At 36.5% G+C, this 72,089-nt stretch overlaps 1 long non-coding RNA gene across 3 annotated transcripts; it reads right to left on the reverse strand.

The window, feature by feature from the left end:
- Positions 1 to 14,074: 14,074 nt before the first annotated feature.
- On the reverse strand, positions 14,075 to 36,517 carry LOC119000997 (uncharacterized). Of its 3 annotated transcripts, none has more exons than XR_005069455.1 (5): positions 35,487 to 36,517; positions 34,810 to 34,890; positions 19,340 to 19,413; positions 16,777 to 17,890; positions 14,075 to 14,829 (listed from the first exon to the last, which is right to left on the reverse strand). It is a non-coding gene; the product is annotated as an uncharacterized LOC119000997 (long non-coding RNA). The 3 variants fall into 3 exon arrangements; XR_005069454.1 differs by lacking the exon at positions 14,075 to 14,829 and adding an exon at positions 14,932 to 15,003; XR_005069456.1 differs by lacking the exon at positions 14,075 to 14,829 and adding an exon at positions 16,186 to 16,213 and having other exon boundaries at positions 17,779 to 17,890; positions 35,487 to 36,502.
- Positions 36,518 to 72,089: the final 35,572 nt, after the last annotated feature.

The following is a 72,089-nucleotide window of genomic DNA, read 5'->3' on the forward strand; positions in this document are numbered from 1 at the left end:
AACTAATCCCAATGCCATACCTGATATCCATCAGCTTTCTCCTCTACCACTCACTTTACATTTGCTACATTCTTGGTCATCTCTTGTCTGGTCTGAGTGCTTGCTTGGCAGGGAGACTCAGAACTTTACCTCTTAGGGGTAAGCCCTGGTGTTCTTTGCTATGTGTGGGTAGCAGCCATCTTCCAATGTAGACCCCCAATGATTCACAATTCCCAGTTTTTAAGCTCTGATGTGGTGTGCTAAATTATATGCATCGAATGACAACTGTCCCTGCATGACTGATAGAACAAGGCAGAAGTAATGATGCATGACTTCAAAGATTTGGTCATAAAATTATTGAATCTTATGTCTTGTTCTCTTGGAACACTCAATATTGGAACTCTGAGTCATCATATAAGACATCCAACTACCTTAAGGGTAATATGCTGGAAAGAACACATTCAGAGGCTTTGAATCACAGTCTTCAAAAATACATAAAGAGAGATGCCTGGCAAGTCTTGTCTCTAGCTATTCCAGTACCTATGTATTTAAACCATCCCAGCAGAGACCCCAGAGAAATCATATGGCAGAGATAAGATATCCCTGATGAGCCCAAATGATATATTCATAATATAATGCACTGGTTTTGCTTGACCTAAATTTTACGCAGAAATAGGTACTAATACCTGTTTTCTTTTTTAAAAGGGTTTATTTATTTATTTTTAGAGAAAAGGAAAGAGAGGGAGAACGATGGAGAGAGAAACATCAGTTGGTTGCCTCTCACATGCCCCCATCTAGGAACCTGGCCTGCAACCCCGGGCAAGTGCCTTGACTGGGAATTGAATTAGCAGTCTGTTGGTTCACAGTTTGGCCCCCAATGCACTCAGCCACACCAGCAAGAGCCCAAAATAATTTTCCTAATCATGGTTTACAGTTATCCATTTACAGTTATGGGTATAAAAACTCATAACTCCAACGGGTTGTAGACCACATCTTCTGAAATCATTGTGTACCTGCTGTAGCCTACCCTTATACTTAGTGTTGATTACCACCAACAAAATTTTAACTCCTTTTTTGCTTACTGCTTCACCAGCAGGAGAACTGGCATTAGTCCTGTTTTATTTATTTATTTATTTACTTATTTATTTATGCTTGCCATTTCTATTTATTTTATTTTTTAAAAAAAAATTAAATTTAATTATTGTTCAAGTACAGTTTTCTATCTTTTACTCCCATCCCAGCCCCCCCGCCCACCAGTGCTCCCCACCTCCGTCCCATTTCCACCCCCTCCCTTAGTTTTTGTCCACGTGTCCTTTATGCTTGTTCTTGTGAATCCTTCCTCTTTTCCCCTGAAATTCCCTCCCCTCTCCCCTCTGGTCCCTGTCTGCCTGTTCTCTACTTCAGTGTCTTTGGTTATATTTTGCTTGCTTGTTTTTGTTGTTGTTTAGGTTCCTGTTAAAGGTGAGATCATATGGTATTTGCCTTTCACCACCTGGCTTATTTCACTCAGCATAATGCTTTCAAGCTCCATCCATGCTGTTGCAAAGGGTAGGAGCTCCTTCTTTCTTTCTGCTGTCTAGAATTCCATTGTGTAAATGTACCATAGTTTTTTGATCCATTCATTTACTGATGGGCACCTAGGTTGCTTCCAACACTTGGCTATTGTAAATTGTGCTGGTATAAATATAGAGTTTGTCAGTATGCTCAAGTGGTCTAAGGTGCCAGACTCAAGTTTATGCGCCCTGTTTGGTTTAGCATCAGCATATCACATCAACCCACCTCTGTATTAGCTGAAGCTATTTTCTTCTATGTTAGTTGATTACTGAAAATAACCCAAGGCAAAAGATGTAAATTGAGACAAGTATCAGTTTAACAGAGGTAAGTGACATGGAAGTCTGGCCATTTGTGTGTGCAATGTACTTTCTGGATATCCTGAGGCTGTAGTCCAAAGCTTTTTCTGCATTCTCCCAACATTATGAAATAATGGATCTGATATTATCAAGCTCAGGATGGAAATCCCAGTGGCATAAGTCACTTAACATCCCATGTTCAGGCTATCAGTTTCTCGTAGGATCCAATATTATGGCAGGAATGTCAGTCAAAACTGAGACTAATTCTCTAACAGAGAAGAGATGACCTTCTTCCAAATCCTAGAAACTTATGAGAGATTTTGCAAAGCAAATATTTCTTTTATTGATATGACTAACTCTGTCAAATATACTGAGTCATAATGCTCAAAGTGGCTAGGCATCTTAGGCCAGAAATTTTCAAATGTTTTTATTTCATGGTACACATAAACTAATTACTAACATTCTGTGATACACCAAAAATATATTTTTGCCTGACAAAAATGGGTATAATTTTGATTCATTCATACCAGATAGCTATTGTTGTGTTGGCTGTTGCCTTTTTTTATTTGACAATCTAAGCAAAAAAGTCAGTGCCCTGACTAAATAGTCAGGTATGGCATGTTTTAAAAATTCTTGCAGCACACCAGTGTGCTTCTTGGGGCACACCGGTTGAAAATCATTGCCTTAGGCTGTATTTTCTGCAGAATCCTCTCTTCCTCAAGGCCTCACTGAAAATGGACAGCTTCTACACAACTAAAACACAGCTCAGAGCAGTATCCTCAAGTCCAGTGTATGCTACCTCCATATTTAGAAGAGAGCTATCAAATACCGTGCCTCTACCCGGGGGGGGGGGGGGGGGGGGGGGCCCCGGGAGCCCCGCCNCCGCCCCCCCCCGGTCCCAGGAGCCCAGTACACAATTTTTAGTCTTAGAAAGAATGTTGTGGCATGGCACAGACATCCAAAACTGTCAATCCACTGAAAGATCACGGCTTCGTTTCCCAGTCACAGTACATGCTTAGGTTATAGGTTTGGTCCCTGGTCAGGGTACGTACAAGAGGCAACCAATCGATGTTTCTCTCCTGCTCTTTCCCTCCCTGCCTCTCTGAGCATGTCCTCAGGAGAGGATTAAATAAATAAATAAATAAATAAATAAATAAATAAAACAGATAATCCCATGAATTTTCATGAAGCTTAAATTATCATGAGGTTATCATTGTCTGGTGTTATGTTCTTTAATTGTCAAGATGGTCAAGATTCTTGAATGCCAAACTGTGACAGAGAGGATAGTTCGCATATATCTGAAGCAGAGAGTAAATGCGAACTTCTTTTCTTACCATGTGAATAAAAACCAAATTATCCACCTTAATGAAGAGAATTGGAGAAATATATATTTATCTGCAAGGTAACAAGTGCCCAAACTTGTGTTAATCTACTGTCACTAAACCAAGTGATAGCCCTAATAGCAGCATCTGTGGCAGATGGTAGAACACAGCAGCTGTGATTGGGACTGCCACTTGGATAAATTTACAGTGATATATATATATATATTTGCCAAGATTCATGCCATCTTTTGCAGCCTACATGTAGGTGACTTTGTTGAATGCATGGAAATATGTGAACCACCACCCCTACCTCCTACAAGTGTCTGATAGTGATATTAGTTGCAACAGTTCTTCCCATAATACAGAATCACTTCTAATTTATCAGTTTTCTCAGGGTTGGAGTGTGGTTTTCCAGCATTCCACTAGGCTCCTGATGCCCTACTGGCTCTTATTCCCTAGGCCATATATACAGGTTCTTCCATTTGCTGAGTATTTCTCTCTCAGTAATGCACATGGGGACCAAAGAAGTAACACAAATTAGGTCCAAAGATACTTGGATATACTGTGAAATGGACTTGAGCCAAACTCCATAAGCTCCCACTTAACTGTCGAATCATGGTGCCATTTCAGATTACATGGCATTAGTGTCAGCCTGGACCTTCTACCTGTCCTAGAAATATCTGGATTTTCCAATCCCTCAGTGTTGAGTTATCCTGGAAATTGTTCCAGGTTTCTTTGGAGAATAACTGAGGGAAAACTTATTATATACATTTCCTATGGCATTGCAGCCTTCTTTCTCCAAAATCACGTGCTTCAATCAATGAGTTTTGAATTTGAGAATTGACTTAGATCTAGAAATGGGGTGAGGAGTTACAATGTCCTATTTTAGCAGCTGATGGTACCTCTGCCTATATATTTTTTTGTTCTCTCCTTTCATCAAAGCATTTGCCTATCTCATTTCTAAGAATACCATGACTTGTTAGCTATTACCACAAGTCCCTGAAGGTCAAGGCAACTTGATGGCAAGCTGGTAATTATATCCACCTTGCCTCTAATGATTAAGTGCTATGCCCTAGCTTCATCTGCATCAATATTAAAGAACCTAGTTTGATGGCAGTAATTGACACACTAAGCCACAGCTTGTGGAGTGCAGCCACCACCAACCAAGATTCTGAGAGGTGTTGATGTCCACTTAGCAGTGCATTTCTTATGGAATGTTTTCTGGGCCCACCCAGGGATCTTAATTTATGGATTAAAGGAGTTGATACACTGGATGCTAGGTCCTGGAAAAAGTCTGAGGAACAAATGTGAAAGTAAAGTTTCAGTTATTGCACAACCAGTGGAACATAAGAGTGTATATATAAGAATTTATTGAATGGAAGTACACAAATCTCAGAATTTGATGATTGGATAATAATACTGAAGTCTATCATAAGTAATGGATCCTCAAATCTTACATAGTAAAACTATTCTAACATTTCCATCTCCCCGAATCTTCAGACCATTTCCAAAATATCATATAAGGAAGTTCCAGACTTTTCTTCATATTTGCTATTGTCAAGCTTTAAAGAGCGATTGTATAGAAATGTTTTAGGATAGACTTCAGTGTCATTGCCAGATGATCAAATTCTGAGATTTGTGTGAGTGCTTCCATTCAATAAATTCTCCTACACCCCGTCTTATATCCCATGCCTGTGGAATAATTCTGAATCTCTACTTTTACATTTGTTTCTCAGGTTTCTGCCAGTACTTAATATCAGTGTGTCAGTTTCTTTGATGCATAAACTATTTCTATATTTTATAGGCAAATTGTACTTCCCAGGTCTTACTGGGCTGAGGCATAACCCTAACTCTTGACTAGAGGCAATGAGGTGAGGCCAGATCATAAGGGAATGAACTACCTTGAGCTGACTTGATGATGTCATTGCCTAGTTTGCTGTGGGTAGGGGCAGAAGAATTCTTCTGCTCTTCTGAATGGTTCAGAGAATTTAGGAATTAAATATTTTCAGACTTGTTTACCCAAATGACTCTGTTTTGGGTCTCAATGTCCCATTTATTTATTGTAAAGCCACTAACCTCAGCATAGGGACCTCTTGAAGCTCTGCATGCTGGGAACATTGTCGCTTTTCCACTCTATATTCTGAGGCTTATTTACAACACATTCTGCTCTCGTAAAATAGGATATGAGATTCTCCCTAAAAACTGCTGTAAGACCTCTGGATTTCACATTGTTCCTTGTGTTGGCATTAGCTGATCTGAGCTTAGCATTTTATTTTTTCAAGATTTATAATGCCATTAAGAGAAGCTGGCCCGCACAATCATTATAATTATTGCTGACTTCATACTTTTAAAACATCACACATTCCAATGCCTCTCCTTTCACTTGTATTTTATTCCAAAGAAATAAAGGGGGAAGGCAGTAATTATGGTGCCACTGCCAGTCAGGAGGTTTTAGCCACCTTCCATCACTAGTACTAGAATTCTTATTGCTATCAGAGAAAAAAAGCTCTAAAATCCCGTTGATATGTCTATATAGATTATAACATTTTAAATTAATACATTCTTAGAGAATAGAGGTTATGAAATGAAGAAAATAACAGAAGGGGTATGAAACTCAATACAAGGAAAGGTTAGCATGCTAGACATCACTTAGAATGCAGTATGACCACCCACTTTTTCATCCATGTGGCACCATCTTTGTGTGTGTGTGTGTGTGTGCAGTATTTTGATTGTGTTTTTCCATTACCATTTACTCTCTTTTCCATTACCATTTACTCTCTTTTCCATTACCACTTACCATCCTCCAATTCCACCCCCACCAAAATCACCACACCATTGTGCATATTCAAGATTTTGTTTTCTTTTTTACTTGATCCCTCCACCCCTCACCCCTTACCCAGATTTGTCAGTCTGCTCTCTATGGGTCTGTCTCTGCTTCCTTTGTTAATTCAGTTTGTTCACTAGATTCCACATATGATTGAAATCATATGGTATTTATCTTTCTTTGGCCTATTACACATGCTACTGCCAAGGGTAGAATTCTCTTCCTTTTTATGGCTGAGTATTATTCCACTGTGTAAATGTCTCATAGTTGTTTTATAAAGTTATCTGGATAGNGGTTTTAGCCACCTTCCATCACTAGTACTAGAATTCTTATTGCTATCAGAGAAAAAAAGCTCTAAAATCCCGTTGATATGTCTATATAGATTATAACATTTTAAATTAATACATTCTTAGAGAATAGAGGTTATGAAATGAAGAAAATAACAGAAGGGGTATGAAACTCAATACAAGGAAAGGTTAGCATGCTAGACATCACTTAGAATGCAGTATGACCACCCACTTTTTCATCCATGTGGCACCATCTTTGTGTGTGTGTGTGTGTGTGCAGTATTTTGATTGTGTTTTTCCATTACCATTTACTCTCTTTTCCATTACCATTTACTCTCTTTTCCATTACCACTTACCATCCTCCAATTCCACCCCCACCAAAATCACCACACCATTGTGCATATTCAAGATTTTGTTTTCTTTTTTACTTGATCCCTCCACCCCTCACCCCTTACCCAGATTAGTCAGTCTGCTCTCTATGGGCCTGTCTCTGCTTCCTTTGTTAATTCAGTTTGTTCATTAGATTCCACATATGATTGAAATCATATGGTATTTATCTTTCTTTGGCCTATTACACATGCTATTGCAAAGGGTAGAATTTTCTTCCTTTTTATGGCTGAGTATTATTCCACTGTGTAAATGTCTCATAGTTGTTTTATAAAGTTATCTGGATGGATACTTGGGCTGCTTCCAAATCTTGGCTATTGTAAATGCTGGCTTCATAAAATAAGCTTTGGAGCCTTCTTTCCTCTTGAGTATTTTGGAATAGTTTGAGAAGGAGAGGTGTTAGTTTATCTCAGAATGTTTGGTAAAATTTATGACTGAAGCATTCCTGTCCCAGACTTTTGTTTGTTGGGGATTTTTTTTACTGTTTCAATTTCCTTAAATGTAATCAGTCTATTCAGATTCTCTGATTCTTCCTGATTTTGTTTTGGGAGATTGTATGTTTCTAGGAATTTATCCATTTCATCCAGGTTATCCAATTTGTTGGCATATAGTTGTTCACAGTAATTTTTTACAATCCCCTGTATTTCTTTTGTGTCAGTTTTTATTTCTCCTCTTTCAATTCTGAGTGTATTTGAGTGTCCTGTCTTTTTTTCTTGATGAATCTAATTAAAGTTTTGTCAATCTTGTTGATTTTTTGTAGCTCTTGGATTCATTGTTCTTTTATATTCTTTTTTAGACTCTATTTCATTTATTTCTACTCCGATCTTTATTATTTTCTTCTTTCTACTCACTTTGAGCTTTGTTTGTTGTTGTTTTTTCCCATTTCTTCAAGTGTAAAGTTTCAAGTGTTTACTTGAGCTTTTTTTACTTGAGATAGGCCTGTAATGCTATGATTTTTCTTCTTAAGATTGCTTTCCCTGTTTCTAACAGATTTTGGGATTTTTGTTTTCATTCTCATTTGTTTTAGGATGTCTTTTGATTTCTTCCTTGTTCCTGTTGTTTAATATATGTTATTTAGCTTCCATGTCTTTATGTAATTTTGTTTTCTTTTTGGGATTGATTTCTAGTTTCATAGCATAATGGTCAGAGAAAATGCTTGATATAATTTCAATCTTCTTAAATTTTTGAGACTTTTTTTTGTGTCTTAACATGTGATTTATCCTGGAAAATATTCCATGTGCAGGTAAAAAAAATGTACCAGTATACTCTGCTGTTTTGGGATAAAACATTCTGAAGATATCAGTTAAATCCATTTAACCTATTGTGTCATTTAAGCCTGCTGTCTCCTTGTTGATTTTCTGTTTGGAAAATCTATCTACTGAGGTTAATGGAGTGCTAAAATCCCCTATTATTACTGTAATCTGTCAATCTCTCCCTTTATATGTATCAAGATTTGCTTTACATATTTAGGTGCTCCTATACCAGGTGTGTAAATATTTACTAGGGTTATATCCCCTTGTTGGATGTTCCCTTTATTTATTATGTAGCATCCCTTCCTTGTCTCTTACTATTGCCTTGGTTTTAAAGTCTATTTTGTCAGATATAAGTACTGCTGTCCTAGCTTTTTTAAATTTCCATTTGAATGAAAGATTTTTTCATCCCTTTACTTTTCATCTGTACATATCTTTAATTCTGAGGTGTGTCTCTTGGAAACAGCATATCTATGGACCTTGTTTACTTATCTATTCAGCTACCTTATGTCTTTTGATTGGAGCATTAAGTTACTAACATCTAAAGTGATTATTGATAGATATGCATTTATTGCCAATTTTTAAACTATTTTTCTCTGTTCCCCCCCTCTTTCTTCTCCTCTTCCTTCTTCTCCCTCTCTCCTCCCTCCCTCTCTTCCCTCTTCTTCTTCTTCTTCCTTCTTTTTCTAGCAAGCCCTGTAACATTTGTTGCAGTCCTGGTTGGTGGTAACAAACTTTAACTTTTTCTTGTTTGGGAAGCTCTTTATTTCTCCTTCAATTTTAAATGAAAGCCTTGCTGGGTAAAGAAGCCTTGTTTGTAGGTCCTTGCTTTTCATCACCTTGAATATATCATTCCATCAGGGCTGAAATGCTTCTGTTGAGATCAGATGATAGGTAATAACTGCTTTTCCCCTATGGCTTTTAAGATTCTCTCATTGTATTTAAGCTTTGCCATTTTAATTATGATATGTCCTGGTGTGGGCCTTTCTGGGTCCAACATGTTTGGGATTCTCAGTACTTCCTAGACTTGTGTGTCTTTTTGCTTCACCAGTTTAAGGACATTTTTGGTCATTATTTCTTCAAATAAGTTCTCCATCTCTCTCTCACTCCCTCCCCATTCTGATATCCCCATGACATAGATATTTCTATGCATCTAGTAGTTCAAAAGGTCTCTTCAGCTTTCCTCATTTTTAAAAAATTCTTTTTTCCTTTTTGCTGCTCTGCTTGTGTTTTTTCTACCTTGTCTTTCAAATCATTGATTTGACCCCCGCTTTATCTAACCTACTATTCAATCCTTCCAGTGTATTATTTATTTCAGATATTGCATTCTTTATATCCAATAGATTCTTTTTAATGGCTTTTGTTTCATTTTTATACTGTTGATCATCTATATAATCATTACATTAAACTCTCTATCTGATAAGTTGCTTGTTTCCATTTCATTTAGTCTTCTTCTAGAGTTTTCTCTTATTCGTTTATTTGGGCCTGTTTGTCTTCCCATTTTGGCTGCTTCTTTGTGTTGCTTCTCTGTATTAGGTAGATGCAAAGACTCTGGTGAGGCCTCTGTCATATGCTGCCTCTGACTGGCCTTGGGCAACCTGTTTGGAGCTGTTATCACATCCTGTGTCTCCCTCTGTTGGGCCTGGATGTGTGTAGAAAGAAGCAAGCTGTATACCAAAGCCCGCTTTTACCTACACCGGGTCTAGGGTAGGGCCAGCTAAAGTCCTAAAGCTTTTGGAAATCCACCTTTGCCTGCAGGGTTTCTGTTAGGTTTAAATAATTAAAGAGCCTTTTGCTGTCTCCTTATCAGAGCTTAAGCTCCACAGGGTAGGGCAAGAGGGATTCTGTGGATGGGCTTATTGCTTCCCCCCAGAGTGATGCTGCACGGAGGGGAGTGCTTTGCCTGAGAAAGATGGCTTCTGCAGTATGGGGAGTGATTGAACTTAGAGAACCTGGCAGCTGTACCTTCAGCTCTTCCCATAGAGCCAGCTCTCCTAGGCTCTCCTCATTTGGCTCTAGTCTACTCTGTACTCCCCCTGAATGAGCCCAGGTTAAGTGGCTGCAAACAAAATTCTGTATCTTGGGCCTTTAAAAGGCTCTTTGTGTCTCTAGCTGTCTTTTCAGATAGAAATCCCACTGCTTTTTACAGCTGGATGTTATTTGGATTTCTTTTTGATTCTGGTGCTCTAGGCTGGGGAGCCTAGGTAGGGGTGTAGGCCACACACTTTCCAGTCACTGAAATACACCTCCAGACCTTTGGCTGCAGTTTTGCCAGCCCTCTCATTCCTCCACACAGCCTATCAGTCTTGATGTGGTGATGTGGTTTCTTATATAAGTCCTTTGTGATAAGGCTTCTCCCCAGCTAGTGTTCACCTGATTGTTCAGGATAATTTTTCTGTAATTTAGTTGTTATTTCAGTTTGGTCTTGGGTGGTTAGTGTAACTTCCTCACCATCTTGGATTCTCCGTGTTGCACCATCTTTCAAGAGGCCACATAAATGAATGACTATTAGGGACTTTTTATACAGCAAAGGAAGAATAAAGAATTTTTCATTCTCTCATTGACCAAAGTTACACCTCATGGAAAATCAATTCCCTTTTCATCTAGGTTGCTCATGAATGAGGGACCAAGAAGACACTATTACACCTCATACCTCAGCATCAATATAAAAGCACAGGACAGGAAAGAAGGGTACATAGCATGGACATGAGGCAAGGTATCATGTGTTACTCCCTGAAGAAGTTGATTAGGTTCATGCAAAGCAGTTGCTGGTCTAAACAAGTCAAATATCCAGAGACAGAGAAACCCAAAGATATGATATGGTACTTGCATATTTAATCCTGTTTAATTTTTATTAGAATTTGTTTGTAATTAATTCTGGTGTCTTTACCTGTTGATATCTGAACATCGAAACCATTTATGCTTATGTAAATACTAAATTCACACTGATTTGTCACATACTGTGTCTTTTGTGCTATTTTACTTTGTGTTTAGTCATTTGCAACATGCACTATACCTTATTTGCTATTTTATTAGCAGTGACTTTAAATGGGGCATTTTAAAATTTTGCTCTGGGATTTCTTTATATTCTTTGGTAAAGGGCCTTGATTATCCAACTTTTTAGCTTCAAATTTAACAAAGACGCATACGTTTTAATCTCCCTCCTATATAAGACAGGGATTTTAATAAGGTGATTTCTTTATTCTTAACGTCAGTTTATCAGGATATCCATGTTACTGTTTTGAATTAGATTGTTTGCTTCAGATTTATATATTTTTAAAATAATTCATTCTCCTTCTTAGAGTAAAATCACTTCCAGAAGTGTTTAAGAGTAATTTTCTCCTTTTTCCTATGCTGAAGAATTTCTTGCATCTGTTTTCTTTATTCAGGGTACATATAATTTGCTTATATACTGTTTTAGGTGCTCATCTGTACTAAGGATGTACAGCCATATTTAACTGGTCTTTTTGTCTCCTACAAGGGCACATGGATTACTGTAGATGTCTCTCACTGTCTACTTCATTGATGATAGAAGCCTCTTTTTATTCTTAAAGTGGAAGGCAAAGTAATATGCATACCTTCTAGAATAATTTCTAGCTTTTAGCATGAAATTACTTTAGAAGTTATCTGACTGTAGTGACTTGGAATCTTACTCTATTGCATGGGTTTCTGTCTTCTAGGATGAGAATTTATTTCTGGATTATTACAGATGTGTTTACTGAAATTTTCTCTTTTGAAGTAATGTATAAAAATCTATACCCCCGAAGCATTGCTCATGAGCACTGTCATTACCTACAGTTAACACTCCACTGGAACTTTCCATTTTCCCCCCAATCTCTCTTTTTTCCCCCTCAGCTATATGTAGGTATGATTAACAAATAAAATTATACATATTTAAGGTGTTCAATTACATTTATTTTTATATACATATGCATTGTAAAACAGCAAGCGAATTAACATTTTCCATCATCTTATATAGCCATTTTAAAAATTATTGTGTGTGTGTGGTGATGACACTTATGATTTACCCTGTTAGCAAATTTCACATAGGTTTGATTCCTGGCTAAGGAAACTCTTTGGTTTCTTCTCTGACTACCAACTTGTTAGGGAACCCCACCCTTAGTCCCTTTCTATTCATATTGCTTAACTGGCAACTTAATTTTCTGACTGTTTTTTGAGAGTTATAGGTACTTAGAAGGTATTAAGTCTGTAGAGAATATGTCCCTAGTTACCACTAAAAGTAAATTATTTTTTTCAGTAAATGAATAGCAGTTCAAATTCGTGGCTGGAAAAATCCCAGCATTTTTGTACTAGGGATGGGTAATGGGTGTGGATTATAGCCTCACTCAACCTTGCTCCTTTTAGGTACTGCTCAGTCTTCAGGGGCAAACTATGAAGACCTCCAGGCCCTGGCTGGTGTAGCCCAGTGGATTGAGCACAGGCCTGCAAACCAGAGGATCGCGGTTTGATTCCCAGTCAGGGCACATGCCTGGGTTGCAGGTCGGTTCCCTGCAGGCCAACTCCCAGCAGGGGATGCATGAAAGGCAACCATACATTGATGTTTCTCTTCCTCTCTAAAGATAAATAAATAAAATCTTTAAAAAAAAAAAGACCTCCAGTTGTTTCTCAGTCTAGCCAATGTCCATGTAGTTACTGAAAACCTGTCACAGACTCCGAGGAACTACTGTTTTCCTTCTTTACAAGTATTGTTTTGATTTAGTAACTTTTCATCTTCTACCACATTAACAGGAAGTAGGGAGACATTATGTCAGGGATGGCTTATGTGGTGTTTAAAGTAACCATTTTTATTCTCAAACATCTGCATTAACAATGACTTTGACCAAGGAAATGTAACTTTAGGGCTTAAGTTACGAAGACATGAAATGGTTATGTTAGTTTTTCTTCCTAACTTAATGATCTCTTTATGTTGATTTATGATAAATTGTGATTTATAATAAGAAATATGTACTTGGTCTTTGGTTCCTGACTCACAGCTCTCAAAACCCCTGGAATTTCCTGAGCCATAAGAGCAATGAGAGAATCTTTTGTTATAATATTTTGTCCTTGTCCTCAGTTCCTAAAATTACTTCAGAGCCATAGAGGTAAAATGGATGTATTGTTATTCATAACAAGCTCCTTTTTACCACTACTAGGTTTATGTTAACTTGGTTGTAATGAGTATGCAAAGAGGTTCAGGACTGGGTGTAGGCTGAGGAGCCCCAAAGCCTCCACAGCTACAGCTGGGGAATGGGGAAGCAGAGGGACTGGTTGGGAAGTACTTCCCATATTGAAAACAGTTGGCCAGTTGGCCAGTGTTTCAGTCATGCTAAAAAACTCTGATCACTTTTAACTTGTGATGTAGCCAGGAGGCAGTTCCCTAGTTGCCTCACCTGCTTGCATGAGAACAGGAAGGAGGTTCCTCTGTGTTTCTGGTCCATGCCTGCCTGGACTAACAAAAGCAGCCAGAGAGAAAGGCTGTGGGAACTGGTAGGTATAACCCAGTGTGGGAGGAGTCNCTCAATGGCCCTGCTCCATTCATCCCTTCCCCCAACTGACACCTTGGTGGGGGGGAGTGAGGATATCTTAATATTTCCTCCAATATTCCTGTACACTTTGCGTTCTGGACACCATTCCAAATCTTTTCTGGCCCCCCCTTGGCTGCACCCTGTATCACAGCCATAACAGAGCTCTCCTGACAATGTGGCTTGGGGAGGAGAAGTGCTCTTGGCCATGCAGGGAGTAATAATGAGGGAAGAGACACACTGTCTGTAATAAGGGATTAGACCACATACTGCTGCTGTGATGGTGTCTGCTCTAGCTGACTCAAGGGCTGCAAAAAAATTATTTGCAAGATGCTGCCTTGCAGACCTGGACTTTACCTGGACTACTGAGATTTATAACTTTCCTAAGTTTCACTATGATCTAGAGTAACAGGGAACATGCTTTTCTGGATTACTAAAACGTAGGCTGATGAACATGTATCTCAGATCTTGAAGGAGAGAGCTATTGCTTGAGGATAGCAACTTTGCTACCTTCCAGAAGGACTGGAAAACTGTTTGAACAGCTGACTTAAGATATGCACATAGGGAACATCTACTTTCAGGGTTTCTGGCTGCAAATCAATGTGATATACCACATTAAGAAAATGAAAGTTTAAAATCATATGATCAGCTAGTAGATGCAGAAAAAGCATTTGACAAAACTCAACATCCATTTATGACAAAAGCTCTGAAGTGGGTATACAGATAAAGTAAATGGGCCAGAATTCTCATACACACACACTCATACTGAAAAACTCCAATGATGGCCAGATCAAAATAAATAATTAAATCATTTTTATTGGGATATATTAGGATCTATTCCCTTATGAAGTGGAACTTGGATGGAGACATTTAAGGAAGAGTTGAGGTAACTACTATTAAGTGCTCTATGAAAGAAATAATCATTCCTTTAGGCTCCTGAAGTATATATGCACACATATATTTGTACACACACAATCATATACACACAAAGAAATTAATAGGCTTCATCTACATTAACAAAACTTGAATGTGCAAATGAATTTAATAGTTTGATAACTAAATGACTGTAAAAGATCAATTCAAAATCATAATGAATTAAAGAACTATAATTTGTCTGCTACTTGATTGTATTGGGTATCATGAATTTCTTATATAACAAATACTTTTACCACTTTTATGTATATTGTCCGAATTGTGATATATTTAGGTACATGAAGTTGAAACCTATCTTTGTTGTTTAACCTTATAACAGCATTTTACTTCTCTCACGTAACAGTAAGTCTGAAGGAAGGGAATCTAGGCCCCCTTCTATGATTTTGCTCCATCATCCTCACAGTGAGGCTTTTACCTTCATGCTTGTCAAATCACGGAGGCAAAATGGTGTCTCCCTCTTCAGTTGTGCTACAGGCTAGAAAAAGAGAAAGGGACAAAAAGGGAGTCTGTATTAGAAAAACAAAAGTATTCCCAGAAGCCCCTAGCAGATCCATATTTTTATCATATTGCCTGCACTTTTGTTACTTGGTCACTTCTGACTGAAAGAGAGTCTGTGGAGTTGAGTATTTTATGTGTGATTATGGCCAATCTGAAGAAAAAGAGGTTATATCAGTAAGGAGCTAATGGAGAATATTCTCTTGGGTAGATTAGGGTTGTCTAATGACACACTGAATTGAGGGTGCCATGGAGTCACAATCAGTATTTTTAAGCAAATTTTTCAGAGTAATGCTGAATGTCAGTCAGTAAATATTCATTTTCATATCTAGGGTTTTATTTTTTCATGAATAGCCATTGTTAATAATGAAATAAGTGAATATTTTTATACTTTATCCTGAATTATATTAGTAAGAATAAGATCATTATAGGCCATTAATGGCTTTTGTTTACTAGAATATTACATACATATACATATATACATATATGTATATATATCTGTATATAATTTAAATGGTGGTTTTTTGATATCTAAATTATAAATCATAGGACCTAAACTCTGAAAATTTTCAATGTTTCAAATAGCATTTTCTTAATGCTCACACATTGATTATAAAATACCATGTCCTAAATGAATTCTTTAAGCAAAATGTGGAACACTTATTTAAGAAACTCTTCTGTATTTTATATCTTTGATAGTCTTAATATCTAAAATTCAGTATTTGGTAGACCAGTTTTTCAAAATTGTTACCTCTCAAGGAACATTTTTTCTGTACTTATAAAAATATTTAATTCTGTTCTATCTTCCACTAAATTACAAATCTTCAGTTTTTCGCATTTTTCAAAACCAGTCTTGAATGCTGATAATCAATATGGACAGATTTTTCAATGACATTTAGGTAGCAGGGGAGGAAGAGACTAAAGATAGAATATCTGTTGTGATGTTCTGTCTAAACGGTAGTAAGAGATAAACATAATACCATTTTGTGAATGCAAATGTAATATTAATTCATAACTAAAGTAATATGATATTACAAATTTACATCTGATTTCAGATCCTTGGTGAACTTAAGTAGAATTAATTCTGCCTCATTTTATACATCTTATTGAATATTTTTCCAAATCTAATTTTGGTCCTGTTGATTTGAGTTGATTTGTGTTTTATTTTATTTTTTTAAGATCTTATTTATCTTTAGAGGGGAAGGGAAGGAGAGAGGGAGAGAAACATCAATGTATGGTTGCCTCTCGTGAGTCCCCTGCTGGAAACTGGCCTGCAACCCAGGCATGTGCCCTGACTGGGTATCGAACCGCCATCCTTTCGTTTGCAGGCCCATGTTCAATCCACTGAGCTACACCAGCCAGGGCTGATTTGTGTTTTATAACAGTCACATGCAAGAATGATAGAATATGAAATATATCACATGACACATGGGGTTTAGATAAATACTATTTTGTCAGTTACAACAACACATAAAATATTGTATATAAACATTTTACCCTTGTTTATATCTATAACATTTAGAAATAATATATATAAATAAAGCAGAGAATAACCAAATAGACATTTAATTAAAAAATTAAGAACACTGTAAAATGTGCTCCATATGATTCATGCACATATATAAATGTATATATTTTTTGATATATGATGTATGGATATATAAACACATGATATTCTGAAACACATTGGCTTAATAAAATCATTACATAACTTTTTTTCTCATAATGTCCTTTGAAGTACGCTCTGTGAGGTAATTCTTCTCCTTCCCCTAAATAAAATCTTTGTTGGTGCCCCAGAGCTATCTTAAATAATACATCTTCCTGGTACTTGTCACTTAAAACTGTTTCACTTCTGAAACTGATAGGTGTAGCTAAAGTAATAATAAAAACTTCAAGCTTCATTCAAAATTAAAGCTTCTGCACTCACCTAATCAGCTATGCAACAGAAGGCAGGCTTATAGTATAAAGCAGGCTTGTACAGCTTGGATAGATACTCCTCTGTTTTCCCAATTTGTCTTTCGTGCTCTCCTCAATTCCTAACTTGCACTCTTTCTGACCATTCCAGGATTCAAGATGGTGACGGGAGAAGAGGAAAGGGCACAGGCAATCTCCTGCATGCTGGTATTTTGGGGGCTGCCATCATTGCTCTCTGCTTTTGCAAGTGCCATAGCAGACTTGCATTTTCCTTGAAGGGAGTTTCAGTTCCTTGGAGGGTTCTTCAGACCATTCACTCCTCCCCCCATTCAATGATAGGCATCTCTCACCAGCACCTGACTAGGATTTAGGTCTCAGGAGTCTACCTCTCAGACTCTCTCTGTTGGGATCCTATCGCCTTTTAGGCAGTTCTTTTGGATGAAGTCATTTAAAATGACTCGAGGGTAGCTTCCACCCACATATGTGTGGTTCACACTTTCTCCATGTATCTTAGGTCCATTTTTAGTTATTATTTAAGTTACTTTTCAAAACAAAGATTTCTATCCTGTTGTCACAACTTGTATTTTTCAATGTATTCAGCTCTGTTTTAATTAATAAAATTGAAATTAAGTTTAAAGCATCACTATCAGAGTTAATTTGAAAGCATGAATACAGACCACTAAAAAAAAACTATGATGTATAGCGAACACATTTAATGATTTAGAAAACTGTAGATTGTTAAAATAAGCCAATATCCTTCTCTTTCAAAAGAAAACACAAAGAATCAGTTGAGCAAGCTATAGCTGAATGGGGGAGAGCAAAGTTTTATGTGATGAATTTAAAAGAATATGCGGTCTAGGGTCAAACATGTGGGTTTGAGTCAAATCTCCACAATATGTTAGACACAAGAAGTAAACTGAGTTTAACTAGGCATGTAATGTCAGTTTATTTTTCTATGAAATGGGAATAACAGCTGTAGCAATTACATTGTTTAGATGGTTAAATTACAATATACATAGTGTACATTCTTAATAATTATTAATCTTGCTTTGTAACACTGGTCAAATTGTGTCCTTTTTATATTATGCTGTGGCTTCTTCTGGTGTTTACTTTCTTTTCTATGATATCTGAAATAAAAAATAACATGAATATATGTGTATAAATATATTTTACATTATTTTCAGGTCACTAAATTATTACAATGCAATAGTGGGCAAGTGTGTGTATGATGTAGTACTATAGTAGGAATGTATGATTTATTTTAATACATAAAACTAACAAACTTATTTTTCTAGACAAAGTGAATGAATCAGTAACAATAAGCCTCCACTTCTACTGAATTAATCTTTGGGATTAGTAAACCAAATAGAGAAGCTCTGGCCCTGGCTGGTGTAGCTCAGTGGACTGAGCATGGGCTGCGAACCAAAGGGTCACCAGTTTGATTCTCAGTCAGGGCACATGCCTGGGTTGTGGGCCAGGACCCCAGTGGGGGCCATGTGAGAGGCGACCACACATTGATATTTCTCTCCCTCTCTTCCTCTAAAAATAAATAGATAAAAACAAAACAAAAAAAAACAAATAGAGAAGCCCTGGTTTTCAAAGTTAACTGGGGAGAGACAAACTATTAGAAAAAAGCCCCCCATGACATGCTGGGAGAAAACTCTATGATTTTGAATACATACTCACAGGGCTTTTAAGGATACAAGTCTCGATTATTTTGAGGTTCACACTCCTCATCTTCAAACAAGTTATCCATGTTAGTAGCCAAATGATAGTCAAGCTATTGCTAAATGAAATGGCTAGTACTGCCTCTGTAGCTACTATATTTATCCAAAGAGCATATTAGTATTGTACCCAAGTAGACAGTGTCACTACTTCCTTATCTGTTTATACTGTCATAAATATTCATCCAAGATTGAGTATAATGAATGCCTAATATGAGTTTACCATGCAGTTACAAATGCCTTTGTCTCCAATCTTATTTTTATTCTGACAGACCCAAAACAGCACTGCAAGGGTCTACTCTATTAACATCTAGATGATAGTTCTAGAAAATGTCTCCTTTCTGCATCTGAGATTCCAAGATATGTTAGATTTAACTATTAAATCTATTTGGTGTGCTTTGCTCAGGCCAGTATTATTATTTTGTAGGCCTGCTTTATGTAGATAACAAATATATTCCCTTCAAAAGTGTTAATGTGCTCATAATAAGCCAAGGTTTATCTCTGCTTATGTACTTAATACATTTAAACACATTTTAAATATTTCTCTCTGTATTTCCTATCTCTGTCCACTCAAAGGGCTTAATAGTAATGGCCCCAAAATAGCAATAAACAAGTCAACAAGTCAAATTACCACATTTTGGGTCTTGACTGATGTGGCTCTGAATTGAGTGCCAGCCTGCAAACTAAAGGGTCACTGGTTCAATTCCCAGTCAGGGCACATGTCTGTCTGGGTTGTGGGTCAGGTCTCCAGTAAAGGGCGCGTTGGAGGCAATCATCCACTGATGTTTCTCTACCTTTGTCTCTCCCTCCCTTCCCCACTCTAAAAATAAATAAAATCTTTTAAAAAATTACCATATCTTGGTTTCTATATATCATTCTTCACTAACAGGAAGAGAGCTATTTTCGGAGAAAAGACAGAACCAGAGCTGGGGAAGAGAAAGAACAAAAAAATTTTGGAACTTTTTTTTTAATATCATGAAGCAAAGAAATGTTCTAATAATCAGAGGGACATATCAAGGGGATAAATGAACCAACTTGAAGTGGCCCTGGCAAACCAAATATGGGACAATTTGAGCATTAAAAAATTGTTAGAAGTAAATTCTAACCCATTAGATTAAATAACAATCTAGGTTTTGCTACTGATTCAAACTTCTAAAACAATATATAGGATTAAATGTAAAGCTTATGTATTTATTCATTAGTTTAGTTCATTCAGTAAATTTGCATTATGCAGTTCTATCACCGATGACCTCAAAGAGGACCTACAGGGTAAAATCCTCTCCCTGACTACATATAAGGCCTAGAATAAATGTTAAGCACCTAGACACTTAGCAAATGCCAACATTTGGGAACTTTCTGGGAGGGGAAGCTTCAAGTATGCATTTCTGATTCTACAACTTTAATGCTACATTCTATAACTTCTCTGTCATCTATTAAAGCATAGTGTTGTCACTGTTCCCTGACAGAAATGACCTTTGACTTATCTTATCAAAAGGTCCTTGTCCTCTTCCCATTTATCTTGCCAGAATTTCCACTCCTAGCTCCTCATCTAGCTATGCGATTCTGCTGGGCACTTTGGAGTTGGAAAAGCCCTCAGGTTCCAAGTTAAGGACAGTAAGTTCTGATAAACAAAATATAATTAATGTCTCAAATACCACTCTATTACTCTAACTTAAAAAGATAAACCATAGAAAGCATGCTATTAAGTCAAGATTTTTATTAAGTAGTAACTGGCAGTCAATGCTAACTTATATAAAAGCAGACTGAAAGTCTACCATAATGATAATGGAAAAATTGAATTGAAAGCTTCATGTCAAAAATTACTCAATATTTTCACAATGTTTCCATGAGTATAGTTTGCATTAAATATTAATGGTATTTAATTTAACATTTTATTATTTCATAAGAAAATGATAAATATTCTACTGGCTATAGAATATACTTATAATCTACAATTAGTTTATGGCTATTATTCTTAATAAATATATCATGGAATCTGTTCTGAAGATAAATATTGCATTAGATAAGTCCTAACAAGGAAAAGATATCCAGTCTCTCATTTATTTAACAATGATTTATTGATTACCTACTATATACGTAGTACTACATACTGTATAATACTACTACTCTGGTCTATATATACCCAAGGATGAATTAATAACATTTTTGTTTTAAAGAAACTCAGAAGTATTAAAGTAGGTGTATGCAAACTAGTAATTGCAGATCAATTTCTCAAGTGTAAAAGATAACACTAGCATAAAGATTGAGTAACTCTAAAAATGGTGCGTGGAGAGAGAAGGGGAGGCTTCCTAAAAGTGGGAATGTGTACAGTGAACTTTAAGAGATGAGTCACAGATTATCAGGCATGAATGACAAGCTATCAAATCAAAGAAATAGCATATACAATGTTATAGATTAGCATGGTGCACGGTAGAAATCAGGGACAACTAAATTTTAATCAGAGTACAATCTGTGAAAAGCCTTATAGAATAATCTATGAAGTAATATAATTTGAATGCACAAATTAATGAAAGTGAAAATTATCTAGTCTCTGACATGTGAAGTTTCTTACTACCTCAGAAACTACATACTTCCCTTTCCCACTACCTGAAAAGTCCTTCCCCCAGATTTTTGCACAAGTGAATACTATTCCTCATTTAATTCCTGGTTAAAAAAATCACTTCCTAGGCCCTGGCTGGTATAAGCTCAGTGGATTAAGCGTGGACCTGCGAACCAGAGGATCGCAGTTTGATTCCCAGTCAGGGCACATGCCTGGGTTGCAGGCCGGTTCCCTGCAGGGGACACATGAGAGGCAACCAAACATTGATATTTCTCTCCCTCTCTCCTTCCCTTCCCTTCTAAAGATAAATAAATAAACTTTAAAAAATAAATAAAAGTTATTAAAAAATCACTTCCTAGGGCAAAAACATACAAATGGGATGAAGATAAACTATTCAATAAATGGTGTTGGAAAAATAGGGCAAAAATATACAAATGGGATGAAGATAATCTATTCAATAAGTGGTGTTGGAATAATTGGACAGATACAGGTAAATAAATGAAGCAGACCACCTTCTTACACTATACACGAATAAACCCCTACAAAAAATATAGGCAGTACAATCTCTGACATTTCTCTTAGCAATACTTTTTTCTGATACATGTCCTCAGGCAAGGGGAACAAAAGAAAAATAAATGAATGGGACTACATCAAACTGAAAAATTTTTGCACAGCAAAGGAAACCATCAACAAAACAAAAGACAGACAACCTAGTGAATGAGAGATTTGTCAATGATACATCTGACAAGGGTTTAATATTCAAAATTTACAAAGAACACATTCTACTTAACACCATAAAAAACAAACATTACAATTAAAAAATGGGCAGAGAACCTGAATAGATACTTCTTTAAGGAGAGGTGGCCAATAGGCATATGAAAAGATGCTCAATATTACTAAACCTCAGAGAAATGCAAATTAAAACCACAAACCTTACAACTGTCAGAATGGGTATTATCCATAAGTATATAAATGAAAGTGCTGGTGAGGATGTGGAAAAAAGTGAAACCCTGTGTACTCTTTGTGGGAATGCAGATTGGTGCAACTATGGAAAACAGTATGGGAGGTCCTCAGGAAATTAAAACTGGAACTGACTTATGACCCAGTGATTCCTCTTCTGTGAATAACTGGAAGCCAAAACATTCATTTGAATGTATATGTGCACCCCTACGTTTATTGCAGCATTATTTACAATTGCCAAGCCATGGTAGCAACCCAAGTGACCATTAATAGATGAGTGGATAAAAAAGTTGTGGTACATATACACCATGGAATATTATTCTGCCATAAGAACAAAATCTTACCATTTGCAACAATGTGGATAGAACTAGAGGGTATTATGCTAAGTGAAACAGTCAGAGAAAGACAAATACCATATTATTTCAGTTATATGTGGAATGTAAAGAAAAAATAAACAGAATTGAGGGACATTCATATACAGAGAACAGCTGATGATTGCTGGAGGTGTGGGGGTTGGCAGTCGGGGTGAAGATGATGACAGGACTAGGAAGTTCAGTTTGGTAATTACAGGATAATCACCAGGATACAAAGTACACCATACAGAATATAGTCAATAATACTGTAATGACTATGTGTGGTTGCAGGTGGGTACTGGAAATATCAGGGGGAGCACGTTGTAAAGTGCATGATTGGCCACTATGCTGCACACCTGAAACTGATACAAAATAATGTCAAAAGTAGATTGTTTTTGAAAAATAAAATTTAAAGTTTTTTAAAAAATATTTTATTTGTTTATTTTTAGAGAGAGGGGACAGGAAGGAGAAAGAGTGGGAGAGAAACATCAATGTGTGGTTGCCTCTCATGGGTCCCCCACTGGGAATCTGGCCTGCAACCCAGGCATGTGCCCTGACTGGGAATCGAACCGGCGACCCTTTGCTTCACAGACCCGTGCTCAATCCACTGAGCTATACCAGCCAGGGCAAGTTTTTTTAAATCACATCCTACAAGAGGCCTTTCCATAACTGAAGTAGTACCACCCTACCACTTGTTAACATTCCATTACTTTTGTTTTTAAATCAATAGAGAGGATAGAAAGAGAATAAATATCAATTGTACAACTTTCTGTAACATACCCACATCCCCTTGATGTTTAATTTCTTTATTCTTATAAACTAGATTGAGAAAATCATGGAAATTTCTAAGCAGTATTTGGAAGTATGTACTCTAGGGATTGTTAGCTGGCAATCTTTCCCTTAACTTGTAATCAATGGATTTTGTTCACCAATATCTGTATGAGGATGACTAAAGCAGAAAACAACCTTTCAGAGGTATTTGCATTATAGTATCTCAAAAGGATAAGTCTCTAAGAAAAAATTATCAGGCAATATGACAAAACATAGTGAAGCATTTTAGAAAGAACAGAAAAAATGTTTCTAGCCTTTCAAATCATTCCTCATATGCAAATATTCCTAGTCTCGAGGAGAGATCTATATTTGTTTCCAGAGAAAAAGGCTATGAAGTAAATCTCCATTAGTACAGGAAAAACTTAAACTTTCTTTATTTGGCTTCCTGTTAAATCAAAAGCTTCAGGGAATGCTTGTACCTAAACATAAACTGACATACTTTAAAATATTATCTGGGCCTTCTGGTCAAGGGGGAGGTATAGGTAAACACACTTCGCCTTCTGCAACCACAGAAAGAGTTAGAACTAGACCACAAAACAAAAAACACCCAGAATTGTCAGAAAATCAAGTTGTATGGAAGTCCAACAATAAATGATTTAAAGAAGCCATATTCATCCAGATGGGTAGGAAGGGCTGAGATATGGAGACAGCTGGAGAGGTGCAGAGATGTGGTGTGGTGCAGAGAGGCAGCATTGGCAGCAGAATGGGCAGTCCCACATTCACGTGTGGTCGATAAAAATCAGGAGGGATTCCTTGGGAGCAAGGAACCCCAGCCCCAGGCCAGACTGCACAGCCTAGGATTCCAGCACCAGAAAGATAAATCCGCGTAACTTCTGGCTGTAGAAACTAGTTGTTGAGATGGCAGAAGAAACTGCCAGATTTTTCAGGTGATTCCACTAAAGGACCTGCATGGACTTAAAACAAACACAGACTCGCCCTCTCTGGCATTTAGCATAAGGGCAAGAGCCGGAAAGGTGCCAGTTGTACAGGACAAATGCCAGGCAAACCTCCAGAAGCCAGGCATTGTCACTGTCCCCTCTCTGAGCCCTTCCGTGAAACAGAGCCACAAAGCAAGTGAAGCAGGTTGCTCCGACTTAGTGATTATCTAAGGCACCACCCCACATAATTTACAGGTGTCTTTTCTACAATAGGCCATGCTACTAAGACAGGGAATCAAAGCAGCTCTACCTATTAGACAAAAACAAACACAGGGAGGCTGCCAAATTGAGGAGACAAAGAAATATGGTCCGAATGAAAGAACAGAACAAAACCCCAGAAAAAAAACCTAAATGAAATGGAGATAACCAACACATCAGATGCGGAGCTCAAAACACTGGTGATCAGGATGCCCACAGAACTCACTGAGTACAGCAAAAAATAAAAAAGACCCAAGTAGAAATTAAGGTTACATTATGTGAAATAAAGAAAAATCTACACTGAACCAACAGTGGAAGTGATAAAGCCAGGATTCAAATCGACAATTTGAAACAAAGAAGTAATACGCATTCAACCAGAACAGCAAAAAGAAATAAGAATTCAAAAAATATGAATAGACGAGATCAGGCACGTTCAGGGTGGTATGGCCGGGAAGGGATTTAAAGGAACATATATAAAGGATACATGGACAACAACTGAGAGGGGTGGAAATGGGAGGGAGGGGGGAAGCACGGAGGGTGGGATAGGATGGGAGTAATAGACAGAAAACTGTACTTGAAAAATAATTAAATAAAAAAATTGGAAAAAAATAAAATTGAAGTATAGTTGACATATAAAAAATATGAATAGTATAAGGAGCCTCTGAGACATCTCCAAACATACCAATATCCAAATCACAGTGATGCCAGAAGAAGAGGAAGTGTTAGAAATTGATGACTTTTTGGAAAAAAGAAAACTTCTCTAATTTGGTGAAATAAATAGATATACAAGTCCAGAAAGCACAGAGAGACCCAAACAAGTTGGACCTCAAGAGGACCACACCAAGACACACCATAATTAAAATGTCAAAGATTAAAAATAGAGAATCTTAAAAGCAGCAAGAGAAAAGCAGATAATTACCTACAAAGGAGTTCCCATAATACTGTCAGTTGATTCTCAAAAGAAAGTTTGCAGGCAAGAAGGGACTGATAAGTATTCTAAGTGATGAAAAGCAACAATCTACGACCTAGATTACTCTATCCAGCAAAGCTATCATTTAGAATGGAAGGGCAGATATAAAGGGCTTCCCAGACAAAGTAAAGCTAAAGGAGTTCATCATCACTAAGCCATTATTACATGAAATGTTAAAGGGACTTAATTAAGAGTAGGAAGAAGATCAAAACTATAAACATTAAAATGGTAACAAATTTACAACTATCGATAACTGAATCTACAAAAACAAACAAAGCAAACAATCAGAACAGGAACAAAATCACAGATATGGAGATCACTTGGAGGGTTATCATCTGGGAGGGGCAAAAGGGAGTATGGGGGAAAAGATGCAGGGATTCAGAAGCATAACTGGTAAGTACAAAAAAGGCAAGGGGAAGTTAAGAACAATATAGGAAATGGAGAAGCCAAAGAACTTATATGCATGACCCAAGGACATGGACTAAGGGTGGGTATTGCTGGAGGGAATAGTGGTACTGGGTGGAGGGAGGCAAAGGGGGAAAATTGGGACAAGTAAAATAGCATAATCAATAAAATATATTTAAAAATAAAATATTTTTTGAGCTTAAAGAGGAAAATGTAGTACGTTTGTTTTCCTTAAGGTCTGCAAGGTGTTTTAATGAGTCCCTAAACTCTTGCAGTCGCATATTCAGACTATGTATATAGGAGCCTTTTCCTCTTCAATACCTATTGTTATTAAATAAAGAAAATATTCCCTTATATTTCTAGTTCTCCTATCCAGATACTATTGACAATATAAATAAAATTTTAAATACTGCCTAAGGTAAAAATCAAAATTGTATTTTATTAAAATATGTCCTCAAAATCTTGAAATTTTAGTAAAATGTCAGTCACTATACTATAAAATACTTTAATATGTGCAAGTATTTAATTAACTCAAAATTAAGTGAAATTTATTTAAATCTTAAGCATACATAACTCATACTGAGCAATATTATAACTAATACTAAGTATAAGTAAAATATTTATAACATTTCTTAAATAACATGGCCTAAAATTTATCACACATTTAATAAAATTTTCAATTGTAAATTTATTATTCATAAAACTTTTATTTAGACAAATTATTGTACATTAAGGATATCAAATCTGAATTATAAATTTATAATATTAAAGTTCTGGTGGTCGTCTTAATATATCTGATAGTTATAAGGCCAATTAATTATTAAAGAAAAGCTTTATAAGGTGTTTTGGAAAAGGACCAGGAGTGATCCTACAAAATTAATGAGGCAATGATGGGAGCAGTTGATTGGAAGAACATATATTAAATACTGAGTGCTCATGAGAGGGCAGTAATAAGCCTATTATGTACATCCTACTAAAGCCAGATGTGGAGAATGTGTTAAAAGAACATCTGCAAACTGAAGCATCACTTTAAGGTATTAAACAGAATGATAGGAGCCTGGTCTTTGAGTATTCATTGTGGATATGGTCCCACAACAAGTCATGCTTTATAAATAAAAATGTGCATTTTTTGATTTGACTTGTTCCTTACAAAGCTATACTAGCACTATGTTATCAATTCTTTCTCTTGATGTCCTAATTTTTGTAGTCTATAGTTTATGAAGTAAATCGCTTCTTTGGAAAATCACGGTAGCTTTGCTTTTCACCTATCTTCTACTGAATCCCTAATGTCTAATTTTCTTCAGAGATTATAGAAAATGGCTTGCCAAACTTCCTGATTCTTTTATTGCCCTTGGACCTAATTGAGAGAACTTGGAAGACTGAATTCCCCTAAAGCAATTAAAAGATTTTGAATTATCCCATGACTCATCTTAAACTTCAATTTTCTCTTAAAAAATTTACCATCCCTTTTTCATATTTAAAATACTCTCCTTGATAGATAAAATGTTATACAATTGTCTTAACGCTTTAATACCTTTCCAGTTGGCAAACTTCTTGATCTTTTAAAATACATTTTTAAATTTGGGTTTAGTTTATTAGCATCAATTAATTCTAATTCTGTGCTTAATGTAATAGCTACAGTTGACCCTTTCAGATTCACTTTAGTTATGTCTTCATTTTTTCTACTACTGTATTTTCCTTCACTCATTCCACTTCTGTGAGAAATGCAACTATGACGTTATGCTTTCATGATTCAGCCTAGCAGTATGGCTAAGATACAACTAGAATGATCAGTACAAAGCAAGAAGAAATGTGATGAAAAAGTATCAGGTAGCATTTCTTAGTTCCGCAGATAAGATTACTTTCAGCCAATTATGTATAAATAAAAAAACTTTACATAAAAGGGTTACTTAAGCTGGACTTTCAAAGAATCCCTTATCCAAGCAAATGGTTTAGCTTCAATGGATCTATGAACTACATGAAATGATATATGATATTTGGAAGAAACATGTATATATGCATTTGTGGTAAAGGGAGAAGGGTGTGATGAGATCACTAGTATTTATCATATTCTGAAAGATATCCACAGCATTTAAAATGGTTAAAAGCAAATCATACCATACAGAACAGTATTTGAAGAGGTCTGCAAAATTATTCAAATTAGTGTGTTTAGAATTACATTCTCATTGCCACCAAATGTTCCTCAGCATTTTTTACTTCTCAATAATCTGGATGAGGAAACATGATGAACTCTTCTTTGAATTTTTTGAAACATGCCTTTCTTAAAGACTAGAAAACAAATCTGACAATTCCTTACTGCTTCAAAATAGAATATGTTCACTTTCTTTCCATAACTTTCTTTCCACCTACAAGATTTTTCACTGACAGAAATTAAGCCCATGATATTATCCCTTTGCTGCTTCTTTTACTTCTTCATAATAAAAAATGATAACTCAGTTTTAATCAGTAACAAAATGATTAAAAATAACAGACAGGATTATAATATGGGCAGTACACATCTTATTAAAATACATACAGAATACTCTGTTTATTTTAAAATTTATAATGGAAATTGATGGAAAACAAGATATACAATAAGAAGAGTTTTAGAGAAAAAAGATAAATTAAGATGCACATTTGCAAAACAAGAGATAATATGAAAAATACAAGTAGTTAGAAAGGTAAGAGATAAGTAGTGTTTTTGAGATAGAATTTTTCATATAGATAGAATTTTCTGTAAGGATGAATGCACGAAAAAATGGTAAGATGGCTTTAAAAGATTTAGAGTCACAAAGTAGAGAGTAACAGTAATTGAACACAAGTAAAAAGAGGGGGACAGATACAGCTACTTTATGGCATGAACTTGAGGTACCAGAATTTTTGAAGTATTTAAAAAATCTAGTAAGAAAAGCCTAAGCTATAAAAGGTATGAGAGTATCTTTCTGAGATTAGTAGAATGTGAAGTGATGATAAAAGATTGACAGGTACTGAATAAGTAAAAGTCAAAAAATAAAAATGAAAGATAAATCCAGATACTGACATTCAAGTATGACTGCATAACAGTGCATAAGAAAAAGTACATTTCCAGATCCAAATACAATACTTTTGTTGTATTTTGTGCAATATGTTGAATAAGGTAACAAGAGCATAAAGAGGTCTTACCCATTATTATTTATATAAAATATTGCAATGGTTTTAAAGTCAAAGAACAAAAAGATATTTTCATGGTTTCTTGAGCTGGTCAAATTCTCTACATGTTGCAAACTCTGTAGTTTAGACAGAGCAATGATTTAAATGATTTTGCAGTTCTCTTTTCCCACTTTGTATATCCTTCATTCCCATGAGTTTCACACAAAGAGTTACATTAAAAACTTCCTAGGAACTAAAATGATCTAATACTCTCATATATTTAAATTTTGCCTATTTGCAGAATATTCGCAGGGGGCTAGGCCACTGACAGTGTGTTTGAGAGTAAGTTCCTGAGTTGCAGAGATGTTGGACAATATATCCCCTCTCAATACTAAGACTGATACTAAAAAATAGTAAGCTCTGTGACATGCAGGAACACAATCAATGAATATTAATTCCAGACTAAAATAGAGCAGTTTTGGCCTTCCAATGCTAATTTAATTGATATAAACCTCAAAATTACAATCACTAAAATATTTGATATTTTAAGGTAAGGAAGATTTAGCACTATAGTGTAATTTGATAAAATACCAAATAAAATATACATATTTCTGTGTATCTGTATGGAGGAGCCTAAGACCCTAAACCTTCTATTAAGTAACATCAAGAGGACTGGTTTCTCAATGTAGATCCTACCTTGGAATATAGTTATCTTCACTGATCTTTCCTCTCCTCTCTCCCTCCTAAATATGTTGTAAACTAGAGTTCAGTATTTTTCTCCTCTCACAGTTTGCATTCTGTAGGCAGGCAAAGAGTCCCGAAATCTATATCTATCTGCAGCTCAAACTTTCTCCAGGACTTGGGCTTGTATTCTCAGTTACTGGACTTAAGATCTGCACACCCACAGTCACTGAACTTGAGCAAGGAACCACTGAACAAACATGGCAAATGCTTCTGGAACATACCTTAGGCAGTTTGGGGAAGGTGCCATGTTTTATAGCTGTATAAATATGTTCTACTAGAGACTAGTGTTTAAAATCCAAATCAATTTTTAAATGATAACTAGAGACTTTAAATAAGATTATTCTTGACCTGGGAAGTGGGCCCTTAGAGGTGTCTTGATAGAACAGTCTGAGAAGCTCTGCATTATGCTAAATAAATTTACCTTACAAATATGGATTAGCATTTTTGGGTGAATATTGTGGCAGAAGTAGGGGGAAGTTTAATAACTGACAAATGAGGGGGTGGGTCAAGTTTATCTTCTATCAACACTGTCACCACTACTACCACTTTTCAGCCCGTGTCATAAACTTGAAGAATCTGGCTTCCTTTCTTAACCTTAGATTCATGGCTAAGTATATTGTCTTTTTCATCAACATGTGCTCTTATGCATTCCATTCTTTTAAGACATTAGCATGGATATAAAGAGATAATCATTTAAGACCAATGATTAAAATTCATATTAAGGTGGTGGTCATATAATAAAATTTTATACACCATTACGTTGCACATATCTGTCATTAGGCAGAATTCTGCTGAGCATATACATTGTGCCAGAGAATGTGCAACGTGGTAAGAATGCAAAGATGAATAAATTTTAAAAAACCCCAAAAGCCTGCCCATTCTTCTATGGAAGACAGAATTAAAAAACAATGAAATGAATTGGAAGCCATGTTTACACAAGGGTACACGGAGACATAAAGGTGAGTTTCACATGTGTTGAAAGGATAAGAGTCAGAAAAGGCTTTTGAGAGACGGTGACTCTAGAGGTATGCCTAAGCGGGTCAGCAGGTATAAACCATACAAACAGAGAGAAAGGGTTGCCTTTCAGGCAAACTGAGAACCATGAAATGTCTTAGTGAGCCAAGGAAACAAAATTCAGGATGAATAAAACAAAGGATTTTAAGAGGAAGGGGAGACTCAGGCCTGACTTTGAGTAGGACACTGGATCAGCTGCCCCAAGTTACAAACATGGTAAGTGACTGAATTCTCTGCTTTGACCTGAACATCAAAATTCAATTTTGAAATTTCTGCCTTTAATTATATTCCAAAGGGCCTATAATAGATATTGCAAAGGGGACTCCTTTTATTCATCTTTGTCTTAGAAGACCTACATTAGCTATGTTGCTCCAGGATCCAATTCCAGTGGGCATATGGAAAGAAATGGCTACAGTTAGGAAGGAGGCAGAGGAGGATTAAAGCAAGACAAAGAGTTTGGACTCTGCAGTGTATTTAATGGGCAGCACTGCAGGACTTTATGAAGAAAGGAGTTTTCAAAAAGTTCTCTTGGGCAATGCAATAGAGATTTCTGAGACAAAAAGCAGGGATTATATGCAGTTGTGATGTTGACAATCTGAATTAAAATGTAAACAGTGAGGATATGACTATGTGGTACCCTAAAATACTGTAAAAGACAGATGTCTCCCCCAAAGATGTCTGGTCTTACTATCTGGAAACTGCGCTTATGTTACATTACGTGACAAAGGGAAATTGAGGCTACAGATTTAACTAAGATTGTTAATCAGCTGACTTTAAAATTACCTGGGCAGAGCTGTTATAATCAGAGTTCTGGAAAGTGGAGGAAGAAGGCAGGAGAGTCAGTGTCAGAGTGATGGAATACGGACAGACTTGACCTGCTTCTGTTGACTTTGCAGATATAGGAAAGGGGCCACAAGTCAGAGTTCAGGTGGCCTCTAAGAGCAGGAAAGTGCAAGAAACAGACTTCTCCTAGAGATCCAGAAGCAACATAGTCCCTCCTACGTTTTAGTTGTAGCCCAGCAAGACTTATTTTGGACTTTTGGCCTCTACAACTGTAGGTAACAAATGTGTGTTGTTTTAAATTACCAAGTTTGTGGTGATTTTTTATAGAGGAGGGAAAAATACAAATATCCCATTCACCCGTAGGACAAAGAAAGCCCTTGACTAAAAATCACATCAAACATTTATACTCTCTGCCAAAATGTGGGAAATGTCTTCTTACTTTTGGTCAGGTAGGTCTCACCCTTTATGTTTTTCCTAGATGGGCGTACCATGTTTTGTTCTTACTGTCCATGGTTCTTTATGCTTTCTCCTCAAACACTTAAAAATCTTATAGGGATACAATAATCTGTTGATTAATCAGTTGATGACTTTTGCGTCCTTTTCTGTTCAGATAGTTAATTTAAAATCACTCAGTTTCAGGTACTTCAAAATGTAATACTGCATTAGAAGCAGGAGCTTTAGAGTCATACAGATGTAGATCAAATTACAACTCCACATCTTAATGGTAGCGTGCCTTTGAGCAATTTAAAATACCTAAACCTTTTTCCTTATCTGTAAAAAGAAATATAATATTGTACGTCAGAAAGCCCAGAATCATACACTCGAGATGAACATTGTGTGCAGGTGATTTACTAGAAAATCAAAAAAAAAAATGCATGTTACTAGATTAAGCAAAGGAAAGGAAGAGAGTTCAGGCAAAATGCTGGCATCAGCTTGATCCTGCCAGGAAGCGTTGAGTATTCTAGAGGCAATAGGATTGGGCTTTTATACTCTGTAGGGCAGTTCTTGGGAAAGGTTCACTGGGAAGAAAGTTAACTCCCAGGTGGTTCTCTCTGGCTCTGGGTGCCTGAAGGCTAAGTGTGTCCAGGAGCCTTTGGGCAATCTCCAAGGAGAGTCTCAGGGGATCACCTGTGAGAAATAAAAGAACACAGAAGCTGGGGGGTAGGGCACTCAGACAAAATCTAAGGGACTCAAGAGGTGGAGTGTCCCACAAGTATCAACCTCATAGAACTCTTCTAAAGATTGAATGCACTCATGCCTTTTTTTTTTTAGCTTTTGTGCTTTTTAAAGTATTTTCCTTTTGGAATAGTGGGCAATATCCAGTGCCATGCTCTGCAAATAGAGTGCTCAGCAATGAAATAATTCTTTCTTGACACAAGCATCAAACCCAGAAAGCATAAAGGAGACAAAAAAAAAAAAAACCGCAAATGTGAAGGATGCCAGAATAGCAAATAACTGAATTAGTCTGAATCTGACATTTGAAAATGTTTGTAATTTTAGTTGTATTTTTCAGAGCTGGAAACTTGAACTACTTGAGAATAGAAACTGTTTGTTTTTGTCTCTGAAAAGCTAGGCAAAGACAACCAACCAACCAACCAACAATATATTTATTTGATGACCATAAATCTTAGTGAAAATGCTGTTTTTACCCCCAGGAAATAATATAAGTACCCAGAATGCATGCAATTTTTTTCTTAAAATGTCTCCTTCTTCTTTACTAGTCTCTGTTCCTATACTGATCATTAACACCATTAATTGTGATAGCACTTTACAGTTTTAAAGTACACTCACATTTAAGTGCATTTAAATGCTTTCAAATTTTACATGGCCCTAACCAGTGTGACTCAATTAGTTGTGTGTCATCCCACAAAGCAAAAGGCTGCTGGTTCAATTCCTAACCAGAGCACATGCCTGGGTTGTGGGTCCCCCAGTTGGAGCACATATGAAAGGGAGGAAATCAGTGTTTCTCTCTCACATTGATATTTCTCTCTCTTTTTCTTTCTCATCCCCTCTCTCTAAAATAAAAAATAAGTAAATAAATAAACTCTTTTAAAAATTTACATGATCTTTACAAAACTTTGCTATATATATTGCCACTTTTTACAAATGAGGCAACAAGCTCTGGAAGTTTAAGTGACTTAGTTAAGGTTGCACAGTTAAAGACAGGATGCCAACTTCTGACTCCCCAGATAGCGTTCTACTGTTTCGCCTTGTATCAGTCAAGGTCCAATCAGGACAGAAATCACACCATAAGTGGAACAAAGGACATTTAATATAAAGAATTATTACCTAGTAAAAGGGGAGTGACTACTAAGAGATCACTGAAGCATATAGGAGTAGCCAGTTTAGGGAGCAGCCATGAACTCCAGGGTGGTGGGATAGTATCCAATGAAGAAGTAACTTAGAAGAACCACGCACCCCCACTCCTATCCCTATCCTCTAGCCTAGAATGAGAGAGAGACCTCATCGGAGATAATGTGCCTATGTCCCACTTGATGGCCAAGAAATTTGTTGGGCTGTCACAGACTGGGCTGGCCAGTTAGGGTGCCAGTGAAACTTGCTAGGAAGCTATCCATTGGGATGCCAGCAAGGCTTACTGGGAAGACAAACACTAGGGAACCATTCAAACTTATTCAAGGATGTTAAATACTGGTTTCTAGCACACCACTGGCCAGAAAGCCACACACTAACCACCACATCATAGAAGCAAGAAGAAAAGCACTGGAGCTAAGAAGTCCCCTTTTTATGCAGTGTCCCTCTAGCACCTTCTACTGGGTAGGCCTAATACTATACCAACTAACAACATAGAACTGTTTATAGGTTCTAGTTCTAATAACACAATTAAGGACAAAGAAAATGAATTAGGAGCTGAGAAACATTCAGTTAACTGATATACACTTCAATGACTCTCCTGGGTTCTTGAGGGTAAAATGCTTTTATTTCTAACTCCTGCTCCATTTGTTTTTGTTTATCCTAATTCCCCCTACAATAAAATTCAGATGAAACTTTTGGGGACACTATGTACTAATTGCTGGTGTGACACACTGTAAGTACACGGGGAGAGAAACAATGCAGTGACTGAGACCAGGTCTGGAACCAAAAACTTAGGTCTGATTATTTGCTTTGCCATTGACTAAATTTGCAGCCTTCTCAATTTTCTCATCTGTCAAATGGAATGATAACACTATCTACCTTATTAAGATGTCAGGAGAAATTACTATATGTAAAGCCTATAGGACAACATCAAGCATGTAGTTAGAACCTGATAAATATTAGCATCAGCCACACATGTTAGTCTGTAATTAGTGTTTAAAAATACCTATTTAGTTCTCATTACCAATTTCCACTTAGGATTGTGTCTCATAATGCTAAAAGTCAACTTCTTTGGGTGAGGCTGGGCTATGCTAGAAAAAGCCTTGTGTACTCCTGGGCATTACATGCCACTCTGTTTTCAGATCCTGGAACTTCCCCTGGCTTAATGAATAATTCCCATCAGTCCCAGCCAACTCACTGGGGATCTGTTTTCTCAAGTGACAAAAGACACACGGTTAAACAAATCATCTCTGTTTTACATCTTTTCCAGTACTGACTAAATTTAATCCCACTTTTCCCCAAATAATGAGTTATACTTGAGAGGGGAAAGGAAGGAAATTAACATTTTAAGTGCTACCCACCTGAGTCAGGCAAGCACTTTGCATGCATTAACCTGATTTCATCCTCATCACTTGCCTATCAGATTAGTACTTCTAACTCTATTAAACAAATCAGGAAACTGAGGCTCAGAAAGGTCAAGCAATATACTTAAGATCAAGCTCTTGGTAAGAAACAGAGCCTGCATTCAAATCCGGCCTTTCTGTACCACTTGCCTCCCACACTATCTTCACACCAGACATCAAGATTCCTAACTGAACAAGTGCCTTTCATGCTTTGTTTTGAAGATGTGAGTAGGTGTGCGACATTTTTTTTGGTCTTAAACGTATCATTTGAAAGTAGAACAAGTGAAATTCACTTATCAATTACAAGAATTTCTAAAACCTCGCCCAACACCTCACAGGAAATTCTAGGCTGAGTGAAAATCAGCAACCCTCTTGCATCCTTGCGCCCCTGTCCTCACCTCTCTTCCAGGCGGAAGGGAAAGGAACCTGGTGGTGGGCCAGCGAGCCGAGTTCCAGCCCCGATTTGGCCGGGTTCACCCTCAGAGCCTTCTTCTTCGTTGTAGCAGGAGGTTCCCAGGCCAGGTCATCTTAAGGTCTCTTAACGAGCTACGAGCCCCAGTCTGAGGACTTCCCCGGGTCCAGGCGCAACCCAGCTGGCGCCGCCACAATTCCCGGGCGACCACGTCAGTTTCGCTGGGGAAGGCTTCTCACCGCACCGAACTGCAACACCCCCGCCCCCCATCATCCTGCAGCCCCTTTCTTTCCGCTCTTTCTTACAAAGAAACCTGAAGCCCCTTCCCCTCGCTCCCGGGAATCGCCTTTCACCCAACTCCGTCCAGGGTTCACTCCTCGCCGCGGGCCCGAAGCGCGGGCTGGGCCAGTCCCAGGGAAAGGGTCGCTGCTTCGCCCTCCCGCGCCGGGGTACCGGGCCTGCAGTTCTCTAACTTTCCGCTCCCCTGAGGGGAAATTTGAGAACTCTGCCACGAGTCTGACTGAAAATATGAAGAGAGTAAGTCCCTCTAAACTGCAGACTCCTACGCCAGTCTCCCCGGCTCCCAGCGCCCAGGCCTCTCCCGCAGTTCCACAGCGGGCCCGCACGCAGCTCTCTCGGCTGGATCCCGCGCCAGGGGGCGGGCGGCGCTCCAGCAGTAGCGCTAGCACCAGGTTGCGCTCAAATCCAGGTCTAGCGGTTTTGCTCCCGCCCAGCCCTTGCCCGGGTTTCAGGGCGTCCTCTCGGCGCTGCAGCCTAGCTCACCGCTCGGCCGCTGGGAGACAGAAAAAAGGTCCGCAGTCGGCTCTCAAAGCCTTGCCTGCCGGCCTCCCCACGCCGGGCCTTACCTCCCCTCCTCTCCCACTCCCGCCTCCTCTCTCCGTCTGCCAGGCGGACCCAGCCTGCCTCTCTCTCAGCCTTCACTACCGGGTCAAGCTGCGGAGGGGGGGAGCGGAGACAGCGGCTTAGCGGCCCCCAACCAGTCCGCGCGCCCCTCCTCCCTCAGTCGGCTCCCTCCGCCTCTGCTCTCCCTCCACCCCTCCTGCCAATACTGTACAACTAGTACACACACACGAATCCGCCGCTGCCACTGCAGCTGCCATGGACATCAGCTAACACCACACACCCAGGCGCGCGCGCGCTCCCAGTCGCACCGCGCAGGAGTGGCCCCCGGCATCTCTACCCTCCTTCCCCACCCCCACTCCACCCGCTCCCCGTCTCCGCTATTGCTCGCAGAGGCTGCCGCCGCCGCCACCGCTACCACCACAGCTCTCCTCTGCTGCGGGGCCACAGCCTTGAGTGTCATTCAAGGGACAGCACAACCTCACCCAGGCTCTCCTACCTCTGCCCAGCCATCCCTCTCATCCTTCCCCATCCTCGTCCACACTCCATCCAAAGAAGAGGGAAAGCACCGAACAGAGAGGGGAGGAAGGCAAAGTCTGCGCTTCTCACCTCTTGGCCCCCTGGCTCCTCCATCCTTATTCTCTCACCGCCAACACCCCTACTCCAGAGGAACCCCCCAGGAGCTGAGGCGACTCGCCCCACTGCCATGTCCAAAAGCTTGAAAAAGAAAAGCCACTGGACTAGCAAAGTCCATGAGAGTGTCATTGGCAGGAACCCGGAGGGCCAGCTGGGCTTTGAACTGAAGGGGGGCGCCGAGAATGGACAGTTCCCCTACCTGGGGGAAGTGAAGCCCGGCAAGGTGGCCTATGAGAGCGGCAGCAAGTTGGTGTCGGAGGAGCTGCTGCTGGAGGTGAATGAGACCCCCGTGGCGGGGCTCACCATCAGGGACGTGCTGGCCGTGATCAAACACTGCAAGGACCCCCTTCGGCTCAAGTGTGTCAAGCAAGGTGAGAGCAGCGGGGCTTTGCCCGGCGGTTGGGTCGCTCCAAGCACCGGGCAATGGAAGGGTGGGCTCGCTGTGGAAGGGGGTGTGTTGCACGGTAGTGGGCTGAGGTCGAGAGAGTATCGACGGAACAAGTGTGAGCTTGGCGGAGGATGCAAATGGGGGGCTCAACGAAAGGGAGGACGGGTTTCGGTGTGGCGTATAACTTTGTTTGCGCAGTTTACCTTCCCCAGTGGAAGGTGCTTGGCCTTGTCTGACCTCAGAGGTGCGGGCAAGCTCCCGGGGCAAATTGAATGTGCGTCAGTGGCATCGTCAGTAGTGGATAAAGAGCTTTCAGAGACGGGAGGGAGGGAGGAAGAAAGGGAGGAAGGAAAGAAGGAAAGTAGGGGGGAAAAGACGGAGGGAGAAAAGGAAAGAAGGAACAACTTGAGGGTGCAGCGGCATCACTAGCAGGGCGGAAAGGAGCAGAAGGTGGCGGGGAGAGAGGAGAACTACGCCCTCCCCCTACCCCACCCAGTTTGGGAAGCTGGACCGTGGATGCCTTGCTCCTCAGCGGTCCCCTAAGGATCCCTGAGCCACTGCTTGACAAAGAATGGAAGGGACCCATTGCTTCGGGCGCTTTGACCGATCTTCCTTAACTTTTTCCCCGCTTTACTGCTCTGTCCCCCCTCCCCCGCCCACGGTCGTGTCATGTGGGCACCGCGCATCACGTGCGCACTGACTAACCAGGGCGCTCACCCTCGGCTGGCCCGCAGGAGCAGACTCTCAAAGAAGGCGTGGCACTAGGAAGGGGTTCTAGTGTTGGGGCGCTGGGTGGAAAGAAATGGTTACCCGAATGTACTCTACCCAGGGATTGTCGTCTTAGAGTGAGAGTCCTCTGTCGGAATGTCCTCGGGCTTCGGATGGGGGAAGGGGGTCGTCATGTTTGTGAGGAGGAGTTCCATGGAAGCTCGGGCTCGCCGCACACATGAGTTTCCTTTGAATTGAAGTCTGTGATGGGGACTTAGGGAGACTGGGATCTTGCAGAACTCGCACTAATTTTATCTTTGCTTGAAAGAAAATTATGGTTTTGAAAGAGGGAAGAGTGAGATAAAAGTTTCTTGTAAAGAGGACAACTTTAACTAGAATAAAGTAGCGTACCTTTGTTTTCCACACGCTATTGCATATGTTTATAGCTCAGGTGCACATTTCACGTGTGGTATGTGTTTATATGCATATTCTTATCAAGGTAAAGGTTTTGGGGGGGTTTGCATTGTTTGCCCTACTGAAAAGGTGGAATTGAACATATCATTGCCTGAATTTTGAACAATCTTACTTCAAGAAACCCTCCTAGGGACATGTTCTGTATAAAACCAGTTTTAAAAGTAAACAAGTGAAAACGATGTCTCAGGCAAAATTTCTTAATTGTCATAGAAGAAAATGTTTTCATTGGAGATTCTTGAGTATTAATAACTGGTGACTTGAGAAAGGCTAATTGTAAACAGAGCCTTGAAGGTCAGCATTGCTCAGTGATGTGTGAAACTGAAGAATTTGACTTAGGTAGGAAGACAAATAGAGTAGTTTAGTATTTTTCAAGATGACATACCAGAGGCTCAAATATAGGGAGTCATGTTAACATATTTGTTGTCGTAGTACTATCTCATAGTAGTGGGTATAAAGTTCTGATTTGAGTCCAAGAAATTCACTACACAATTAAAGACCATGGTTTTATTGGTAACATGCGTGGTATTTGTATTAGAAAGTGGCTGCAAAGTTAAGGCATTGTTAAATTTGACTAATGATGGTATCCTAATGAGGGAGGTGATTGATCTATTATAGTTTGCAATGATGACCGCATTTTAATGTATTTATTGAGCACTACCTTTTGAAATGGACCTTGGCAAAATACAACTCGAGCAACAAGAATGTATACAGAAAATAAAAGAAGATTGTTTAGTATTGTAGGTAACTTCTATAAATCCAGTGGAAATATTTAACTCCTAAAAGTGAAGCTATGAAAGCTATTATTAAATATTAAAAAGCTAATCAGGTAAGAAAAGGAACTCTGTTGTGTGATACTCTACAGGACAAAACTATAATGATTCTACAGTAATTTTTAAAGGGTGAAGCATCTTTATCTTAAGGAAGAAGATGAGGTTTATAACAGAGCTTTCCCGAAATCTTATGAATAATGAATTCATAAGCCCCCATCATTGTGAGTGACCATGCCAAAGTGACCATATGCCATGGGTTTCTATGTAAGAGGTGGACCTGGGCTAGTTATTTAAATCTTGCCATGATTCTCTCTAAGGTAGCCTCTGATCATTCAACTTTTGTATTATATTTTATTTGGAAGACTATTGCTTATAGAATACCTTGGAATGTATGCATTTGAAGTGATATTTTAGGGGGAAAGTTGCATCATTTACTCAATTTTTCCAAAAATTGTTTATTAATCGATTTGAGAGGGAGAGAGAAACATCAGTTTATTGTTCCATTTATTTATGCATTCATTGGTTGATTCTTGTATGTGCCTGATTAGGGACCGAACCCAAAACCTTGGCTTATTGGGATGACACTCTAAGCAACTGAGCTACCTGGCTAGGGTCTGTTTACTCAAGTTTTATTTACTTGTTTGGCTACTTTTACCATAGAGAGTTTCATAATTTTAATTTTTAATTTCAAAATAAGTTGAATGACTTGGATTTTAAGACATATTAGACACAATAGACTGTTTTCCAACATTATTTAAATGTCTTTATAACCATTTTTAAAAGCCATTCAATTAAATTCAGGGGATTCCTCCCTTTTAAAAAACCCTCATTGATGATATGTTTATTTATATAAGAGAGAGAGAGAAACATTGATCAGTTGCCTCCTGTACCCCTGACCAGGAACCAAACATGCAACCTAGGTGTGTGCCCTGATCAGAAATTGAACCTGAATCTGCAATATTTTTGATGCATGGGATGATGCACTAACTGAGCCACCTGGCTAGGGCAGGAAATTCACTTTCTAATGTAAGCTTCTTTTAATCCAGATTGATGAAACATATAAAAAATACCATTTATTGTCACATCCAATTGTTTTTCATAAACTACGGCTGTTTAGTTTATAACAATAAACCTTATTCATCAAAGTATTTAATTCTAAATCAGTTCTGTTCTGTGATCTCATTAATGCAACAGACCCAGTTGAGTGATTTTGAAGTGTAGCTGAAGTGCTAAAGGTTTTTCTTTTTTTCTTTTCTTTTTCTTAACGTTTACCACCACCAGAGTTCACACAAGTCAGTTACATAGATCATTGTGTCCTACATTCCTTACACTATGGCTGCTATTGCATCTGATATCACATGGGGACCTACATATCCTGGACTTACCGTCCCATTTAGGATCTCACAATAGAAAATAAAAGGCAGAAAATTTTCTAGTTCTTCCCATGTGGAAGAAGGGCCGAATAAGGCCTTTGAAATTCAGTTCTGGAGAAGATGTACGTTGCTCTCCCTCCTATTGCTCCTTTCAAAGATGCCTTCAAAGGAAAGTAGAACTACATTTATTGAGTCATGCTTTCTTTTGATTGACATCAGGCTGGTATCATACAGTTAAACCTCTATGCTTTTTATTTGGAAATGTAAAAGCAAATTACGTCATATTTTCTCCAATAAAGATTAACTTTCTTCCATAGAAATTTAAGTTATGTGAATTTTATTGACAGTAATAAAATTGGTTAAATGATTTGATCAGTTAATTATTTTAGTATACATTATATTTAATATTTTGGAACAAGGTTTATGAGACAATTAACTTTGGACATTATTTATGGGAAATGCGACTGTAGTTTTTTGTTATATGTACATAATTTAAATAACATGACTTTGAATATTAAAATTACTCTTGGCTTTTTTATATGTTTGTTTTGACTGAGAATAATCTCAGGGTGAAATTACAGTTAAAGTTATGTAAGGGCCATCATCTCTGCTCTTAACATTTATAGGTGCAATTTTTGACACATTTATTATATTCAGTTTCTTTTGTAGTTGCTTGAAACTCACACATTCACTTCATAATGAGGAAAAAGGTTTCACATTTGGCAACTGTAACTGCTTGAAAACAGTGGCTTTCAAAAGCATTGCAGACCCTGGATAAATTATCCTTAGTGGTTAAATGTACAGTCTCATATGTAGACTGCCTGGGTTTGAATCCTGAATATACTACTTAGTATTGGCTACATAAGCAAGTAATTTAGCCTGGGGTAGTAATAGTACCTTGAGAATATTAAATAAGTCATGCAAATGATGTTATATCTGGTAGATAAGTATTATTATGTAAATATTAGTAAATGTTACTATGAACTTGTCGGTTGTTTTGAGTTAGTGACATGTTAAAATGTTTTTTAACTTCCAAGATATTTTATTTTTAATTGAAGACTCTTAGAAAATATGAAATGATTGACTAATTAATAGTATGAGTAATTTGCAAGTAATATTCTTAAGGTTTTTCTAAGTAAAATAAATGCTTTACTTTGAAAAGCATTAATGTGAAGAGTAATGGCATTAAGTGGAATGGAACATATTTTCAACTTTCAAAAATAAGTCCCACTGATGCTGCCTTTATGCAAAAGATCTGCTGTTTTATATTTATTTTATACTTTAACCATAGTTTATTTTCACCCAGTAATTTATTCCCTTTGTACCTATGTCTTTTCTCAGTTGGTGAATTTACTCTAGGCTTGACAATCATGAAAGTGCTATTCGAATTCACTAATTTTAAGTTTAGGAATTTATTTATGTTTCTTACATGTGAATGTATTTACATACCAGTATCATGTTTTAAGGCAGAACTTCTACTTCTTGGTTAAAAATCTACCTCATAAAGAAGAGCAATAACAAAACAATTCACAAGTGTTCACAGTCAACCATGTACAATGAAGAAAACTACATCAAAATTCATCAAGGAGATTACTTTGCATTTGTGAGGGTATCAGTAGCTCAGCATAATTCTCTATATTAATACTTTCAAGGAGAAACAGCCAACAATATATCTACCAGAAGCACCCCCCCAGAATTTTAGCATTTTAGTTGAGTCAATCCCATTTTAGAATTCAATAGAAACCTCTACCTTGAAGCGCTAGTTTCTGCTATTAATTTTTAAGAATCTTTCTTAGCTACAATATGGCTACTTATCATAATAAGAAGCATGGGATAGAGTCTTACAATTTTCCTAGTATTGTGACTTTTTAAAGTTATTTATTCCATTCCATTCCCAACTTCTTCTGTTTTATCTCTCGTAGGGACTGATATAATATTTCCTGTAATAAAAATAAATTACAGTGTTATATAGACAATTTAGTGATAGGTTTATAATTACTGAGTACTTGCATAGGGATATGCATCTGCTAAAAACTGTTGTAAAATACTCATATTATCACAGAGAATTTATAATTGTTTCCATACTTGCATTTTATTGTCATGTTAATTCTTTTATAAAAAGATTTCATTTGGAAATTAATTTTCATAAGCAAATTTTTAAAACGTGCTAAATTTAATATACAGTATTAACTGTTTTATATAGTCTAGAAGAAACAGAAAAAAGTTTCTTTTGTTTATTTTTAAATCTTCACCTGAGAATATATTTGTTGATTTTAGAGGGAGGAAGGGAGGGTGGGAGAGAGAGAAAGAGGGGGGGAAGGAGGAAAGGAGGGAAGGAGAAACATCACTAGGTTGCTTCCTGTAAACACCCTGATGGGCATTGAACCTGCAACCCAGGTATGTTTACTGAGCAAGGATTCAACTTTTTGGTGCATGGGATGATGCTTCAACCAGCTGAGCCACCCGACCGAGGCAACAGTTCCCTTTTTTGACAAGTGGTTGATTAGTAACTTGAATGCATCTAATGAATCTACATTCAAAGATCTAGTAGGCCAATGAGTGGACATTTTAATATAGATTTTATATTTAAAATAATTGTATGGCTTGCTCAACTTTGAAAAACATTTTTTTCTTGTAATTGTTACATGAATTCATGTCAACTTTTGTCATTTTCAGTTATTTTGGTCAACTTTTTTTAAAAAGAATAATAACTGTCAAAATCATGGCAGTCATCATGTATCCAATAATAGCGCAAAACAAACATCTGACAGAAGAAAAACTAACCCTTTATAGTGTGAAGTAAAATATATATGGAAGATATTGATTTTTTAATGACAAAATTTGTGAATTTTTAACCTCTTAGCTGTCTTTAGTGAAACTCATGCATATGAAATCAGAGGCTTTTTTCATAAATAACCATGGATTTTATTGAGTGCTGTGAAATGAAGTAAAATGAAGCACAAATGGGGACAGTGGTAATTGAACAGCAATTTATAAAAATGTACACTTCATTTTTCATATTACATTGTATTTGAAGAAGTTTCTTAAAACATGAGTGTTGCCAGTGTTACAATGGATTATGGGTGGCATAAAATCTGCTTTCACTTTAAATGGTCATTTAAGAGATCACAGAGGATGTCAGAGTAAAATTTTTAAGTGTAAAAACCAATTATATATATATATATACACACTATTTTTTTATTTTACAGATGAACAGTGTTGTAGTTTGTATTGTCATGTACAAAAACATACATACTTAGCTGGAATCTATATGAATGCAAGGATATGTACAAACATGGATTAATTAGCAACATACCCTAACTTGTCCAAATCTTCTTAGCTGGATTGCAAGCATGAACGAATTTCAGAGATATAAAATGTCCAAAGTGGCATCTGTGAAACATTCTAGACAGTCCACAGTTGACCCCAGTTTTCATTTCTTTGCAGACTGTGCTGTAAAGGTATTGAAGCAACTCTTAGTTAGACAAAATTTATTTGAAAAATAGCAAGAATTTAGGCTTAAAGGGTCATTAAAACCTTCCACAGTCTTGCCTTATTTCCCAAATAACTTGAACATAAATAACTGTGATCTTTGTAGCAAGTCCAAGTGCTTAGTGGGTGGACATTTTGTTGGTGTTGGGACTGGAGTCTAAAGAGATAGAAAGAAGTCTGTCCCCCTCTGAAAGAGCAAGAATGTTATCAAGATTTCTTGCCCATCTTCAATTCAAAGACTAAAATTTTCTTTCTTAATTTTTCTTCTGAAGCATTATCTATAGCTGGACTTTTGGTTGGAATTACCTATGCTTTCCTTGTCTTTATTTCAGTGTAGGAGAGTCATTCTAACATCAAATTTGTTCTGCTTCTTAGGAAACATGCTCATACACACCTGTGCTGGGCGCGCGCGCGCGCACACACACACACACACACACACACACACTTTTCAAACACTAAGCTTCAATGCTGGAACTTTTGTATTTAAGTCAAACATTCCAGAAAGGCATTTTTGCATGTGAAGATACAATCTTATTTTATGGAAAGAGTTACATAAGATTATTCTGTATGAGACAAATCTAAGTGAAAAGCTTGATAGTCATATTAATTTTCAACTGTGAGTGGTATTTTAACCCTTATTAGCTCTGATGAGAAACGATAAAGACATAATGAAATCAAGTAACAGGTGATTTCTCTATGTGATATATATTACTGTATTTTCAGACTATATATAGAAAGTACTTTCCCCCCGAATTTGGGAGGAATAATGGTTGTTAATGCTGCTGTTGAGTTCTGTTTACATTAACATTAACAATTGTGAGTTATTATGTTATTTATATTATTAAATATTTTACCACATTTTTGGCTTCAAAATTTTTTTTCTATTTTTCTCCTCTAAAACCTAGGTGCGTTTTATGGTCCAGAAAAAGAGGTCAGACTTAGTGGTTTTGATTTTGGTTATTTTTATTTGCAATGCCAAGTGGCTGGTAGATTACATAATATCTAGATAATGTCCTAATGTTAATGTCACCAAAGAATGAGCAAAGAAAAGGTCATGAACTTGATAACGTATTTGCAGAGTGGTTTAAACTTTTATTGGTTTAGATGTGTCAGAGAATGAGAGGACTGGATCCAACATACTATGAATATATGGTATATTGCATTTGAAAGAAGTATTTATTTTAAAATAAGTCACAGTCAGGGGCCACATAATCATGTTTCATTAATGATGGTGGGCACATATGACAGTGGTCCTGTAAGATTATAATGGAACTGAAAAGTTCGATTACCTAGTGATGTCATAGCTGTCATAAGATTATAGAGCAAAGCATTACTCATATGTTTGTGGTGATGCTGGTATAAAGTAATCAACTGCACTACCAGTCATGTGAAAGTGTAGCATATACAATTGTAGTGAAGCTATACCATCTAGGTTTGTGTAAGTATAATCTGTAACATTAATACAATGATGAAATTGCCTAACAACATATTTCTCAGAACATATCCTTGTCATTAAGCAACTCATGACTAAATAATGCTTAACTTATAAATGTTTAGCTAAAATACAGGTACTGGGATTGCCTACTGTGAAATTAAAACATGTCTAGAAAAACTAAGTTTTATTAACATGGAACCTAAGAGGTTTTGCTATGAAATGGAAAATATAATATTTTGAATTATAAATGTTTTAAATTTAAAACCATTTTTCATATATCAAATTAATATGCTATGGAGTAACACTGTATATGAATTTATAAAGAACTTACTGTGTGAATCAAGAAAATGCCCTTTTATATTCATTCTCATGTCAAATCTCCCTTTTAAAATTAATTGGGGAATCTTCTTTATGCGGTGTGAAGGGCACATGACACCCTTTACCATTAGAGAAATTGATTCTTCTAGCACTGACTAAGGCGATGCTTTGCTTTGGTTGAACATGCTTTCAGATGGACTTCAGAAAGCCACAAAGTTATTAGCGATATTGTTGGTTGCCGACTTGGAATGCATTTCTCCTTCTCCTCCTCCTTACAGTAGGCCAGTTTTGCTCAACTATACACATGCCGATGTGCTCTTATGCCTTGTGTTCTATTATATGAGGTTGAGCTCATCCCAAGGGGATGAACTTAGACTAGTCTAAAGCAAGCAAGGTAATTCCATCTCTTTGCCAGTGATTGTTCTAGGAAACGTCTTAAAACCCAATTCTAAGTAATGAAAAGTAATGTGAATCCATTGGAGACCTTTTTAGAAGTTTTTTAGTGCTAAAATAAAATCCCAAACAGTTCTATTCACTTTTCTGTCTGTGAAAGTTGACACACATGACAGTAATTCCTGGAACAACTGTGGGTTTTACCTACTATCTGAAAGAAGAGGCTTTCTGTGAAAACTTTTGTAAGCTGAAAGGTGTGAGATTAAGGAACAATCACATTAATTTATATGGAATTTTTTTTCAGTGTTCTCAGACCCAATATTCAATTCATACATACCGTGTATTTCATTTGTCACTATTGAAACACTTTACTATGTCTGGTTTTATCCTAAGTGTAACACCCTCAGGAGCTCTTTTAGGCTTTGTGATACTCTTGGGCATATCTTAGTAATGGATGCACAAAATAAGCTGAGTTAAAACGCAGAAGCTCACAGACACAGTTCAAAGCTATGGTGTCTTGATGCTAAGATGCTGAGTGTAGTTCCCAGGGAAGGAGCTTGGTGCTGCCACCCTTGCTGCTCTGGATGCACAACTGCCTCTATAACATCTGGCAGAAAAACGAACAGTGAGCTTTATTTTTGTTTTCCACTTTTTTTTTTTTGGTAAAACTGAAAATGTCTTTGGATTTTTTTTTAGGTAGTGAAAACAGGTACTAATCTCTGAGTCTTTCCTAACAGTGAGGTGGCATAATATAAACTTTTGAAAAGTGGAAGATACCTGTGTAACCATCTTGTGGTCATGAAGAGAGTTAGCCAATAGTTTGAGAAAGGCAGAATAGGTTGGCTAAAAACTAGTGGCCCCTTGATGAATTGCTAAAATAATGAACGCAGAACTAGTCCTGTCTCAGGACTTCTTATTGTTGAAGTAAGAGTGTACAAAATAGTTTAAGCTGTTTGGTTTGAGTTTTCTGTTGTTTTGCACTAAAATCTTCTGATTGATATAACTGTAAAATAGTATAAAATTTTTTATTTTATTCCTACTTTATTGTTTTGGAGGGCATTGGTGAAAATTTTTCAAAAAGAGGAATACATGAATATTTAAAGAATATATCAAGATGTATTTTTTTCTTGCATAAACTTGGTTAAATTCTAGATATGTCTCCATTACCTCATTCAGTATTGCTATGGTTAGATTTCTGTTTTAAATTCCAGAAAATTTTAACCATTCTGAAGTTAAATGTGTAAGATAATTAAGAAATAAGATCAGCTACAAAATATACCCCCAATGTGTGCCAAAACCAACTTGAAATATTTTTTTAATTATGTAGTATTTACAAATGTCTGTGCCATTCATCCAGGAATATATATATAATTATAAACTGACTCAGCAAAAATTTCCCAACCCCATTTTTCCATGAGCTGGAATTCATTTACTTATTATTCAACAAAAATTTGTTGAATATTGAACTAGCGACTGGCTATAAAAGGGTGAATAACTCTTCATCAAGATATCTCCTACAGTACAGGTGGCAAACACATGCCCGTGGGCTGAATCCAGCTCTCTGCCTTGTTTTATCCAGCCCAGTACTTTGTTTCTACCCTGTGGCAGTGCCAAGCTCCTTGCCCCTACTTAGGGAGTAGTTACATTTACACAGTCCTAAAGTTGCATTTGGCCTTTTGAAGGCAACCATGAGGCTGATGTGGCCCCCAGTAAAAATGAGTTTGACACCCCGATCTATACCCTTAAGTAGTTCATCTGTGTGACCTGAGTCAAATGTCATTATGTAAAAGTTTCTTTTATCTTTTAAAGATACCTTTCATGACGTAATCAGAATAAAAGTTAAAAAAAACATTTTGGAGAAAAAATATGGGCTAGGAGTTCTTAGTATTCTATATCCTGAATTGTAGTTTAAGTAGCTCCATACACTTTGTAGGTATACGTTGTTAATTTTGGGCTTATGTTCCAGGCACAGTGCTAGATAATAACCATAAGAAGGTGTATAAACCTTGATCTTACCCCTGGAATTTCACAGTTCAGGCTCATAGTCAAGAGCATGGAGCTTTGGAGACAAACAAGTGTGGATTCCAGTCACAGCACTGCCTCATACTAGATGTGAATTCAACAAATTATTTTACATATGAGTTTCATGCTTTGTAAAATAAGAATTATTATAAAACATACAACATAAAGCTGTTATAAAGAGTAAATCTTATATTACCTACACATACTTAGCCCAGGGACTGGAGTATAGAACAGGCCCAATACTACTTATAAAATATATATAATGTTTGTTAATATTACATGTACTATATATTACTATTTTATTTATTTTAGTAACTACTATAGACAAGAATTTTTCAAAGTAATACATGTTTTAAAAGACCTGTGTCTAGTAGAAGGGCAACTGGTCTCACCTCATGTTTCAGGCAACATTCTACTAGAAAGAGAGTCCTTGAGAAGAGAGATCAGGCAAAGGAGGTAGAACTCTTCTAGATAAAGGAAGGAGGCATTGATTTGGAGCATTTCAAGAAATATGTAAAGAGTTTCCAAGTATTAAAGTTGGAGTTTAATATAGACAGTAATAACAGATGAGTTTGAGAGATTTGAAGTGGGCCAAACCATAATATAGAACCAAAGGATGAGCCACTGAGTATTATTATTATTATTGTTATTATTGTCATCAAATGTTTGTGCAGTGCTTGCTATTTGTCAGGCAGTGCTCTAAATACTTCAGATAAATGTTCATTTATTTAATCCTCGTATTATTTTATAAGGTAGCTATTATCATCAATTCCACTTTGCAGACAAGAAAACTGAAGTCTAGAGAATTTAAGACACTTGCACAAAGCCACATAGCAATTAGCAGAGCCAGTATTCAAACCCACTTAAGCACTATAGTAGCTTGCCTCTCCATGTTTGAAAGGTTTTGAGAACAGAATTGACCAGGTCATATTTGTCCATAGTTTTCCCAGTGAGGGGAAATGTAGGCAACATTTTGTGGAACTCATGGAGACAGTGAAGATACTTAAAGGAGGTGGAAGATTCAGGCAGGAAGACCAATTAAGAGGCTACAGAATTATCCAGAGGAGACATTTTAAGGTGCTAAACTGTCTAACATGGTGGTGGCAATGGAAAAGAGGTGCCTGAGTCAAGAAATATGTAAATGGTAAATATGTAGATGGTACATATGATGGGATAGGAGCAAAGAAAACTAAAGAGCAGATTTTGGTAGAAAGTAATTGCATTTGGGATATAAATAATGTGAGTTACCTGGAAAGAATGTGCCAGTCTTAAATTTATAGGAGTGATTAGGGCTGATTGTGCAGATCAGAGAATATGAGATTATCCAATGACAAAATGTAAAGGCAGAAAGAACAAATATAGATGTGGCATCTATATTTGAGGAAGAGTCATGGGAACCCAGGAAGGAAGCTAAAACTATTAACAAAGTAGTTTTAATATTAGTGAGTGGTTAGCACTTAAAAACACAATAGAGTGGTTAGAAAGATGACGTCTGTAACATTTCCACAGCATTTGGCAACAGTGGAGATCACTTTGATGTCATTTTACTGGAGCGGATGGTGCAGAAAAGCCAGATGTCACAGGGTTGAAGAGTGAATGGTGAGAAAATGGAAATAATATCTGCATTCTGTTCCTTCAGTAAGCTTGCTTATTAATAAAGGGTAATGGACATGCTCTAAAGGGGTGTGTGGTTAAGAAGGGTAAGTGTTGTGTGTACGTGTTACAATGAAAGAAACTTGAACTTGATTTTCTGTATTTGTCATATAAATATAGCTTATTCTATATTAGCATATATATAGCATAAATATATATACATGCATATATTTAGCATGTATATATAAGTATACACACACAGACACACACATATGTGAAAGCTAGGTCCTGAGAATAAATTAATAATAAGGATCAGATCCTACCCTCCAAGAATACAAAGTAGAAGGAGAGACAATCATGTACCTAGGTAACCTTAAAATGATGAGCTTTAATGGAATGTTGCAAAAAGGAACATACTGCTTTAGGGCACATAAGTGGGGAATGAAGAAGCTAAGGAGTATAATATAATATAAAGACTATGGGTCCAAGAATAAAAGCATTTACAGATTCCAGTCCCAATTTCATTGCCATCACTTCCTTGTGGGAGAATTAACTTTATCTGAGCCTTAGTCAACTCATATGTTACCAGATGGTTGCTGGAATCGAAGAAGATAATTCATGTGAACATGTTTTGTAAAAAATTTATTGCAGTCCAGTTGGAAATGTTATTACTTAGAAATAGAAAATTGCAAGGGGGTTAGTGGGGGCAGTTCAGGAGTAGTAGTGTGGAAAGCAGAGAGAAGAGTATGACCAAAGGTGGGAGAAGTAAAATTACCCTCCTGTGCAGGAGAGCTAAATACGAATCAGTGAAACCAGAGAAAAGGATACCTGAAGATTTTTTCCAGAAAAGAAATTTGGAATCATATCAGGTATTAACAACTTTATATGAAAATCTAAAGAGTTGGAATTATTCTCTAGATGATAAATCCATTCAAGGTGTTTGAACAAGGGGGAAGGATAATCAAAATATTTGGGTTTTTTGTTTGTTTCTGGGTTTTTTGGTGGGGAGCAGGAAGGAAATTTGGTTTGAGGTATGTGTTGAATGGAGAAGACACAGAGCAAGTCTTAAGGTCTGGTATTAGTAGTAAGAATGGTGGGACATGAATTTAGGGGATAACTTAGTGACAGGATAAATAGGAATTTATATTCAGTTGAATGGGAGGTAGTGGTGACGCAGAGACAGGAATGAAAGATAACTGAGGTTTCTGACCTGGGGGTGGATGTGTGGAGCAGATGAAGATTCTATTAAATAGAAATTAAAATTTAATCTATAGGGAAATGGCTTTAGGCTGTTCTAGAAATTGAAAATTGCTATCTTTTACAACTGCAGAAGTATCAGGAAAGGTTCGGTATATTTTGGCTGTTAGTGAATATGTAGTATGATTATATTCATGAGATATTTATCACTGATTTCTTACTTAAAATAATTTAGACTGGGCATTGGAGTTAGAAATAGTGAGTTAATATAATTTAGTCATAAAATGGTCTATATTTTATTTTTATCATATTTTTATATTTTATCATATTTTTGCTTCAATTTGATATTATTTAAAGAACAGTGACTGGAGAAAATTAATGCCAGGGAATGCAGTATGTTTGAAGTGAATGGAAGATAGCAGAATTCTGATTTTTAAAGTTCGTCAGTCACATACATCTAGAACTCAAAAGAGTTGTTGGGGCTGCAGATTGGAGAGTTGATTGTTACTGTTTTAACCGTGGTAGTTGTAGCCCTTCAAGGGGCTATGGTCCTCTTAGGAGAGCATTGAGAGTGAGAAGAGGCCAAGAATAGGAATTTGAGGAATGCCTACGTTTAATAGGCCTGCATATATATTCTTCTTAGTACTTATAATTTAGTATAGGAGGGAAGAGAAAACATACACCTTTAATAATGTTTGGACCAATCTTCTTAATTGGGTTCTTCTTAATGTGTATCATATGGGATATATTTATCATATATGGGTTTTTAATGTTAATATTATCACTGTTAAGCACTTAGATAATGTTTCTATTTTATTAGCAAGTCAAATACAAATAATAACAGTGAAAACTCTGTCTTCAGCAGTGCTGCCTTCATTTGCTTCATGTTTTTAGTCCTAATTGAAAAGTTGCAGACACTGTAACACCGCCTCACTTTCTGATTCTGTGAGGCACCATTTTGAGACCAAACTCTGACCATTGTTGTGATGTTCTGGACCACATTTGGAGTAAATCCTGAAAATGCCACCTCTTCTCTAGGTTGTACTAGAAACTCTTCATTTAACCTAGGTTTGTAATGAATTACCTTCCTTTAACATTTAACATTATTCAAATGTTCCTAAATGTCAGTGGTTGTAAAAAGCATCTTATTGAACACTCAGAATTTTAATTATTTCTTATAGGTAACCTATCTAGTTCAAGGTCTCTGAAATGAAGTATGAAATATTTTGAATTGTGTATTATATAATTTTGTTAGAAATTAAAAGAATACCATATATTACACCCCGATATCTCAAGTCCACTTATTTTTTACAGAATTGGCAAGAATAAGATCCAGATTTTCCTATTTCTAAACCATCACAACAAAATATTTACTCATTTTTATTTGCTATAACAATGATTTGCCAGTAAAGTTACCAAATATGTCACTTGCACTCGACCTGGAATTATCAAAGGTAGGCAGAGCATGTAATTTCTGCATATTTCTGTTGTACCTGGAATGATGCCTGAAAATGTCTAGAATGTTTAGAAAACACTGGTTGACTAAATGAATAATAAAAGTCATCATTCCCTTTAATATTTGATTTATTTGAAAAACACTGTATTGGTCAGGATTCTCCAGAGAGAGAATGATCGATTGATTTGTCATAAGGAACTGGCTCACATAGTTATGGTGCTGACAAGCCCTGAGATATGCAGAGTGAGTCAGCAAACTTCTGGAGACTCAGGAGAGCTGATGGTGTAGTTTCAATCCAAAGGCCACCGGTCCTAAGACCCCAGAAAAGCCAATGTTTTGGTTTGAATTCTAAGGAGGAAAATAATTGATATCTCAGTTCAAAGAGAGTTGGGAAGGAAGAATTCTCCCTCTCTTGGGAGAAGGTCAGCAATTTTTGTTCTTTTAGACCTTCAACAGATTGGATGAAGACCACCAACTTTACAGAAGAAAATCTGCTATACTCAGTCTGTTGGTTTAAATGTTAATCCCATCCAAAAACACCTTCATGGATATTACAACCAGAAAAATGTTTGACAAATATCTGGGACCCTCATAACCCAGTCATGTTAATACATAAATTAACTAACACACATTAACAACTTCTATCTATAATAAAAAAATTATAAGGATAACCACTTTAGATTACAGTTATACCCTTAAATATTTTGAAACATTTGAAATTATTTCTTTTTGAGTATATTTACAAATCTATGTATTGTGCTGTGGTAGAATTTTGGCAGTGTGATCACTACCTCATTCTTTATTAGAGTCATTTCACTTAAAGCACTTTTTCTAAAATATGCCCCATTTTGTTCTGGAATGCATTCTTGTTCATAACCTAAATTGCATTTTTCTAGTTTATTCAGTATCCTTTTTGTCCTTACACTGAAACTGTTTTGAAAAGAATCTATTTCTGTTGAATTTAAAAGTTACATGTTAAATAGTTTAGCAGTGAGTAACCCCTAACCACTTGATTCAAAACAGTATAAGCCCTGTAAAAAGCCAGGTTGCTGAGTCAATTGCCCATCAACACTTAAGAGAGTATAGCTGTTAATGACTGAAGCAGAATGACATTGCCATAGACCTCTAGTATCAAAAGGCAGCTTAGAAGTTTAGTTAGAATAAGAGATTTTTTTTTTATTGGGAAAATTAAATTGGCTCTTTTGGTCCAAATGGGAGGTTTTCATTTAGAATGAGAATTGTTTCAGGCTGTTTGAGAAGAGAAAATTGCTCTACTTGAGAAGTAAGGAAAATGTAGATGTGGTAGATTAAGTAATTCATAGTAAATTAGTAATAAAATGGTATTCATGTGCCATTCGTTAAAAATATATATTTAAATTGTCTGAGTAATCAGAAATAAGGGCTCATTCAGGCAAGGAAAACACAGTACCCATTTTTATATTAAAAATATATTTCCCTTTTCTTTGTTTTACTTGATATTTTGATATATTTGGTTGGTAGGTAAATCAACTAATTTTTATGTTTTTATTTTTATTTATTATTTATTAATTATATATTTCTTTAGAGGTGTTATTTATTTATTTTTAGAGAGGGGAAGGGAGGCAGAAAGAAAGGGAGAGAAACATCAGTGTGTGGTTACCTCTCATGTGCCCCCTACTGGGGACCTGGCCCGAAACCCAGGCATGTGCTCTGATTGGGAATTGAACCAATGACCCTTTGCTTTCAAAGCTGGTGCTCAATTCATTGAGCCACACCAGCCAGGGCTAATTTTTATTTGTTTTTAATTTAAATATTAGTGTGGCATTCTCTGAAGTTATTAACATTGAATTTGAAAGTTCATGTTCAGCTTAGCCCTGCAATGAAAGCATTGCTGAATTTACATAGGGGCATTGAATAAAAAGTATATAATAATAATAATAATAATAATAATAATAAGCACTTATGTTGACCACTTACTATGTTCTGGTCACATACAGTATCTCATGTAACCAATTTATTAAAAACGGGGAGGTCAAATGATACAGACAAGAAATAGTTGACTCCTGAACAACATGGGTTTGAACTCCATAGGTACAGTTACATGTCAATTTTTTTCAATAAGTACTATAAATATATTTTCTTTTCCTTATGATTTTCTTAATAACATTTTCTATTTCTAGCTCATTCCATGGAAAGAACATAGCATATAATACATATGACATATAAAATATGTGTTAATTTATATTTTATGTTTTTGATAAAACTTCTGGTCAATAACAGGCTATTAGTAGTTAAGTTTTGGGACTGTCAAAAGTTACCTGCAGATTTCTGAGTGTGCCATGAGATCAGCACCCCTAACCCCTATGTTGTACAAAGGTGACTTACCCTTTCCTTACCACAGACCTCACTGTCATACCTTATAACTGTTTTTTACTTTCATGCTTTAGATTAGTCTCATTTGGGGGTATAAAAATATGTCGTCTGTTCAAAATTCAAACTGTAACCTTGCATGCAATTTAAAGGTCTCCTGTGTTCTTTATTAATTAATTACTTATTTATTATTATTGCCATAAATATTATATTATTTTCATGTGAGCAATATAGTGATGTTATATTTACACAGAGAGGGGCAAAATGGGTTTATAGTTATTCATATGGAAAAATACAATAATTAATAAATAATAATGCAAGATTAACTGTGTTTTGAGTACTCACAACTGTAAACCTATTTTTTCTTCACTCTCTATACCTTAAAAAGTGATCACACAATACATCCAATAAACATCTGTCACTGTATGAAGCTACTAGGATATTATTGACTCTATTCCCTATGCTGTACATGACATCTCCTGACTTATTTTATAACTGGAAGTTTGTACCTCATACTCCCCTCACCTTTTGTACCCATTTCCCCCACCCCAAACTTGGCAACCATTAGTTTGTTCTCTGTGTCTCTGAGTTTGTTTTTTAAAATTCCACATATAAACGAAATCATATGGCATTTCTCTTTCTATGACTTATTCCTCTTCTCATTATATCCTCTGGGTCCATCTATGTTGTTGCAAATGATGAGATTTTATTGTTTTATGGCTGAGTAATATTACATTGTGTGTATACACCCACATGTTCTACATCCATTTTTTTCTCTTGTTGGACACCTGTGTTGCTTACATATCTTGACTATTGTAAATAATGCTGCCTGATATTAAGAATGCATATATCTTTTCAAATTAGTGTCTTCACTTTCTTCTGTTAAATATCCTGAGGTGGAATTCTAGGTCATATAGCAATTCTATTTTTAACTTTTTTGAGGAATCTCCATACTATTCTTCATGGTGACTGCACTAATTTACACTCCCATCAGGAGTGTATAAGGGTTCTCTTTTCACATCCTTGCTAACTAGTTTTTATTTTCTTTTTCATAGTAACTGTTCTAACAGGTGTAAGAAATTCCTGAAATTCCACAATTTCATTGTGGTTTTCATTTGCATTTCCCTGATGATTAGAGAGGTTGAGCATGTTTTCATGTGTCTGTCAGCCATGCCTATGTTTTTTTGTAGAAAAATCTGTTAGATTTTCTGCTCATTTTAATAGATTGTTTTTTTAATGTTGAATTATATGAGTTCTTTACATATTTTGGATACCATTAAGTATATCATTTGCAAGTATCCTCTTTCCTTCATTTTGTTTTGTTGATGGTTTCCCTTGCTGTTCAAAAGCTTTTTAATCTGATGTAGTCCCATTTACTTATTTTTGCTTTTGAACTCAGTCTCTATCAGGAACTCTGGAAACCAATAGTGGGAGAGGTTAGTGTGGTCTGTTTCTTTGCTTGTTTGCTTCATCTCCACCCTCTTCCCCCTACCTCAGTTCCCCACCCTAACTCCCTACCTCCAGCACACCAATTTCTGTCTCCTTAGAGGTCCAGGCCAGGAAGGAGGAGGACCAAGGATAAAGGAACAAAAACTTGTTTTTCTAGTTCTTTTAAATCTGCCCCCATGTGTCCTCTATGTCAGGAATCCAGTTGCCAACTTTTGTTATAGATAACACATGTTCTTCAAAGATACTCTGGCTTCCTCATCACCTCCTGCATACCCCATTGTGTCTACTGTAGCGTATCCTGACAGAAGCAATGGGCTGCAAACCTTGCCACTTGTAATTCTGCTATCAGCTCCTGCCCACTGCATTACACCTTCAGGCTCTTTCTGTTGCTATCCCCTTGGTCCAGCAGGCAGCCCTCTTGAGCAGGATTATTTCTAGAGGCCTATTTTTCACGTTATCTGTTTTCAAATATTTAGTCTTATCATCTAGGCTATTGGGAGCCATGGTATTTGGACTGGTTTTACCATGCATATAATCGATAATTTGCTTTTTTCCTATTGTCCTCAGTTTTGAAGCCTTTGCTGTATTCCAGGAAAATACGAAAAGTTCCACTTCACATTTAATTACATTCATTTACGATTCATATTAACCCTATGAGGAGAGTGATATTTGTTATCACAGTTAAACATGAGCAACTGAAGAATAGTTTTATTCCTTGCCCAAGGTTACTTAGCTTGTAAGAAGTCACTCAGTACTAAGTGGTTGGATGACTTGAAAGCCCATACTCTTACCAGCTTTGCTATAATTGCTAACACAGAGTAAGACAGAGTCTACAGATTAAGAAACCAATTCCCTAGATTACATAGGTGCCCCAGACTACAAAGCACACAGTTATAGTACCCAAATGTGTTAACTTTTCTAGTTCTGTCTCCCTTTCCAAAGCTTCAAAATTTCTGATAGAAATAATGTTCATTTATTTTTTCCATCTTAGAATGATTCAAACACCTCCAGATAATTGCTCATTTTCAGGCCAAAATCATAAGCATCTTTAAAGTGTCATAATATTTCTTATTCTGCTCTCTCAATATTGTATAGCATACACCACTGGCAGCCATAAAAAATACTATAGTAGAACTGTGTTAATAGATAAAGTTAATCAAATTCTATAAATGACAAAACAATTGGAATGTCCCTAATGGTGTTTTTATGTTTTTGAATTTTTAAAGCAAACATTATATTGTGAACTTGAAAGTTTATTACATAGCACTTTATGTGAATATTTTTCCATATAAATCATTTTTTATTTATTTCTTTTCCTTAAGAAATTGTTAGTCTTACTGCTACAGTTGACATAAACATGCTATTTGTTTACATTCAGTTGCATCCAGATACATTATAAACATTACATTTCTAAAATATATCTACTTGTAAAATGTAAATTTGGGGATTTGACTCTTAGGAACTGTCTTATTTCAGGTATTTCATTTTCATATGCTCATTTGAAGCTTATATTTAGTATTACTTGAGTTGCAGATTTATTTCATCTTGCCTAGCAGTATCAGCTGTTTCCTTCTACTGGTTCCAATTATTATATTTCCAGCCTGAGTGAAGTTTTGCAAAAGAAGATAGAAAGAGGGAAAGAAAAGAATAAGCTATTTCCTCAAGCTAACATTCAAGCTTATCAGTCTTTATTTAACTGCAGAAACCATTTATTAATATTTGGAGTTAGTGCTTTAATTTTGATTTTGGTGTTCTTCGGTGTTGCAGAGATAAACTGGAGTGTGTGCAGGGCACACTTTAACACTATGACGTGGTACGGAGGATGCTGTTTCCTTGCCACTGATATAATTAGGCCATTGTCCTTTACTGTTAGAGAAACTAGAGGGAAGATGGACTTGTATTGGTTGAGTTCTGTGATATTCCTTGCATGTGAATTATGTGAATAAGTAGAGATTATAAACACATATGTGTTACTACATACCATATAAATAATATTTGTAGTTAGATGCTGATTGCATATTTGGGGTTATTTTGTAGACTCTTAGGTATTTTTCTTATGATCCATGCCTAGGGCCTGCAAATAGTTGTGTATGTTGAGACTGTAGAACTGACAATTGAGTAGCAGTCAAGAAACTCATTCACATAGGTTGCTTTCCTTATCTTTCTTTGTAACTGTATACCAAAATAATAGTTTTTCCTCATTCCTAAGTGCACAAAGGATTTGATAAGAACCTCTAAGAACTTAATTCATTGTAATAAATTTATTCTGAAGCTTCAATATAAACTTGAAGACTCAGTAGGAGGAGGAATAAGGTCAATAAAGGCGTCCAATTAGATGCTGACTTTGTGAAGTTCCATTTTTGTCCTTTGTTTTCACATAGTCCTAACTGCCAAGGTTAACCAAAAATTCTATGAACCTCATTTTACTATGAAGTAGAGGAATGACTAAATGCAGGAGACTGAATTACCGATGCACATTTAAACATTTTAAATAAAATATTTAGAAAGTTAAATCTAAAATGCCCTATTTAGCAAATAAGAAAGTATGTCAAGTACACATGTATTCTTTACAATAAATAACATACTTACCTCCTTAGGAAATTATTTTCTTTCATTTTGAATTCATTTAGCTTGAAATCAAAACACAATTTTATAATTTTCTGAATAGTGGTCACTGATGGAAATACTGTTATATTGGCTAACACCATCTTTTTTACATGACATTTTTGTTTCAAGTTATAACTCCTATTTAAAATAATAACTTGAAAATAACCTTTGAGGCCAACTACTGAATCCTCTTGTTAGTTTGGTAGATTTTGGCTCTGTATTCAATGAGATTATTTTATTGTTACTGTTATTGGAGAAAAACCGTTCTATTATATATGAAAATATATGATTTTTGGTAAATTTATGGAGAGATTTTCCAACTTTTACTTTGCATTTTTGCTATGTTTTCCCCCAAAACACCACAAAACTCTATTAAAGGCAGAGAGCAAATATAGTTTTTCAGATAGATACATTATAATTTTTTCTAAGAAATACAGAGAAAACATTGTTTTTTTAATTATTGACTTATCAATAATGCTTATAGTACAATGTTTATGTTCAAAATTTATTATGTATCGGAAGCCATTCTATTAAGTAAATTTTCTTCTGAAAGGTGAGGAAGCAGTTTTGTGAATGGAAAAATAGATCATTAATTTATGAAGCATTGCAGATATGGATTTGGTTTTGGAGACATTTATATAGATGTGGAATATGTAGAACATTTAAATAGGTCATATCTCATATAGCTACACAATCTAATTTTATTATTTTTCTAATTGATAAACAAAGCATAAAGACTTAATATAAAATATATCTAAATACTACCTAAATATTTAACTATTGTAAAATATGGAAAGTGGTGTTTTTGGATTCTTAAAACTAAGCTTTCTGAAGGACATGCCTTGGGCAAATAAGAGCAGTGACAATTATACATTTTTAGTGGGATATTACTTAGCTAATCTGTCATCCAATATAATCCAATAAAGAGATGCAATACAGCTATATTTTCAGTTGCATGTTCATTATGTTCACACCCAACTTTTGAAGATTCTGCTGATTTTTCCTGGATCCATAAGAAACATGTAGATGGTGATGATTGTAATAAGTTAGTATTTTAAAATTGACATTCATGATAAATCTGGGCATTCATTCTTCACCTTCAGTGTATATTTTTACCTGCCAAGAATAAAGATAGGCCAGCCTGTTAATAAATAATGATATTCTAAATCATTTGATCCTACCAAGTAAACACCATGTTAATGTAATTTGAGTAGTGGAGAAAACGGTAGTTCTAATCAAAGTAGAGGAGAATAGATTTACTGCTTTGCATCTTAAGATATTATTCACATAGCCTGGGATTCCCCCTGATGTCTGGAATGGTAGTTCAATCATAATTTCTTTCCGAAAAGTAAATTCTAAGGGGAACTGACTTCAAAACTAAAGTGTAAAAAGTTCAGCTCTGATATTATGAATTTCTGTGTAGTTTGACAAATTATGGAGATGGAAATATAAATACCCAGTGTTAGTTGGATAATTCTTGTTATATGTTCAGTAATTTTTCTAAAATGGTACACTTAGATAAAGGACCAATATCTTTCATTGAATTTCTGGAGAGAGAATGGTTGGAAGGTATAGAAAATGATAACCTTCCTAGTTTCTTAATTTCTATATGAATGATAGAAAGTAATTTTTATCTTTGCTTTAGCTTTTGTTTATATGTTAGAGTGACTGTCCTTGATGTGGTTATGAGAATTTTTTTGATGAAGGTGCCAAAGAGGAGAATGAGGAGGAAAAGGAGAGGAAGGAAAGGAGGATGGGGAAGAAGGTAGGAAGAAGAGTTTAATTTAGTTCACGATATGAATTTTTGATTTAAAGATTTATGCATTTAACTTTGGAAAGTGGTCAATCAACCAGATAGTAAAAATACTAATTTTATCTAATAATTCCCATATTGGAGATTTGTGATTGTGAGGATTGAGAGGATAGCTAAAAAGAGTAAAACAGACAGCATTAGTAAACAAACAAAAACCTAAAACACTGGTTCTTATGGGTCCAAAAATCCTCTCTCTCTCAGTTTGGGGTCAAGACAAAGGTGCATAATGTTTTTGAGGAATATTCAATTAGATTTTTATTAAACACAATACACTGAACAATGATTTTGTGTGATTCTTTGTAAAGATTCTTTCTTTGAAACAATACAGTGCCTTTCATTCAAGTTCAAACACTCACTGCTCCTGGTGTAGCTTTTCTTGTTGACTTATCTGTACAATGCTGTCTATTGCAGAGGCCCTATGGGAGTCTCTATCCAAGAGCTTTGGGGTTCTTTTTCCTTCCTTCTCTTTCTTTCTCCCTCATGCCTTTGTGTGTGATTTGTCAATATGTTCCCAAGCAGATTTCACAGGACTATAACAAATGTTATTAAGTTAATTTCAAGTTACATAAATGCGACCATAAAAATAGACACAGACAATGGTAGGTATGTAATATAATCAAAATATATGTACTTTATATTTTCTATAGTACCCTTCTAAGCTAATATACATACACACACACATGCACACACACACACACACACATATATATATATATATATATATATACACACACAATATACACATCAATATTAACTTTAAGACATCACTGTTCTATTTTTCTAAGAGTATCCAAAAATACTGACTTTGAAATTTGACATATCTTGCATGAACATATCCAGGGCTGGTGTGGCAGCTTAATAATTATTTAGAACCCAGAATGCTTCCAGGCCTTGGTTCTCTTAGCCCCATGAGTGGTCTTAGTTCTAATGATCCAGGCACACATGCAATAACAGGAGAAATGAGAGAAAGAAGGGGGCATATTTAGCTGTATTTGGTGATAGGTTCTAGAAAAGGAGCACAAGACTCATGTTTATGTCCTGTTGGCCAGAACTGAGTCATGATAGCACACTTAGTTGCAAATATTGCTTTATTCTGGGAGGCTTTAAAAAATCAAGAGTTCTAGAAGGCATGATTGGGAATAAATATTCAAGTTTAATATTATATTTATGTTATATATGTATGTGTATATGATTGTGGTATGAGGAATAAAAGATTTGCCTATTCCAACTCAGATATTGAAACATTATTTCTTAATTTTTTCCAAATAATTCTAGACTATGGGATTCTACCACATTAATTCTGTTCTGGGAGATAAGTGTCTGAATTTCTACTGCACATTGCCACTAGCTATGTAACGTCAGATTCCTTGAGTGGCAAAGTAGATCACTGAGTTAGGTGACTTCTAACATTCCAAATATATCTAGTTTGCAAAGCCCAATAACTTCTTCAAGAAAACCAATATTTTGCATTGGTATTCCCAATGCTGCCAACGTAGTTTTATTGAGATTGAAAAACTGTTGGAGGAGGCTTCCAGCCAAGATAGTGGCATAGGCAGACCTGGCTTGCCTCCTCACACAACCACATCAAAATTACAACTAAAATATAAAACAGCCATTGATCAGAACTCTCAGAAATTGTTCTCCTCTAGGATTTTAATGGTGTCATGACTTATATTTAAATCTTTTACCTACCTTGAATTTATTTTTGTGTATTGTGTAGGCTGGTGTTTGAGTTTCATTTTTTTGCATGGAGCTGTCCAGCTCTCCCAACACCATTTGTTGACGAGGCTATCTTTGCTCCATTTTATGCTGCTGTCCCCTTTGTTGAATATTAATTGCCATAACGACTTCCAGTTGTTTCTGGGTTCTCTATTTTGTTCCATTGGTCCATGTGTCTTTTTTTCTGCCAGGACCAGGCTGTTTTGATAACAGTGGCCTTATAATACATTTTGCAACAGCATGGATGGAGAGCATTATGCTAAGTGAAATAAGCCAGGTGATGAAAGACAAATACCAGGTGATCTCACCATTAACAGGAACCTAATCAGCAAAATGAACAAGTAGGCAAAGTATAGCCAAAGACATTGAAATTGAGAACAGGCTGACCGTGATCATAGGTGAGGGATAATGGAGGAAAAGGGTGAAGGGTTTACAGAAATAATTACAAAAGACACAAGGACAATAATGGGGGGTGGAAATGGGGGAGGAATGTGGAGAGGGCTGGGGGGGAAAGGCAGAGAGAAAGAAAAATAAATAAATAAACAAATAAATAAATGAGAAAAACTAAATAAAAAAAGGACTGTCTGAAATTGAATTGAATGGAAGTCTGACAGCTATGGAATTAAAGAAACCACATCCATCAAGACTGGTAAGAGGGGTGGAGACGTGGAACTGGCCGGTCCCACACTCCTGGGCTGGTTAAATATTTGTGAGAGCTATTTTGGGAGCAAGAAGTCCTAGCCTCACACCAGCCTAAGATTCTAGTGTCAGGAAGGTAAGTCCACACAACTTCTGGTGAAAAATTAATGGCAATTGAGTTGGTAGAAGAAACTTCTGGAGTCCCAATTAGTTTCCCTTAAAGAACCTATGCATGGACGTACATACTCAAATGTACTCCCTCTGAGCTTCAGCAATAGGGTAGTAGTGGCATTCCAGGAGGAACAGAAGTGTCCAGCATCAAGGTGATCAGAGGCCATTATTCCTTTTCTGAACCCCTTCCCCTCCATGGACATATAGATCAGGCAGACTGGTGCTATATATGGGGCCCCATCAACCTGGCTAACATTTGTTTGTCCCACCCTGGAGATCCCCAGACACTCCACCCAATCCAACTTATGGGCCCACTCAAGGTGATGAATGGCTGATCTTTTTCATATGAATGGCTGATCTTGACTCATGCTTCACAACTTCCTAAATCCTCTGAAATAAGCAACAGCCAGCCTCAGTGACACCCTGGCCCCGTACCTTTTGCTAAGTGGTTCCTGGCCTGGCACTAGCAGCAGCCAGCCTAGATTCACAGTTTGGCTTTGCCTGGGAATCTCCAAGCCCACCACAAGTAGTATCCATCTCAAATTGCTTTAGGCAGAGTGGCTTCAGGCAAAACACAGGTGGGGGGTGATCTTGGCCTATACAACCCAGGAAACTCCAGACCTGGCGTACCCAGTGGACAGCTGCAGACCATATTGGAGCATCACTACCCTGCTCCTGCACCACTGATCCTCCACAGAGGGCAGATATTGGTGGTCAGAAGTCATAGTCAGTCTTTACAGATGACTGGCCCAGGTAAATCCTTCCCATTGACCTGTCATCAGCAATCAAGACTCAAATGGGGGAAGAGGGTGTACTTAACTGACATGAAGGGTACACCTTGAGTACCCAGCTTGGGTGACAGGGGAGGCTGTGCCATTGGACCTTACAGGACATCTACTACATTAGGCCACGCAACCAAGATGGAGTCATAGAAGCTCTTTCTAATATATAGAAACAAACACAGGGAAGCTGCCAAAATGAGGAGACAAAGAAACATGGTCCAAGTGAAAGAGCAGATCAAAATTCCAGCAAGAGAACTAAACAAAATGGGGGTAAGCAGTCTGTCAGATGCAAAGTTCTAAACACTTTATAAAAATTCTCAAGGAACTTAGTGAGGACCTCAACAACATAAAAAAGATCTAGTCAGAAATGGATATACTAATTGAAATAAAGAACAATTCACATTAAAAAAGTAGAGTGGGTGAAACTGAGAATCACATCAATGAATGGTTTGGACTGTAAGGAGGTACCCCCCCCCAAAAAAATGAGAAAAGGCTTGGGAACCTCCAGGATATCTTTGAATGTTCCAACATCCGAATTATAGGTGTACTAGAAGGAGAAGAGGAAGAGCAACAAGTGGAAAAGTTATTTGAACAAGTAATAAAGGAGAACTTTCCTAATCTGGCAAAGGAAATAGACTTCCAGGAAGTCCAGGAAGCTCAGAGTCCCAGAGAAGTTGGACCCAAGGAGGAACACACCAAGGTACATCATAATTACATTACCCAAGATTAAAATGAAGGAGAGAATCCTAGAAGCAGCAAGAGACAAAGAAATAGTTACCTAGAAAGGAGTTCCCAATCAGACTGTCAGGTGATTTCTCAAAAGAGACCTTACAGGCAAGAAGGAGCTGTAAAGAAGTATTCTAAGTCATAAAAAGGCAAGGACCTATATCCAAGATTGCTCTATCCAACAAAGCTATCATTTAGAATGGAAGGGCAGATAAAGTGCTTCTCAGATAAGGTCAAGTTAAAGGAGTTCATCATCACCAAGCCCTTATTATATGAAATGTTAAAGGGATTTATCTAAGGAAAAGAAGATAAAAACATGTTCAATAAAATGACAGCAAACTCACAAGTATTAACAACCACACCTAAAGCAAAAACAAAAACAAAACTAGGCAAACAACTAAAACAGGAACAGAACCACTGAAATGGAGATCATATGGAGAGTTAGCCAAAGGGGAGTGGAGGAGGAGAAAGGGGTAAGGAGTACCGAGAATAAGTAGCATAAATGGTTGGTATAAAATAGATAGGGGGAGGGTAAGAATAGTATGGGAAATGTGAATCTAAAGAACTTATGACACATTGACATGAATTAAAGGGGGGAATGTGGGTGGGAGGGTGTGCAGGGTGGAGGGGAGTGAAGTGGGGAAAATGAGACAACTGTAATAGCATAATCAATAAAGTATATTTAAAAAACAATCAGGACAAAAAAAAAGAAAAAAAGGATAGTGTAAACTGCCTATGGAATACCTTCAAGGGTACCAACATTCATCTCATAGTTGTGCCAGAAAGAGAAGATAAAGAGCAAGAAATTGGAAATCGATTTGAAAAAATAATGAAAGAAAACTTCCCTAATTTGGTGAAGAAAATAGATGTGCCAGTTCAGGAAGCACAGAGATTCCCAAACAAGATACATGCAAAGAGTCCCAGCTCAAGACATATCTTAAGTAAAATGCCAAAGGTTAAAGATAGAGAGAGAATCTTAAAAGCATCAAGAGAAAAGCAGTTGTTTACCTATAGGGAAATTCCCATAAGACCATCAGATGATTTCCCAAAAGAAACTTTGCAGGCTAGAAGGGATTGGAAGAAATATTCCAAGTGATGAAAAGCAGAGACCTATAGCCAAGGTTGCTCTACCCAGCAGAGCCATCATTTAGCATTGCAGGGCAGATAAAGAGATTCCCAGATAAGAAAAAACTAAAGGAGTTCATCATCAACAAACCATTATTATATGAAATGTTAAAGGGGCTTACTTAAGAAAAAGATCAAAACTATGAACAATAAAATGGCAACAAATATGTATCTATCAACAATTAAATCTAAAAAATGAATGAAGCAAATAAGAACAGAGACAGAATCATGGATATGAAGAGCATTTTGATTGTTGCCAGATGGCAGGGGGTGTGGGGGACCAGGTGAAGCGGTGAGAGGATTAAGAAGTACAAATATGTAGCTATATAATAGCCATGAGGATGTGAAGTACAGTATAAAAAATGGAGTAGCCAAAGAACTTATATGTATGACCCATAGACATGAACAATGGTGTGGGGATTGCCTGAGAGAGTGGGGAAGAGAGTAGAAGGTACAAAGGGGGAAAAATTGGTACAACTCTAATAGCATCATCAATAATATAGAATTAAAAAAGGAAAAACTATTGTTAAATGCATATGCGTAGTGAAGGTTATCTGAACCTCTAAACTGGTGTTGTCTTCTCAGCACTTCTATATTACAATCAGTGTGTACTAGTTATGATGTTTTCAAGCTCAAGTTACTGAAACCAAATCAAGCAGTTATAAACCGTAAGCACACTTGTGATTTTCTCCAACAGGAAGTCTAAAGATAGGGCAGACTCCAGGACTGGCTGATTGAATGACTAAAAATATGTCTTCTTTGCATTTCTCTGCTGTGCCATCTTTAGTGATGGCCTCATCCAAAGTAGATATTGAAATAAATTGTATCAACTACATAATATATATACTATGTATCAAAATATATAAAAATGTAATTTTAAGTAATCTTTCTATTTCTTAAAAGGCTCTTCTCACAGAAACTGTTCTTAGGTTATATTCATACTTATATACCCCACTTAGTGCACAAAGCAGAGATTTAATAATGCTTGTTGGAGTTATTACTGATAAGGTATACTGCATTACAGTTGATATTTTGAAATTAAAAGAGAATTTGAAATGAGATAGATCTGAGTGGATCTTGGGCAACTTACTGACTCTTTCTAAGTATCTGAGTCTTCGTTTATAAAATAAAAATATTAAAGTCTATTACCTAGTGGTGTTGAAAATTAAACATGATAATGTATTTAAAAATAACAAGTATAGTTTCTTGTGTACAACAAGTGCACAACAATGGTCATGTGCACAACAATTTGAAAACATTTCTAAAGCCATTTGCTTTATCTGTGCACAACAATTGCACAGATAATTGTGCAGAACAGGTGCACAACAATGGTCATGTGCACAACAATTTGAAAACATTTCTGAGGCTATTTGCTTTATCTATGTGTAATATTTTGGTTCCAAGGGCATGCTATAATGTTTGGAGAGCATACAATTACAATCACATAGTTTATTTGATAGCAGTATAATGCATCTTTTAATTTATTCACCTCTCTTTTTTCTCTATTTTATATCTTTCATGCATTTGAACTCGTTACAGTGTTTCAAATTAAAAAGTCTTCATTGTTTTATAAGAAATTAGCTCTGTAATGAGAGAATATAATTATGTCCCAGAAACACCCTTTTGTTTTAGCATTATATAAGTTTTTCTATCTACCTTGGCATTCTATATTTTTTGCCACTGGGCAGTTTCAAGTTTAGTTTCTGATTGAGCCTTCCCAAAGTCAGGCTGTACTTTTGCACACTGGAAACATGGCTTTATTCCTTTGAACAAAATTGGTAGTAGAAAAACCTTCTTAAATAAGATCAAGCAATGAAAAAAAGAAAGGAAGAAAAGAGAAAGGAATGAAGGAAGGAAGGAAGGAAGGAAAGGGAAGGGAGGAAGGAAGGAAGGAAGGAAGGAAGGAAGGAAGGAAGGAAGGAAGGAAGGAAGGAGAAAATGAAAAGCATTTGTTAATTTATGTCATGCTATTTGATAATGAAGAAAGCCATGAATCCAACTGAGGGGCATTTTGTTCTGTTATGTCAGTGTGAAATACTTAGGATAGCTTAAGATTATATCTGTTATTTTTATTATNTAAGATCAAGCAATGAAAAAAAGAAAGGAAGAAAAGAGAAAGGAATGAAGGAAGGAAGGAAAGGGGAGGGAAGGGAGGAAGGAAGGAAGGACGGAAGGAAGGAAGGAAGGAAGGAAGGAAGGAAGGAAGGAAGGAAGGAAGGAAGGAGAAAATGAAAAGCATTTGTTAATTTATGTCACGCTATTTGATAATGAAGAAAGCCATGAATCCAACTGAGGGGCATTTTGTTCTGTTATGTCAGTGTGAAATACTTAGGATAGCTTAAGATTATATCTGTTATTTTTATTATCAGAGAAACAAATGTATATTTCTGTCATCATGCATATTTTTTCTGATATACTGTTGAGGTTTTTTTGTTGTAAGAGTGAGTCCTCACTTAGTGTCCTAAATAGGTTCTTAGAGTTTAAGCTAAATAACATATATTGAAACAAAACCAGTTTCACCATGGGCTAATTGATATAAAAATAGTTATGTTCCCACAGCATTTCATCAATTTTATAACAAAACAACATTGAACAAAATGGAATTTTTTGAGGACCTGCTGTTCTTGGTATTATGATTAAACTGCATAAATTGTCTGATTTTTTGAAGAAAATTAAAATATAAAATATCTTGTAGCTAAATGTATATAGATGTATATGATTACTTCAAAGTATACCTCGTGATTTAGATTTGGATTAGGACACCCACACAAAATAAAAAAATCCTTCATTACGAGAACAGAGAAAATTGTTAGGCAAAGACAAAGAAAGCTAATTTGGGTGACTAAGTTGAATTAGAAGTGTAGAACATGGTTTTAAATAATTCCACTCTATTGCCTAAAGGGTCATGCAGTATTTATTAGCATATCATAGCTGATTAATATTATGGTTATTTTACAATTTCAGAATTGCCCAAAGTTATTTCCTTTAGCACGACTAGCCCTGCCAGCCTGCTTTCTCTATTATAACATTATTCTTCAGATGCTGTATCTGAGCACAGCTGGCTTGTGTATTGCAATGAAAACAAATGGGCCAGGCCTTAAAACGATAAAACATTCCCATTTGTTTGAGTATCTGTGAAGGCTGCATGAATTCATATAGAAAGAAATAGAAGAATATGAGGACACTAGTAGAGAAGCCAGAAGTTAGAAATCATCATATAGAAATGTTGAAATGACACATCTACTTATTAGATGTTAAAACATGTGTCTGTTTTATCTTTTGACACTCGAGTGTACAGCCATTAAAACTATCTAAATGTTTCAATCTGTGTTGTGAATGTTTTTAAGCAGATGCCTTTCAGACTATTGGCTAGAACTCTCTTTTATATCATATTCTTCAGAATATGGCCTACCATGTGAGTGGGGATGACTGAAGTGCCATGAAATAGAACCACTTACACAAGTAGACAAAGTGATTGGTAGAAAAAAAGTAAAATGACGCAAAATGTTCATCACATTTACCAGGTTAATTAGACCAAATTCTGACAACTGCTAGTAGTGAACTGCTTCTGTAGACACATAAGCCAATGCCTCCCATGATTTTATTTCTTTCATCATTGTTAAATTATTTTAAAAACAAGATAGAAGTGCCATGCTAATACTACTCTATCTGATTCAAATTTTTGGAAGTCTTAAATTTGGTATTTAATCTAATAATTTTACCTGTCCAGAATTATTGTATTTGGTCTCCAAGTTTACATAAGTGCAAAGTAAATCTATTTGTAAATATTTGTGTTTTTTTCCCCATTAGAAATAAGTAGCAAGAAGCACCAGCTCACAGATATTAGACCTCAAATCCCCCCAGATAACATTTTGGAGTTCAGATTAAACACGTTCATTTTTGATTTACCCTGTTGTAAATGCCTTGATGGACTAGCTCTAGTGGGATGGAAGAGTAAAACTGCCTTACAAGTTTTGCATAAAGCTTATGCTTATGCTGTAACCCCCAGTGTATTTTTAAAACAAGTATTCACTAGAGTCAATAACAGCCCAAATAACAGTTACCTGTCCAGATATCTAAATATATGTAAAAAAAGCTGTGATAAATTGTCTTCTTTAATCTGAGTGTTTTATATGTCAGAATCCCAGTGATATAAATTTTCTCTTTTAGAATTATTTTACCTATACTAATTAGTTAACTAAAAGTTAAGTAATATGTACTAATTAATTAGTATTTGGGGGTGAAAAATCAACTCCTGTGATTATATTTTCCAGAATTAGTACTTCTCACTCCACCAAAATGAAAAACAAAGAAACAAAAGAAAATCTTAACCTCAAATTTATGAAAACAAGCTGGTTATTCAGAGTCCAGTTGACCAGAGCTTGCATTAATGAGGCTAGAATAGAGGGCTTGAGTGCCCCATGGGCCAGTGAGCTGCATGTAGACAGCACTGTTCCAGGGATCTTTTTCTGAACAGACTTTTGCTGATAAGCATGTGGGTGGATAAATGCAAATCCACACCATCCCCTGAAAAGGAACCCACTGGCTGATGGTTTAATGTTGTGAGCGTCACAGGCGGGTATTTACATTATGGGTCATTTAAATATATTTTGTGTTGTCTGAAATAAAATTTCTTAGCATAATATTTACATATCTAAATTAGTTTTAATGTATTCTCTTAAACAGTATATGATTCTGCACATTTAGCATTAGTACATGATTTTTGTCTACTGGGTTTATTTAAAAACTGTACTTTTACTCAATAAAAAGAAATATCTATATATGGCATGACTAATGGGAGCTTTATACCCATCACTCATTATTGTAGCTTTGAAACATCAATCTATAATGAGTGACAAAGTGCTCTGACTATAAGCAATACATTTTCCAATGTACATAAAGTATAATTCTCTCTGTGTATGCATTTATTCTCCAACCCACTCTCTAGATAAGGACTCATCATTTTCATTATAAGAAGTTTCTCTTATTGGCTTTGGAGTCCCACCTTTATTGCACATACTAAACTATTCCAAAACTATTTGCATTCTTATGGTCAGGGATATAATTCACATTTTATTTACCTCACTTCTAAGTTGTTGCAATAGCTTCCTCATAGGTGTCTCTTACTTTTATCTTTGATTCATAGGTCACACTGCTGTCATACTCATCCTCCTGAAAGTGATCATTTTAACAGTGTAGTCCTCAACTCAAATCTCCATTGCTTCCTATTTCCTGGAACAAGATACCCAAACTGTTTTATTGAACACTTTTAAGATGTTTAGTCTGTCTTCAAGCCACTTTTCTAGTTATGTCTCTTAATACCTGTCTGTGTGAACCTATCAGAATATATCTGTTACCAGAGTTTCTTTTTACCTGCAATTGTGTTTTCCTTTGCCTCTTTTAATACTTTCTGCTCATATGTGTTTGCAGTCTATGTGTATAAACCCAGATCAAAACTGGTTCTTCAATATCAGGTTTATTGCTGTGCTACAACCCTTTGTTAAGAGGCAAACAATGAGTGCTGCCATTTGAAGCAAACATAATGCCACAAAACAGAGTAAGTAAGTATATGTGAGTTAGACAAGGCAGCCACAAGATTTCCTTAGAATTACTAGCTTTCAATGACGTTCATGGTTTTTGGCTTCAATTTAAACATAGCTGCTGACTTGTCTTCCTTGTGTATTAAATACACTCACATAATTTACACTCTCCCCTCTGGACTACGTTACCTTGGTTTTGTATCTCTATAGGGGGGTGTGTGTGTGTGTGTTTTAATAGGTTTCTTCTAAACCATTTTGCTCAGTTAATGTGGCCCTGAGGTAATTTTCTCTTACATTTTTTTTAGCCTCATGTGTCTCCTGGACAATCAGTACTAAAGGGAAGCTAGAATCCCTACCCAGTCTGTCAGTGTTACAATTTGTGATTTCCCTTAAGTTATAATTTATCTGGCACTCTTAATCTCTGGTTTATTTGTAATTTTTGGTTCTTAAAGCTTCTAAACTTTTAGTATTTCAGGCACTCTAACTTGTTACTGACCTTTTTTATTTTTTTAATCTTCACCCAAGGGTATGGTTTTTAAGGGAGGGAGGGAGG

This window comes from Sturnira hondurensis, unplaced genomic scaffold, assembly GCF_014824575.4.
Source record: "Sturnira hondurensis isolate 20B ecotype Veracruz unplaced genomic scaffold, ASM1482457v3 Scaffold0016462, whole genome shotgun sequence".
NCBI lineage: Eukaryota > Metazoa > Chordata > Mammalia > Chiroptera > Phyllostomidae > Sturnira > Sturnira hondurensis.